The 69418-nt window shown below is 41.1% G+C and overlaps 6 protein-coding genes and 2 non-coding genes across 10 annotated transcripts in view; 5 read left to right on the top strand and 3 right to left on the bottom strand.

Moving 5' to 3' along the window:
- The window catches only part of LOC115806932 (SAM pointed domain-containing Ets transcription factor-like), a 2772-nt gene extending 215 nt beyond the window's left edge, over positions 1 to 2557 (bottom strand). The window contains exons 1-4 of the mRNA XM_030767788.1: positions 2143 to 2557; positions 835 to 1032; positions 427 to 474; positions 182 to 316 (exon numbers count right to left, since the gene is read on the bottom strand). Coding sequence (XP_030623648.1) covers positions 182 to 316; positions 427 to 474; positions 835 to 1032; positions 2143 to 2557 — 796 coding nt within the window. The remainder of the gene's footprint in view (positions 1 to 181; positions 317 to 426; positions 475 to 834; positions 1033 to 2142) is intronic.
- Positions 2558 to 21640: 19083 nt separating this feature from the next.
- On the bottom strand, positions 21641 to 26304 carry LOC115807487 (protein ILRUN). Its single transcript, XM_030768493.1, has 5 exons — positions 26086 to 26304; positions 23936 to 24090; positions 23532 to 23729; positions 22744 to 23066; positions 21641 to 22331 (listed from the first exon to the last, which is right to left on the bottom strand). Exons 1-5 carry the CDS (start codon positions 26241 to 26243, stop codon positions 22296 to 22298), a joined length of 870 nt encoding a protein of 289 aa, XP_030624353.1. The 5' UTR covers positions 26244 to 26304; the 3' UTR covers positions 21641 to 22295.
- A 3710-nt stretch (positions 26305 to 30014) lies between these two features.
- prim1 (DNA primase subunit 1) lies at positions 30015 to 35202 on the top strand. The gene is made up of 13 exons (XM_030769894.1): positions 30015 to 30123; positions 30483 to 30640; positions 30911 to 31017; positions 31205 to 31278; positions 31652 to 31788; positions 32220 to 32278; positions 32430 to 32539; positions 32963 to 33054; positions 33587 to 33722; positions 34145 to 34214; positions 34416 to 34528; positions 34942 to 35040; positions 35171 to 35202. Exons 1-13 carry the CDS (start codon positions 30015 to 30017, stop codon positions 35188 to 35190), a joined length of 1284 nt encoding a protein of 427 aa, XP_030625754.1. The 3' UTR covers positions 35191 to 35202.
- A 992-nt stretch (positions 35203 to 36194) lies between these two features.
- tfip11 (tuftelin interacting protein 11) lies at positions 36195 to 43331 on the bottom strand. 2 transcript variants are annotated; one of them, XM_030768590.1, is made up of 14 exons: positions 43274 to 43331; positions 42562 to 42790; positions 41964 to 42114; positions 41551 to 41707; positions 41252 to 41379; positions 40568 to 40723; positions 40248 to 40439; positions 39504 to 39824; positions 39194 to 39300; positions 38719 to 38887; positions 38115 to 38358; positions 37540 to 37682; positions 37043 to 37208; positions 36195 to 36679 (listed from the first exon to the last, which is right to left on the bottom strand). In XM_030768590.1, exons 2-14 carry the CDS (start codon positions 42765 to 42767, stop codon positions 36327 to 36329), a joined length of 2493 nt encoding a protein of 830 aa, XP_030624450.1. In that variant the 5' UTR covers positions 42768 to 42790; positions 43274 to 43331; the 3' UTR covers positions 36195 to 36326. The 2 variants fall into 2 exon arrangements, with proteins under 2 accessions (XP_030624450.1, XP_030624451.1); XM_030768591.1 differs by having other exon boundaries at positions 42562 to 42771; positions 43274 to 43318.
- A 52-nt stretch (positions 43332 to 43383) lies between these two features.
- On the top strand, positions 43384 to 53262 carry naca (nascent polypeptide associated complex subunit alpha). The gene is made up of 8 exons (XM_030769950.1): positions 43384 to 43460; positions 44489 to 44564; positions 51064 to 51149; positions 51454 to 51531; positions 51643 to 51789; positions 52399 to 52527; positions 52753 to 52875; positions 53145 to 53262. Exons 2-8 carry the CDS (start codon positions 44495 to 44497, stop codon positions 53157 to 53159), a joined length of 648 nt encoding a protein of 215 aa, XP_030625810.1. The 5' UTR covers positions 43384 to 43460; positions 44489 to 44494; the 3' UTR covers positions 53160 to 53262.
- On the top strand, positions 52055 to 52132 carry LOC115808836 (small nucleolar RNA SNORD59). The gene has a single exon (XR_004025226.1). It is a non-coding gene; the product is annotated as a small nucleolar RNA SNORD59 (small nucleolar RNA).
- LOC115808835 (small nucleolar RNA SNORD59) lies at positions 52993 to 53067 on the top strand. The gene has a single exon (XR_004025225.1). It is a non-coding gene; the product is annotated as a small nucleolar RNA SNORD59 (small nucleolar RNA).
- Positions 53263 to 54369: 1107 nt separating the features above from the next.
- On the top strand, positions 54370 to 64811 carry hm13 (histocompatibility (minor) 13). Of its 2 annotated transcripts, none has more exons than XM_030767453.1 (12): positions 54370 to 54755; positions 57189 to 57287; positions 57810 to 57892; positions 58007 to 58095; positions 58441 to 58526; positions 59264 to 59389; positions 59522 to 59579; positions 60459 to 60542; positions 60968 to 61004; positions 61129 to 61231; positions 61502 to 61587; positions 63623 to 64811. In XM_030767453.1, the coding sequence occupies exons 1-12, from the start codon at positions 54531 to 54533 to the stop codon at positions 63693 to 63695; spliced, it is 1149 nt and encodes a 382-aa protein (XP_030623313.1). In that variant the 5' UTR covers positions 54370 to 54530; the 3' UTR covers positions 63696 to 64811. The 2 variants fall into 2 exon arrangements, with proteins under 2 accessions (XP_030623313.1, XP_030623312.1); XM_030767452.1 differs by lacking the exon at positions 63623 to 64811 and adding an exon at positions 62651 to 62813.
- Positions 64812 to 69418: the final 4607 nt, after the last annotated feature.

Genomic DNA, 69418 nt, shown 5'->3' with positions numbered 1-69418 from the left:
GTAGGTTTAAACTTTGGTAGTATCACATATCTGGTGTACTGTGTGTCCTGGGCATTCAGAGGACAATGCATTAAAACACTGAAGAGTGTCTGAAAGAATAGCAGTGATCAAAGAGACCTGGTAAGTTTTCATAAAAATATGCAAATATAACTGTGTCTATGTAATGTTTCATGTCTCACACCTTTCTCCTTGTTAAGCCAGCGAATGGAGCGACCATAGTTGTGAGGTTTAAGCAGTAGTTCTCGGAGAAACTGCCAAAGATGGATTGGCTGCCCAGTACAGCAGGAATCTACCTCCGAACATAGCTCCTCTGTTCCTGAAACACCAGATAACAAAAGGTTTTCAGACTACAGGACTATTCTTGGCTGTTGACTGTATATATGTGGTTTACTGTAACTACCAGATAAAATCTGTTGTCAATCTTACCATTGACACTGCTGTCTTCAGGGCAGCACCTTTCCTTCATCCAAGCAGCTTGGGAAGAGACATACCATGTTAAATTACACTTACTTAGTAATAATATCACGATCTTTAACCTGTTGATATTTCACAAAATTATTTTGAATGCTTTAAAATGTCCTCTTTAAAGTCTGCATATAACTCTTCCAGAGGAAACACAGCACTGAGCTTCTACTCTATGGGACTCAAGCCCCCGAAGGCCAAAGTTCTGCTGCAATTTGCTCACACTAAACACTGACTGGTTGAGGAGAACTCAGATTGGACTCAATCCCCAATTAGAGGCAGGGGTTGATCACTGGATCTTTGTCGTTCTTGAGCACCTTGATTTAATCCTCAATCATATCATCTGATCCCCTGTTTCAGCTTTGTCCTTACCTGTCTTCCAGATGTCCAGGTGAGCATAGAGCACATCTCCACACTGTGAAGATCTCTGTCTGAAGTCTTCCTCGCTCATCATACACAGGTCTCGCCCACTAAGCTCCTGAAAGTCTCTCCCAACCTGGGGGAGCCTGTACATGTGTTCAGTCCATAGAACCCACTTCTGCACATTCCCTGGGTTCCATTCCATTGGGTCTAAAGACAGGTGGGGATAGAGAGAGAGACAGAGAGCATGTCACTTAAACTGAAACTATTCAAAACACAGGGATTAGGCACAAACCCTAAACTGCCAGAACCCAGAAACAGTTTCTGCATGGTTAAAAAGACATTGTTGGTCCAGAGGTCTGTAAATACATATACGCTATCAGCCTTAAGTCATATAAGTGCACACGACAAACAGCCACAGGCTTTGCCTCAGCCACAGAAGCCACAGCTACTGTTTGAAGTACCCTACTCTCTGTAGGTGTTGTCCACCCCCACTGACAGAACAAGCTTTAGAAGGCACACAAAACCAAATTTAGCCTGTTTACACATTTAAAACTATTGATCGGTCAACCCTTTTGGGTGTCAGGTGATGTTTACAGAGGGATGTCATGAGGATATCTGATGACTTGTTGTGTACTTAGAACTGAAGAACATGGGGGAAACACTCATTTGTCAAGACCCCCAGTGCTCAGTCTTAATCCTCTCCTAGGGATCCACTCATCATTATGCGGCCTTCTCTCTGCGGGGTCACACTTGACTGAACTACCGATTAATCATAATCATAATCATAATCAAGTATGGAGCTACTAAATGGCGTTGTCATGTTGTATCTGAGTCAACTTCTCAAAAGCCATCAACTAAATTTGTCAAACCTTTGACTAAGTACAACTGAAACTTGGTAACCTATATTTGAAGCATTTGCCAAAGTTCTTCACCTCTACCAAAGGGGTTCCCAGTCCTCCAGGATATCTACCTTCCTATACAGTTTTAATACAAACCTAATCTAATCATGAGTCATTCAAGGTACTTAAAAGAATATGTATGTGTTGGAGTCAGGTTTGTTACATTAAGGATGACATTCAGTTTTACAGGAGTGTATATCCTTCAGGATGAGGACCAGATACTCCTATTTTAGAGGAACTACAGGAATAGAGATATCAGTCTGTGCCAGTCTGCATCAACAAGAGGTGAAAAATGTAAGAAGGGGGAGTGTTTAAGAGCACTGTACTTAATGACAGCGTGATATGCTTTGCTCTACAGTATTCTGTATTAATGCAACTTTGCTGACATTATGTTGTTCTTGTTGTTAAAGTTGCCTACCTGGTGGGATATTGAGCAGTTTGCATGCTGTTTCGATGTCCTTCAACACTTCCCCAACTACAAGACTCTGCACCTGTTCCAAACACCTCTCCTCTATTTCCACCTGTCCATCCATCACAGGTGGACACAACTCCAGCCCTAGCCCTGGGCTGTCAATCCCCGGGCACTGTCCCACTTCCTTGCAGCGGATTTGTTCTACGTCTCGGGTGAGGGGTGTGGCCATGTCAGCCTTCCTAAGAAGCCACGCAGTATCATCAGAGAGTAGCATGTCAAAGCGGGACAGATAGACACCCTGCAGAGGCATGCTGGGAAGGCCACGTGATGGCTTGGCATCCTCCATGTCCCACAGTCCTGTGTGACCTTGACTGAAGTCTGTGTAATCACCGTAGGATAAATGTCTTTCTGGACTACCCATGGCACAATCTCGTCTAAAAAAAAAAACAAAACAAAACAAAAAAAACCCACTTTTATCAAACAAAAAACACAGAGAAATCATCCTATCATGAAATACTATATGCAAAACAAGTGGTGAGTACTATGTTAAAGACAAACAAAGTGTTTTTCAAATGAGTGAGTGGGTGGTTTCTGGGAGGTTCCTCCCTCAGGTTTTGTCATTAACTACTTCAGCTGTGACAGAATTTTCCTATTATATGAGTGTGGGCCTTCAAGCATAGGCAATGTGACAGAATTAAGTGTTAATAATGAGATATCTTAACCAGGAGTCTAAACAAACCCTACTAAACATTAAAAATTAAGTATGGAAAGATATAGATTTAAATAAATCTGATTCATTTCACTGGGGAACAGCACAAGGAGGAACTGAAAGTGCTCAAGGCAAGCCTGAGTGTGACACATACACTTATCCACCTGCAAAAACTTGCATAAATAGAATGATCACAAAAGAGTGGTAAAAAAAAACAAAAAACAGCAACATTCTTTTCATTGTTTTTTTTTTCTGAACTGCTGTTATAATAAGTAGAAGTTAGTGTTCTGTTTTCCCTTTTCTTTGTTCAACCCCCATCTTTTATTGTATGAACCTCAGATGTATCTCAGTAATCATTATGACCATTTTCTTTAAATGCTATATCTAGGGAGAGTAAAACTCTCTATGTTTTATGTATATAGTAGATTATCACATTACTGTTTTGTGTTGATTCACAGTGGTGGAAGACCAGTGCGTAGTTTTACAGCATGTTCAGACACTGAGATCTTGGTTTTTGGCTCTAAATGGTGTTTTGTCCAGAGACAGTAGTTTATCAGTTTATACTCTTTCCAACCCTTGCACATATAACATCATGTGAGTAACTCATTGAGTAGATGAAGTATATTGATAAGAGACCATGTGCATGTAAAGCTAACAGTGTGCCTGATCAGGTGAACAGATAACCATTTCCCTTTAGTTGTCCTGTCATTCAGTGTTTTTTAACAATCAGTTAAAGGAATCATAACTGTCACAGCGAGTATTATTCTCCTAATGTTTCCGCTGACAGGTCCAACTATTTACTTTCAGATGATGAAGTTTAAAGGGCCTTTTGACACACTCATAAACAATAAGAAATTGTTACTGGCACAAACATTGGCTGAGAAAAGACAGAGGGTAGCCCTGTCACCTTGCTTAATCTTGAGTGAGGGGAAAAAATGTTTAGTTCCTTTGTGTCACATGTGAAAGTGTTTGCCATCTTGGGTGGTTCTGTTTGACATGGCATAGGACAGTCTTTGGCCTTCACCTCAAATGGGATAAAGGGAGATTATTTCTCATGGGAAAGTATTGCCACTCTGAGATAGCAATAATCACTCACTCAGGTGTACGCTCGACAGTGTAACAGGATGGTCTCCAGAAGTTTAGCTTAGTGTAATGATGCTGGCTATAATCTTAACAGGTAAAAGATGAATACAGAATGTTCAAGGACAAAAGCTTTCATTTCAAAGCAAAGAGTACAATATCTTTGTTGTGAGTCTCCAAGAGTGTCTGCAGTTTTTACTGAAGGAGGTTTATGTACTGAACATCAGTCTGCACATCTCCTGGTGCTTGTTTCAGTTTTTCTATTGAAACTGTTCCCAATTGTGAGACACACACTATTCTTTTAATATCCATTTAAAGATTTTACAAACATTCTTCTTAATACCTTAAACACAAGAAATCACCTAAAATAAATGCTAAAATATTGATCTGCAATCTCAGTAAGGTCCAAGTTCAATGCTAAATTTATTATTTTCATTCATATATATATTTATTTTACAGGTGTGTAAAAAGAATTTCAGTATTATAACTGTCATCTGCCATATTGTTTAGAGAGAATTGTACTTCTAATGACAGAGGTGGCACAAATTGTTCCTTTCATTCTTGTTCCTTTCACTCTCTCATTTCAACGGCTGCCGGAGGAAAGTCACCATGAATTAATTTGATCTGATGTAGTCCTTGCCAAGTTTTGTTTTCCTTGTAATCCCTCCTCAACTCTCTCTCTCCACCTCTCTCTCACACACACACATGCGCGCGCGCGCACACACACACACACACAGATCCCAGTCTCAGTTGGTCTTAGTAATGTACTGTGAAAATCATATGAAACTTTAGACAATGACTTTTTACATAAGCATTTCTGGTTCCATGATAAAGTTGCCTGATGTGATGCCTGAGAGAAAATTTTCCATAAACCACAAACTAGACTAACAACAATAAACATTAACTATGTTACAATACTTGTTGTACTTGCTGTTAACAAGTTCCATCCACCAATGGCAGTTTTCTGAGTGACATATAAATATGAGAGTGATTCAACTGTGAAAAAAATTGAAATTTAAAAGCACTGACTAATATAATAATCAATACTCTTGTTATAATTAAAGTCGAGACCAATTATTTAAAATTATTTCAAAATGCCCCACAAATACAAATATTTTATTCAACCTCCAGGCTGGTCCTACCCTTGTGCTGGCCTTACCAGGTTCTCCATCCACACACATTCTCTCACGTGTCTCCTTCTCACAGACGATAAAGTTTTTCTTTAAATATATGTAATTCAACAATCCAGATAACTGTTTCCTTCTAAGGGTCATCCTGGTCAATGATTTTGTTTCAATCAATATCCAACATCAGCCAGTTATCAGTCGAGGTTTAACATTCTATCTACAGATGAGAGGTGAATTTCTGTCTTGCACTGTCCCCACTAATTTGGCTTTTTAGCTAAGGTACAGGCTTCTCACTTTCACTCACAGGTCAGAAATAGTGATGCTAGGCTAACACATCCATTATCCATGACAGGCTCGGTATACTCTGAAGCCAGTGTTATCACCTTAAGCATCAAACACATAAGTAGAACAATCAAACTCCTAAATCTCACTTACATTTGTGGTATTGTTTTAACATGCAACAATTGAATTTATCTCCCAATCCATTTATATAAAATATATTATATTGAAAAATCAGTAGTTAAATCGCATTACTAAAACTGGCCAGAGAAGCACTAAAAAATTGTGGCTTCCAACACCAACCTCAGGGTAAGAAACCCAAGTTACAATCAAAGCTAATATAGTCCCTCTAATAAAAGGCATTTTCACATTTCTTCTTCATCCTCTGGAAATGGACAGTTGAAACATTAGCTCTTAGAACCTCTGATTTTATGCTTATATCAAACACTCATCCATGCGCAAACACAGAACACTAGAAGTCTTACCTAGGAACCACAAACTTTTCTGTTTGGTCTGGTGGTGATCTGTTGTGGAATGGCTTCTCAGACAGTGAAGCTCTTCTCTCAGTGAGGCCTCCAAAGGTGTGGGTTCTGCAATGAGTTGACAGCTTTAACTGGTCAGTGAGTCTCTGTCTGAGAGAAAGTTGTCTTGCTCTCAGGACCCTACTGAATTTGCAATTGGTCTAAAGATGTTCCTTGAGGAATGTCCTAAGGGTGTATGTCAGGTAGCTGATTGTAAGGTTATCAGTAAAGCAGTCCCCCATGCAGGTGTATGCCCAGGGGCATGATGACTCTGTGTTTGTGTGTGTGTGTGTCTGTAGGTGTGTGTGCTGAAATGAGTGACAGAATGCCTACCTCCATGAGACTTCATCTCACATTTATAGAGAGGCCTTATTTACCTGGGCAAATAAGGTGTGTGCATGAGCTTGTGTATGTGTCTCTGACGCGTTCACTTGGGCTCATTGACAAAAACAGTGCCTGCCCCCCCTACCTTGGTAGGACCAATCAGATAAGGGATGTTTAACTGTTTGATGGTAGTGATAAAGCCACCAACCCCATACACATACACCCCCCCACCCCCACACACACTCACCTAACTGATGACTACAGTTCAGACATCCTGCTATATAGAGTTGATAAAGATATTAATATTAAAATTTTAATGCAAAAGATCCAAAAAATGATATCATTAGGTCTCAGAAGAAGATAAACGAGTAATGTTATGAGTGTAAAAAAGTAATGAACGTGACAAATGTGTGGATAGCTTGGTAGAAGATGGCTTTAAATGACTGAAAACGACAAACCAATGTGACAGGAGAGCAATTAATTTGTTTTTACGAAGTGAGATAACTAAAATTAGGACTTTGGAATTATAAAAATGATTGTATTAAATGTTCAGGCTTTGCCAAAGTAACCATTCTATGACAAAAAGTAATCAACTACACTGTTGTTCTTCTGAGAGATGGGATATCTATTGCTTGAGTTTGTAGTGCTATTTGCATAAACTTTGCATATTTCATGAAAACCTGAAATAACAGTGACTAACCCCACATTTGCTTAGCAAATGTTCTGGGTTCTGTTAAAGACAGATATATGTAGTGATTTTGGGAGGTAAATCATATTTCTCTCTCTCATGAATCCGTGGCAGGTTTAGCACCTTTAACAAAACATAGAGATCTGCATGTGCAGTAGCCCATATAAATCTAAGCATATTTGTGCAGTCCTTGAATTTATTCTGACATGATGTATGTCATGCTGTAATTCTTCCATTGTCTTTGCTGGCAAGGGTGCTGTCAGTAGAAATATTAATGGTTGTAAATTATATGGTAATACATTAATCATACAGTTATACATTAATTATACAGTAATGTAAATGTAAAATACGCAATCATTCCATACAGGAAACACACCATTTCACTTGTTTCTTTATATCAGTGGTTCCAGAGGTTTGCCCTGATTTTTTCTTTGAAGGTTTTGTAGTTAAATCTGCAACTCACTGCTGTTTTTTTTGATCATGTTTTTTTTTCTGTTGTTTTCTTTTTTTCAACCCTGTGAGGATTTTCTTTTACCTTGTGTGATCTAAGATGTCAGCAAAATGGAGGATGGAGGAAATGTGTTTAAAAAAAAAAAGCTCCTTGAATTCCCAGGGACCGTATGTTCTTCCATTTCCTGGTTGAGTTGGTTCACTACACAGACACGCACGTCTGCACCAAGTAGAGCACTAAAAATCATGAGCTCTCTTTGAGGACAGTAACAAAGTTGCACTGACTGAAAAAGAGAATAAAGGCAAGGTCAACATTACTGGGTATTAATCTTACTGCTGCTTTATGCACAACACTGGTAGCTCTTTGCCTGCTAGGAAATCAATGATTTACATTACCTCTTCATTCATTCATTTAGAAGACACTCTTATCCAGACTGACTGACATAAAGGTGTGTGCAATCATTAAGCAATACAAGTGTAGTTTCCTTCAAGAACATGGAGTAGATAAGTAATTATAGGACAGTGGTGTAATATAAGTTCAATGTTTGTGATAGGGTATTATGACATATGACTACATTTAGATGAATCTCTGATAAAACAAAACAAATAAAAACAAAACAATGCAATGTAATAAAGTATTAAAGCCCTGTAACACAGCAAGTAAAGTAAACACAAATTTAAAATGCAACACAGTAACTGCAGAAAAATGGAAAGAACAAATCAGTTTTACCTTTTTCATACAGAAATTAACATAATGACTTGTTAGACTTTAAAGTTGAAAGTTTGTACAAGTGCTGCAAGGCTAATACCCCAAGCAGAAAAACTCAAGGGTGCATGCCTTGGAACTGCCATTTGTCTTTAAGCAGAAGATCAGGGCAGTTAAGAGTGTGAAGACTCCTGGATCATGGTTTAGGGGTACTATAGAGCGGTACTGGTAGCACAGAAAGTGAGAGCAGATGTCTCGGAGGGTTGTAACAGTTCACCAAATGCTCAGTTCTGCAATACAATGCATTTTTGTGGTTGCAGTTCTATTTGTTTATGTATTTATTTATTTACTTCACTCACTTTATCTATCAGTATATCAGTATAATGAACTATGAAGGAAAAAATATTATTCTGCCTCATGTTTTTACGTCCAAGTACTGATCCCTGCAGAACAGCAGTGGACACGTGTGTACTACAGGGATTGTTTACATGCAGCCTGGTAAAAATATCCCACTACATGATAAGTCATTTTCATTTTTAAATGATCTGTTCTTCCATTTCCATATGTCAGGTGTTGGGCTGGACTAAACATTTCAGTAAATATATATGTAATATACTGTATATGACTCGAACTGACAAATGCTGAGACCTCAAGAAATATGGAATTCCTCCTAAATGTTCTATGCTTTAGTTTTTTAAGCTGAACTTCTTCATTCTTAAGGGTTTTTTTTTTAACATACCTGAGAAAGCTATGATAAACTTTTTTCATGCAATATGGAATAATCAGATAATATTCTAGAGCCATCCTAATTCCCAGTTATAAGAGATTATCTAATACAGTTATGTAATTACTATATGCCAGACTCATGAAAAGGAGATGTCAGTGTTCAACTCCTTAATCAAGTCCAGTGACTAAACAAAACTGAGGACTTGTTGACACAGTCAGCCCCACAGGACATGTAAGGCTGGTGGAAATTTCTAAAGATTTCAATAAATTTCACATTACAGATTTTTGAGATTTTAGATTTCAATAAATCTTTCTCTGACAACGATAATGGAACAAAAGAATTAAAGAGAATACACCATTTATTAACATATCAAGCTTGGTTGAGATTTCATTATAGCCAAAAGCACAGCCAGTATCATCTCAATCATCGGATGTTTCTAAGGTTATTTGCATGACTGCTGAATGGAAAGTCAAATAGTCCAATCTTAGTGTGTTTGTACCACACTACATTAAGCATTGTACATAATTTTACATTTACACAAAAGGCACATGTGTCTAAGCTCTGTAAAGAACATATCTGGGAACTGTAATTGTAATGTTACATCTAATAAAGGAGTGCTAATCATTTATAAATATATTTAAATATTTAAAATCTTCTTTGCACATTAGGAGCCTTTTCATAGTCAGAAAATAGAAACACAAAAAGTCTGAGCATTGAAAAAAGAAATATCTTGCTGAGAGTTAATTAATTTGTCTGTAGGAAAAGTCTTCAATCCTTTTGCTCACCAATGTGGGTTTTCTGTTTGTTTTTCCTAGTGTCAGATTACACTATACTTGCCAGGATTATTTGCATATGCAAAACGCTCACAGCTATCATAGACAGAGCGCATCGCATCACCACGCCCCTCGTGGAGGAAAATTTGAAAGGGAGTGAATGGGATAGGGTGTCTTCAAACAACTTTAACAAAAAATGTCAACAGCAGCCTATTTCAATACCCTTCTGTCCGAAAAAGGGCCAGATGTATAGAGTAACTAAATATGATTGGATTCCCTCAGTGTTCCTCGTCTATCCCAAAATCAGTGTGAAAAAATGACTCCACAGAGTGGGCAGCTGTCACTTACTTTGACTTGTACGATTACCTGATCGAATCACCAGAGCTGCGTACAAATTCGGCAAACTGAGTCGAACGGGTTTCTTTAAACTTTTAAATTTGAACGGTTTAGTGTGAACGTTCCAAATTGTTAGGTTTAAAAACCATTAAAGATGGCGACGCACAAGGCCATTGTATTAGCTGTAGCCTCTGTTATCCCTGATGATTTTACAGAGGAAAACACGCTAGATGTAGTCGATTTGTTACAGAGCGTACTGAAACGGAAACCAGTAGATTCAAGGAATATAGCGGGCTACGTAACCGGAGTCCTACCGACCTACGACGATTTTACATTCAGGTCGCACTTTCGGATGCATAGGACTACAGCTGAAGTAAGGATTTAGACACAGGCCTACATTAGAATGTTTAAAATCTTTAAGCCTAATTGTAGATGCTGAGGTTTAGAACAGGTGACTGATGAAAAAATACTGTTCCTCTTTTTAAGTTACTTTACTACGGCGCAATATAATGCCAGGATGCATTTCAAGGCATTATGCTAGCTACAGCCTTTGGTTTATTTCAGAAACTTTATCAAGAGATAAGACCACACCGAAACAACACACTAAACCCACCATTGAAGTGCGAATACTTTCAACGCTCTGGTTGTTTGCAAACCAAGAGTCCTTTCAAGGGGTGGCAGATCGGTTTGGGGTCAGCAAAGGCAGTTTGCACCACTATTTCATTCAGATAGTTGAAAAACGTACTGCACTAATCCCAAAATACATCTGCTGGCCATCACCTGAGCAGTACCCAACTGTTGCAGAGAGGTTTGAAAGAAAGGGAGGCTTCCCATGTGTCATTGGATGTATTGATGGCACCCATATACCCATCAAAGGCCAATCAGCACACAGGGATGCTTTTATTAACAGAAAGGGACATGCAAGTATTCAACTGCAGGCAGTGTGACAGCCTGGAAAACTACTCAGATGGGTTAAATGCAGAGGTTGAATTTCCCATTGGGATTAATAAAGTATATAAAATTTAAATAATAATAATAATAACAAAAATGCACACAAAATAATGCAGGGGCATAACTCAGAATCATTCTCTATTAAGCTTGTGACCAATCAGCTCAATTTTAATGATACCCATCCTTTTATGAAATTCGACAGCTCCATGTGTTGTACGGAGCTTGCATTTATCTGCTTACCTGTGCTTGAGATTCCTCCACTTATTGTCACACATCTGCCAAGTAACACTGTAACCTTGCCCCTCAGGATCTCAGCGACCATCTCCTTGACTTGCCTCCACTTTATGACTGGGCTCTCAAATTCCTAGGTAGGCTAAGCTAGTCAATATTGTCATCTAGATAGCTAACGTTAGCTAACATCGTGATCAAAATGCTCAAGTCTACAGCCAACTATGAGGCTACATATTATTAGCACTACAATTACCATTATCCTTGTTTTGTATCAATCTGAATCAAAGACGTATGAACTTGACATCTTGCTATCTTTTCAGCTAGGATCGAAATGGTTGGGTATAGCTGTACTATTACATATTAGGCTATTAGCACTACTGTTGCCATTACCCTTGTTGTTCTCTATCGATCTGAATCAAACTCATATGGACTTGCCATATTGTCATGTAAGATAGAATGCTCAAGTCTAATTGTAGGCCTAGTACATATTACCGGCACTACTATTACCGTTAATGTCATTATGACATGCTATCTGGGTTGTTGGGGCATTACAGTTTCTGAACACTGTCTTTCACAGTGGTCACCATGTCAGATTAGGCAATCATAGTGCCATAAACTCTTGCCGTGTCTTGGCCGGGAGACTGGCAACACTACAAGTACGCCCCGACCAATCATCTTATTCTGCCTTTCACGACCTTGCGCGAGTTAGAGGTCGTCGAGGAGGATGACTGTGATGCATCCTCTTGGTCAACGTCAAGGAACATGTCGTAGGGGGTGACATGCTAGAGTTTTTGTGTCGGGTGTTGTGGAGCGTACTAGGCGCTACATCGCTGTTCTTAAATTAAGTTACACTGCAAGGGGCAAAGACAACCGCTCGACGTTCATATTCGGACCCGACGCTGGGAGTTTGTTTGCGATGACAAAATCGTGTCAAAATCAGGCTGAAATCGTGTAGTCTGAACCCGGCATTGGTGATCTACACACCTACAATGAATACACATAGTATACATAGACGTGAATAGTATCAGGATCCCACAAGGTCCCTAATGTCAGCGATGAGGCTTCTGCGACGCCCCACGATGAAACATGACACACGACACGAAAGGTCTAATGTGTCAGAATTTTTTATATTTTCCTGCCTAGTTTGACATCCCTTACGACATGTTCCTTGACGTTGACCAATAGGATGAATGACAGTCGTCCTCCCCGACGACCTGTAGACCTGCACAAGGTCTTGAAAGGCAGCATACCATGACTGGTCGGGGTCATACTTGTAGCGTTGCCAGTCTCCTGGCCAAGACACAGCAAGAATTCAAGGCATTAGGGTTGCCTAATCTGACGTGGTGAGGCATCGTGAAAGACAAAAATATCGTGTAGTCTGATCCCGGCATAAGGAGCACTCCAGTCTGTTAATAGCTTTAAGCCATGACGTCTTTTTGGCTCCGTTTTTGGAATCCTGTAAAAGCTTAAATCACGGTTAGTTATCTTATTTGCCAAGCAACCCACCATGCAGCAACCGATTGGCATGGTTTATATTTTAGTTTTAAAACAATAAAGAGAACTGTGCAATGCAAATCAATGGAAAGTGCACCGTTGTTTTCCCACACGGCGTGGGCATGGCCTAAATGCGCACTGCCTCTATTACAAACTTCCGCTGATTTTACAGCCTAATCTAAATTATGCTTTGTTGGCTCTAAAGCACACTATAAAGTATCTCTACGAAAAGTCAAATGAAAACAACAAAAGTTGAAAATCATCTGTAAAACCTGAGGATGCACTCACAGGGATTTCATGGAGAGAACATTTCCTCCTCCATATTTCTGTGTATTGCATTTGTCAGAAGTGGCAGAGAGAGAGAGATCAGATTGCAAAGATAGACAGTTGGGGTGTCACCATTAACTCTTATGTCTTGCTGTGGGGGCAGGGCGGGTTTGTGTGTGTCTTTGTGGGGGGGGGGGGGGGGGGGGGGGGGGGGGGGGGGGGGGGCGCGAATACGACGTGTGAAAGGCCTGAAGACAAGCCATCTGTATGATTCAGGTCCTGTTTACACCTTGCATTAGATCCAGTTCAGTGTTCTTGTGTTCTGTGGCTACTATCCAAACTGTATGTAAGGGCCAGTTCTGTTGCCTTGTGATTTTAGCTGTGTTATTATAAAAGACTTCATATTTCCTCACCAACATATGCATATAAATATATCTTTGCTGGCTGAATACACTGGAAACAATAAATATATCTAAAAAAAATGATGATTTGAAGTGTTTGGTGCGTGTTCCTTGGGAAAGGAGTGATGAAACATGCAATTGCAGAGTTTAGAAAATCCACAGTGTCCAGAGAACAAGAAAAAGGTCTAGTGATGGAAAAAGAAAATGTGATGGCAATTCATGACAGATCTATGATCATTTACAAAATGATCCCCATATCTCATGCAGATGGATTGCTGATTTGCTGTTATTTATTACATACCATTGAAATTTGTCATAATCAACGGCATATGTTGAGCTCAGATCATGAAATGACACTTAATGACAGGTTCTGTTATTACTTCGGGGGAAACACCGGACCACAATTTGCCGGAAAACAGCTTTCACGGTTGTTTTGCTAATGTGATGATGGAAAGATAAGTAATGAAAACCATGAAACATCCGTTACAAAAATATTTCCTGCTTAGATTCCTATTCCCCCCCTTCAGCTATAAACAGTCTTACCTTGAAAGGTAACATGACAGTGCATTGTCTTTGACAAAGAAATTGAGTGAATTTAATTTTCTAGAGTGTTTTTTACGTGTGCTCAGATATATGGCTTTGGTTCCCACTGCTCAAAAGAGGTGCATGCAGACTGTGGATGCAGATGCTTAAAACAGGGAGTTGATAAGAGGAAGATCATGTCTTTTGTTTGGAGAGACACTATCACCTGTCCCCTTATGCTTCTTGAACTCAACTGGTAAACCTTAAATCAAAAGGATAGGGTGTGTACACAAAAAACAGCCAAAGGCATGACCTTGAACTGGAACAGGCAGTGTTCAGAAACAGGTTAACTCATTATGGTGCATGTACAGTTTATTTTTTAAAAGTGTTCTTTTAAAGAGAGGCCATGTTCCTTTGAGCTCAGACGCTGCCAACAAAAATTCTACCGTGAAGAGTAGGTGTGATGTGATTATATTGTTCTGTGGGATGAAATTAGACAACATGAGTGTGCAGAATGGCAGGTTTTTAACATTACTGTGAACTTCCTTTCACTACATTTCATTTTCTGGCACGGGCAAAAATTAGTGACACATCTTCCATTGTCGTGTGTCAAGCATCACTCCATTTGCTGTGAGCACTGTAGATTTAGTTGGTTTACAAACATACCATATCTTCCAGAAACTGATCAAACAGAAGACAAAATTTGTTTACTATAGGGAAAAGTTGTTCAACCTGCCTGCTCTCTCAGGTAACAAAAGCTTCATCAGACAAACTTAAGCACTTAAATCAGCAGCTGAACATGTTCATAGTTCTTGTGCTGCTCTCACTGAGGCACAATTCAACTTCAGTCTGAAAAGGTGAAGTTAGCATAAAGAACCTCACTGCTAAGCTAGTGTGCTCACAAAGGTAAATTTGGAATTCTGTATAAAACCTCAAATTTAGAAACGTTGTAATGACTCAAGACTGGGTATAAAGATTACCATCTCTGGATTTTTTTTCTTTCCTCCAGCTCAGAATTCCTCAGAATTGCTGTTGCCTAAATACGGGTATTATAACGTGTGTCTGGGTGATAAAGGTGTTTTTTTCTCTTTTCACTTTTGATTGATTTAAATCTAATGCAAAGTTTTTGAAACTGGGGTTTAGTGCTTTAACTTTTAAAACTGAAATGCCTACAAAGCAATGTTTAAATGTCAAGCCCGTTCTTGGTACAGTATGAATGCTTACAAATGAAAAAGTCCATTGACTTATGAAACATGAGTACCAAATGAATTGTGGTGCAAATATTTGCTTAGAGTTGCAGTGTTTGATGTTTACTTTGTACTGTTCTTATGAAATCCCCTCTCCTTACCTTCAGGCTTGTTTCCACAGAGGTTGGCAGCAAATGAAGTTTGTTGGAAGTTATTTTGATGGCTTTAGAAACCATTTGACACAGAATAGTCAGTAGAAGCATTCAAATCTTCAAGAGGTAAATGGCTCACTTGATAATTATTTTTCATACCTAAATCCTTTGCTATTAGATGTGAGAGCAACACTCGATGCTGTGGACTGGTGAATTCTTTTATGTCTTCCTTAAAACAGACCCATCTTTTTCAGACAGATTTTTTAAGAGATTTTCATTCAGAGAAACTGTATGCTCCTATGGTATTAAGAATGATTTCAAGAGAAACGGCCAAAGAGTAAAACCGACTGCTTTTTGTAAATGACCCTTGTTTGAATGAATATTCAATATAGCAGAACTTTACTGGTAAAATACCTGCCTGTCCTTTCACATGTCTGTAAGTTGTGCCAAAGTAAACAAGCAAGGACTCCCTAAGGGCTCGAGGCAAACCCAATAACATGACAGACGGCTGGAGCATTACTATACCGTAGCCAACAACAGAATTTGTTTGTTTTTTGTGTGGTCAGAATATTTCAAATTGCAAATCATGTCCTCACAACCAGATCTGAGTAATTCTGTATCAAAATGTTGCTTGGGTATTTGAATAATCAGATCCTGTACTTACACTCCCACTGAATTTCTTTCCTCTATGTTCTCTCCTACTAAAGCTCCCAACATTCTTACAGGACTGAATGTCTTGAGGCAATACCAAATAAATATAACATGAATGCTGCACAGGGACGTTGTCATGCTTTCCCTCATTCAGCTAAATAACACTTGTGGCCAAGGGAGCAAGCTCACACGAGGAGCATGGAAGAATATTGGGACAGGACATCATTCCACCACAGCACATACAGCACATATGTCTCAAGTCTGCTCAAAACTTCAGTAGACAAAATAGGGGTTATATGACAGCTGAGCTCATGAATTCTTGAAAATTTGACAAAGTGGTAAGCAGGTAGAGGAGAGGAGAGATACATTTGTGATCCTTCACTGGTTCTTAAAAGGCCCCTTCTTCTTATCACTTTCAATCACTGACTGTATGTGGAGGACAAATGGATGAATGGAAACTTTCCCATGTGTTATGACCCTGAGTCATAAGTGTTATTGTGTTGTGTGCTGTTTCTCTCCCCCTGCCTGTGTGTGATACTATTTCCTCCCCTGTCTGGTGTATTTTCTCCATATGTCTCTCTGTCCCTTTAATGTGTTCAATTGTCTGTCTGGTGTATTTTCTCCATATGTCTCTCTGTCCCTTTAATATGTTCGATTGTCTGTCTGGTGTATTTTCTCCATATGTCTCCCTGTCCCTATAATGTGTTCAGTTGCAGGTGGTGGTCGGGGATTGGCCCGCAGCCTTACAGTGCTGTTTTCTAAAAGATGCTGCTCCAGATGCCCCCGCTTTTCCTGGCCCAACTTGACTGTGCTCTTTTGCTGTGATTTCTTATAACTCTTTGTATATATTTTCTGAGTAACATTCATTGTATATATCGTAGGTCTGCATGTTTGGTTGATATTCGTTTCTGATTGATTTTTCGTTGTGTATATTGTAAATAGTCTTTGTGTGTAAACAGTCCGGGTAGTTGTAGGGATGTGAAGCCGTTTTTGTTGGTTCTTCTTTTCTCCTGTTTTTTCGTTAGGGAATTAGGGAAGAATTCTGTATTTTCTTTTTCTTTTATTTTGGGGAAGTAGGCTATTTAGTTTGTATATTATTGATTGTTTTGTTTGTTATTTTGGCCACACTCACCCCAACGCTAATCACTACCACCTTTTGTAAATAAATCACTTCACATTTTGAACTATATTCGTTGGCATGGGTCATCATTGGGAGTAGGGAAAGGGGAGTCAGTTTTCTGTTATGCTCAGTAACCCCTAGGCTGGGCATAACACATGTCTTGAGTATAGTATGTATTTGTGATTGTTCTTTGCCTTCAGAAATAGGCCCCAGTGAAATTCTCTATTGCATCTCCATTCTAGTGATTTCATGCTTTTATCTATGTGATCCAAACAGATTTGTGCTTAACGGGCCTAGAACAATGCTGTTAATGCTCACAGAATTTCAACCCAGCAATAGAACTTGGTGAACTAATAAGATCTTTTTGGTGCTCATGTCAGAGGGATGTCACACTGTGAGAGATGTATGCGTGTGGGGAGGTTTCTTTATTTTTATCATGGTGTTTCCACATTTGGTTGTTTCTTTTGGAAAGTGTAACTGTTTTGATAGGGAGAGAGAGAGTGTGTGATGGGTTGCTTATACTTTGTGCTGTCTTTGTTTACACTGTAGATGTACCCCCCGGCACGACATGCACTGAGTAGATATTCCATTGGCATTTAATGGTGCTTACGGCACAAAGATGTTGGCAAGTGGGGATTCTGTTGGGTTGTTTCTTTTCTTTTCTTTTTTTTTTTTTAGATAAAAAGAAAACTGACAGACTCAAGCTGGGGTGAGAGCAAGCAGCACGACCACGGATCTTGGAAAGGCACTTTGGTTTTCTTTTATTGGCTTAAAGGTTCACCAGTACAGCGACACCATGGAAAACCAGAAATGCAGCAGCTCAGGCGTTCCACCATCACTCTCAAACACACACACTGAGTTGCAGACAGGGTTGTACACCCAAGCAAATTGTGATTTGTATTTTTCCTTTTTTTAATTTGATTTTATGGGGGTAGATGCCCGGGGTAGAATGAGCCATTGGGTTCTTGTAAAGCATGCGTGCGTGTGTGTGTGTGTATTGGGAGGTGGGACACAACACAAGTGTATGTTTCCACTCCAGCTGATGCATGTGGAGACTGAGTGGATCAGTGTTTGTGATTTGAGCTGTGTGCTGCTTGGAGTTTGTCTGTTTGTTTTATTAGAACACTGCTGGCACACTGGGCAGCTAAACAGAGCAGGAAAAGATCCATCTGACCTGCACCGTTCCCTCCCTCTCAACAGGACTCCATCCGCTCTGTGCTGTGATGGCTGATGGGATTGTTTTAATCAGGTGGAACTTGGTGTGTTGCAAATGCTGTTACTCCTAATGGGCATGGACACACACAAATTTATATTAACTGTTTTAACTTTGTATTTTAGCTTTTCTATAAACCTGAACTTTCACATTCCGTCTGGCTCATTTTTGTACTGCTCACTGCCCAACAAGGTACTTACATTAAAGTTCCACTTCTCACCTTCAAAATGTCCTTAACTGCTATGAGCAATATAATCCCAAAATTGTCTGTTAATTCGTGACACCCTCTCCATTAAAGCAGCGTAGAGAGGTATTGAATGGATTTTTCTAACTGGTGTGTGTTAAGTTGCTGCTTTTAACCATGCACCCTCCTATCACCTCACCCAGATTGTTGTTGTACCCTGAGCAGGTCTCTTAACCTAAAGCCACCTCAAAGCTCCATTCTGCTTTTGCCTCTCTGTTTGAGGCCATGTTGAAAGTGTGTACTGTCTCTCTGTGTGTAAAACTAGTGAATGAGTAACCCTGGGCTTTTGTGCTGAGTGAGTTAGTGAGTGAATGAATGAGTGACTGATAGATTCATCAGATATAGGTAATGAATTTTTGCTGAATTTTTTTTTAGAAAATCTATGTCTCACTTTCGTAAACAAATTTTATTTAACATCCCTGAAACCGCGCCTTTTGGTTTGTGCATTTAGATGGAAATTACAGCGAGTTCAGGTAAATTATAACATCCCCATTATTGATCCTTGAACACGATTCAAGTAATTTAACACTTAAGTCTCTCATTCTTGACAAAAATGCCTGGTAAGGCTTAGGTATTTGATATCTAAAAGTTGCTAGGCAGCACAGTGACGCAGTGGGTAGTGCTGTTGCCTCACAGCAAGATGGACCTGTTTTCGATTCCTGGCATGTTCTCTCCACGTCTGCGTGGGTTTCCTCTGGGAGCTCTTGTTTCCTCCCACAGGCCAAAGACATGTAAGTCAGGTGAATTGGAGATACTAAATTGCCCCTAGGGGCAATGTTTGTCTGTTCATCTGCATGGCAATGGACTGGCGACCTGTCCAAATCGTTTCCCTGCCTTTTGCCCAATGAATGCTGGGAAAGGCTCCAGCACCCCCATGACCCTAATTAGGATAAATGGCTTAGAAAATAAAGGAATGAATGAATAAAAGTTGTTATTTGGAGTCAACTGATTGAGAACCACAAGCCTGTTTTGCTGTGTATCACAAACACAGGCACAGACATCTAGGGAAAGTGTGTGCACTTTTGATGTTACTTCATACTTGATACTGATGTTCCTTTGGCAATGGTAGCTAAATATGATCCTAATCATGGCGAGACGTTAATTAATCAACTAAGGAACCACACCTGTGTGGAAGTACCTGCTTTCAGTCTACTTTATCTACATTAAGTCAAGAGTTTCCTTTACTTTGGCAGTTAACTTGCCTCAAGCTTTTCTGCGCTACACTGGGTCTTTGATCAGAAATATATATACTGCTATATATATAGCTATCAGTAATTGCTTATTTCAGACAAAAACAACTACGCAATCCTGATAAGAAAAGTATGATTTTTGCTTAGCATTTATTTGACCTTTCAGTCACCATTTGTTCTGGCATATACTGCACCAGAGTTCACCCTATCTGGAAAACAAGCAGTAGTGTATTACCTGAGATATCATAGAAGTGAAAGTGATTGATAAGTAAGATAAGATGTTGAAAGAGTCTGTGTCTCATTTAGCGCACACTGATTTGTTGTTCAGTGAAGATCCATCATCGTTTCATTGACATTAGTTGACGCAATGGGAAATGGAGACCTTTGAAGTGTTGTTTTTATGTATGACAAAGTGGCACTGCTGTGTGAAGCCAAATCAGTGATTAATTTGATTACACGTAGGCACCGGTGTGCTGAGAAACCTTAATTAAAACAGGGGAAACAGTTTGCCTTAAAGTTACAGGTTTCTTCTCTTTGTTTCAGTTAGTCTGTAAGTGAACATAAACTGACATAATCTGTATAACTTAAACATAGCATATTTCCGCAAATGGTGGATAACTGGATAACTATCAGGGCAGGTGATGACAATTCCATAGCTAATCTATTCAATTGAAGTACATTTGTATCATATAAGCCATCAGATTGTGAAGTTTCTTCTGTCTGGTTTCAGTAATCATGGGCTCCGAGGTGCTGACTGAAGAAAAGATCATTGACTTTCACAGCTATAAACTACTCTCTAATCATTTGAAGCTAACAATCAGAAATATTATCAAGATATGGAAGTCAGTTGAAATCAAGGCATGATCTGAAGAAAAATCTCGTGAATTTGTCTGCAACATGGTCAGATTTGAGAAACAGGATTCAAACAGGACAGTGTTCTTTATACATCATTCAACGTTAAAAAGCTGTTTGCTGCAAAGAGTTTCAAACTGACGAATCAAAAATTAAAATGTCAGCCAAAACCACAGAGCAAACATTTGAATGAAAGTGAAGGATTTAAAAAAAAAAAAAAAAAACAGAATACCTTGCCAAGTGTAAGGGTGCATTAGTCAAGCTTCGTTGATAGCCACTGAAAAGACTGTATCTCTGTTTTCATATGTTTGCAGTCTATGGTCTTAGTGGTTCTTAATTGCTGCTAGCATCATGGTACATAGAACTACAGTAAACACAAAGCTGAAATTTAAATTATGACAATTTCCAATGAAATTGTGTTTCAGAATACAAAGCCATTGTTCTTAACTGTATTGCTAAAGTTGGTTTGCTTACTACCACTACATGTATCTTAATTAGGGATGCACTCATGTATGCATACTGTTAGCTGAGGTTAATTGTGTCATTCATCTTGCAATTAAGCCTTTTGCCTCAGAAGCCAGCTCTTGCTTACTATGGGCCCTATAAAACAACAATCAGAATCATACAGCGTACCGCTGTGTAATAGGCTCACGGGGAGCTGGATGCGGCCAAGCATTGTGCTGCGGTGGCTCTATGATGTGGTTTACAATGTTTGGAGTGCCGTGGCGGTCAACCAGATCCGATTAGCATTGCTCTGGCCAAAGGAATCAATCAGGCACTGCCGCTGGAGAGTGACCCCAGCTCCCCTATGCATCAGCCAGAATCGAAGACTCCAGGTGGGGTGACCTAGAGAGAGCACTGCCTTCCTCAGTGCTTCAATGACTGAGGAGCATGTCATGGACTAAGGTCAGTACTCTCTACGCGGACTTGATTGGCTTTGTACCCACTTTGCCAGGAATGGAGATGCTAAAGACTGAGTCAATAAAAGGTTATTTGAAAGTTCCAAATACAGAATTCTGGATTTTCAGTCCCACTGACACCTGTAGGTTGAAGGTGATTGCTCCTGAAATAAAAACCAGGCTGCTTTTGAAGCTGACATAGTTTATCACTTAAAAGTTTACTCTCCCTTCTGAAAAAACAACAACAATAATGAGAGAGAAATGAAATTAGGAACAACATTTAAAAAAAATCAGCATGTGGATGTCGTTCAGTAAGCAAAGAAAACTGTTCTGATGGCTTCTTCCTCTCTGATAAATCTCTTTCAGCTGTCTCTCTCACATACACACACACACACACACACACACACACACACACACACACACACACACACAAGCACTTACTTATACACACACACACGCCAGAGGTGAGACTGAGGTTGCCTGCATTCTACAGCAATTGTAATATCTGCTATTGCTCCAACTAGAACCCATGAAATACTGAAGTTTTCATTAGAGAATCCACCTGTCATTCATTCTTTGTATAAGCAAACAAGTTGAATGTTTCATTCAAAGACCAAAACAAACTTGTGCATGCAATTTCAGAAGCAGTGATGTTTAACTATATAATTGCTGTCGGATGCAGAAAACTTCACTCCAACCTGAAGCAACTCAACCCACTAACTTTGTCACCATGGCTAAAAACAAAAGCAAAAACAAATACAGAAAAAAAATACAGATTTTTAATCTCACTTCTTTTTAAAACAATTTATAGCACTCTTTTTTTTTAAATTAGCATTCACACATGCATACACAGGGAGTCAGGTGCCAATGAACTGAAATACAAACACATCTTCATGTCTTCGTTTTGTGTTTGAGGTGTGAGGGGAAAGGAGCCAGTACACAAAAACAGTCTGTGGGTATTCTGGAATACTAAGCCCCTCAACCAATAATGCGTCTCTCCTCTGGACAGAGTGAACCCAAGGCCACTGTTTGAGGCTGCTATCTGAGCAGCACGTCCTCTGTGTTTTAAGACTGCTCAGATGGGTAAGGTCCATAACTAGCCTGTGAGAGGAATAAGGGAAAGCTGTCAGAATCATAGAAAGACAAACTTTTTGGAGGTCAAACTACATAAAATTGTGGAAAAATTTCTATGTTCTGGAACTGACAGTTTCAAATGTTCTGTAACAAAGACATCAAACTTGTTCTGTTCTCTTATGTCAGCAGACCATAATTTTGAATGTTTTTTTAAGCTACAGTATGGTATTTGGCACAAAGGAGCATGTTAAAGCACTCAACACATCTCTGTAAAACTGTCACTTTTTTAAAGGTAATGGAAAAATTGTAGAGAGAGGTTTGGCAACATCAAATCCCATTCAGATTGGGACCATTCTAGAATACCACATTCTAGAACGCTGGAAAAGGACCAGTATGCCTGTTCCTTTCAACTGGAGGCCAGGGCCAAACCTAAACTCACCTGATTGTAAGTCACTACTGATAGATTGTTTTGAAGTGTGTTTGGTGATAGTGACACAGAGCTGTGTGACAGTCCATTCTGCTCTGTCTGAATTGAGTTCTGGCTTTTTTCCCAGGTTTCCATGGGTGCCTTAAGTCTGTTGTCTGGGTGATGGTTGCCATGGTTACTCTCCTGCTTATTTCGCTGTGGTGAGGCAAATGGGTTGAAGTCACCCTCCAGGGGCCGGTGCGGTTGCGTGTTGAACTCTGCCTGGAAGGAGGAGAGCTGTTGGGTCACGCCCAGGAGCCCGCCCACCTCCACACTCAGAATAACCCAAATCACATCTGACAGGGAAAGGGGGAGAGACAGTTTAAGAACCACTGCGCAATGGAAAACTGGAAAACTATTTCAGCCAGAGACAAGAGGCTGTTTTACCAATGCTAAATCTTGGTTCATCATTCTAGCTGTCATGGTCATTCCACAAGTTACATGTCTAAAAGCTGAAATCTACATGAATGATCTTTTAAGACTTCAACCCTGCTCGCTATCACAGAAAATATCAAGAGGAATGTTCAAATCAGTATCTGGCATTCAGATTACAACATGTAAACTCATAAGGTTATGAATATAAAATCATGACTGCCTTCTTCTTTTACACAGAAATATGTATTTGATGGTCCTTCTGTGTTGTCTTGTTTACTGCTGAAGAAATCACCATTTGACGTTATGAACGACAATAAACGGTACAGAACTGCCTTTCCTGGGAAAGTGACAGTGTAGATATGACAACTGTCTCTGTGAGTCTGTACCTCCGTAGAAGAGTCCAGTGGCCGTGCACATTCTCCACTGGCCTTGGTACATGCCTGGAGTGGCTGGGCTTCTCATCTGCACACTAATGTCATACATCTCCTGTGGCTCCAGGGAACGAACCATCACAAAGTTCACATGACCAAACTGATCGCCACCCACATATTTCAGACACACACCTGGAGGCCAAGACTCTGTACCTGTGACACATACACAAATACACACACCTATTAGTCTTGCGAAACTTTTAACAGACACTGAGGTTTCAACATAAGTATGACCTGCTGGTTACTTTTATTGAAAATTAAAGGGCTCAAATAAATGAAAAGACTGAGAGCAACGAAGGCAGTTCTTAAATTCGTATTAGAAGTTAACTTAAACGTGATCACAGCATCACAGACTTCACCTGAATTTTGTATCCTCCAGGTCTTGGTGAAGGGTGTATCAGGGGGGACTGACTCCCCCTCCCCAATTGTCACATCCTCCACAAAGGACATGGACGGCGCTGAGATATTAGGGCTCTCAAAGTCATAGTATGCACCGATGGCTGCCTGTAGATTCCTTTAGAGAGAAACAAAGAGATTAAAAAGCTCACTTATGAACCAAGTTTGTGTTTTCACTGACAAATCAGGTGTAGTCATCCTCACCTCAAGAATTCTCTTTTGGAATTAGAAAGAACTCCATTTAAATCAGGGTCTTTGTGACCTCATTTCCCTTACTCGTTCAGGTAAAATGCCTTACAGCTCTGAAACTCTACCTCAAAGTGGACAAGACAAAATGTGCATACAATACAGGGGCCGATCTAATCCCAAATTCACAATAAAACACACACATACAGACACATACTACTGATGTTATTTATAGCATGAGCAACTTTGAGTCGTGTGCCCCTCCAGTCACCCTTCAAAGGCTTATAGTTAAAGACAGCATTCTGTCTAGTGTCTGTGTCATCTCCTCAAGGAATGCAACAGAGAAAGAAAATGATTTTTTTTTGTAATAAGTATTTTACTGTTTGAAGTGAATGACATGAGACAGTGAGAGCATAAACTGTACTGTTACTGAGATATCATACTAAGTGTACTGAGATTAAGGGATTACTTAACCAGTAATGACTTTATAGAGCGAAATATACCAATTCCTTAGCTGTTCTGTATACTTTATCATACATTTGTGATGAGTCTGTGATGAGTCTGAAGCTCTTTGCTGGAAACAAAACAGAAGGCACAGTGATAAATTGCTTCAAATTTCATCAGGGTGCCAGCAGGACCACGTACACAGACTATGTTATCATAATTAAAACCGGACTGAAGTGCAGATTCAGTCAAATGCTCTTCACTTTTTTGCTCGTTTGAATGAACTTTTCAACAACAATCGTGGGCTTTGCAGAGTCAAAAGCAATGCTTGGAAATTTTGTTTGCTTGTAGGCATTGCACAAAAATGTATTACTTTATATAGGTGATAAGTGCACATCAACGAACGCTTGGCTAACATTATGGCGTAACATTGGGTAGTATTGTGTCCAAGTATAGTGCGTGCGGCGAAGCTATAGTTAGATGGAGAATTTTTAGTCACTGTCACGTGATTACGTCAACTGCTTTCAGTGCTCTCCCCATATCTGGGTGAATGAAATCTATGAAGTGACGACCGTTTATCATTAACGCCTTCGCGTTCAGTCCCTCGTGACTAGACAATTGTGCAATTCATAAAACAGAAGAGAGAAAAAGCTCAGTTTTGTGAAAAAATGAGTTTATACCCTGCGTATTAACATAAATAAAACGGGAGAACAAAGAATTGGACATCTTAAAATGGAACACGAGAATTAGAATTTCTGCTCCGATATTTAAACTATTGGTTTTGAGTTCTAATGGAATGCTATAAGCAAATGTTTGACATTCAGTTGTGTATTACGTAACAGTTACGGCTCGCGAACAGTTCAGTGGGTACTTCTACTGAAGCCATAATGACATATTATACTTTCAGTGGGGCTGAAAGATATGTTAAAACTATTTTGTGAAATATGTTGGGTTCGTGTTGTAACTCACGCCATAATTTACTACGAAACCCCAGCAAAGCACACGAACTGCTGCTTGATTACGTAATCGGGTTAGCTTACAAGCCATGTCACTGAGGACAGGGAAGAAAGCTAACTGTGACAGTAACTACTCCCCTGATATGATCTACTGTTGATTCAGGGCTGACTATTTATGGTCATTTCACTAGATGCGCGCGGAACAATAATGACCTGAGTATGTTTTCTTCATAGAGGTTGACTGGTAATACTAGCTGGTCATCCGGGGTTGAAGGTGCAAAGTTGTATCCTGCTAGCCATCAGCTCAGCCTAGTGCCATTTCTAAGAAAGCTACGGCTCAACTCCTTTTTCCTACTTTCATAAATTTCAAGCTAGCAATGCCAGTGCATACATAACACTTTGTCTCCCACAGAACCACTGATGCAGTGAAAAGAAAGACCATTTTTGCATTTGGTGTCTAGTAAAAAAAGTCAACTCTTGATGCTTGCTAACTAGGTACCATGGAGGCCTATTATCCCCGAGCTCACCAGTTGGTCATGTCCAAGAAGAATGCGCAGCCTGCCGGGTTTAGTTGGAACCCAAGCAGTCTCTGAAATTCGGTGATGAGAATATCTTTGTCTGTGGTACCCATGCAGCTAAATTTCTGCATGAGCTCCGGGTCTAAGTCTATGTCCATGCCCTCCATCACGGTAGTCCGGTGGAGGCAAACGGGGTTCCTCTTACTAATTTAGCCCGAGGCCTTAATATCCAGTCATAACAAATCCAACAACAGTGCGCATGACCACACGCAGCACTTCTCGCATTCACCAATAGACCACGCGCTTTACTCCGACGTCGCGGACGAAGCGTGTTCATGAGCTTCGGGTCTGAGCAGTCTTGAATGATGAGGTGCGCAAACATTTTGGCCTTGTGGCCTTACAGTCCAAAATGTAGTCTGACGTGTGAGTCAAGGGTCATCCCATCATACACAAATAAAGTAAAAACAATAGTAAAGAAAACATCTTTATTGTGATAGGTGCGAGTTCTCTCATGATAGGGGGCCTTAGAATAGTGTGGGAGAATGAAATAACGGAATAAAATATGACTAAAAAAAAAGTAAAGAGAAGATATCTGATCAAATTAAAACAGAATTATGATACGCATGATGTCAGGAATCGGGGGTAAATTTCTTGATTTGTTTTGAACATTCAGGTCCTGAAGATTGTATATCCCAGTAACTAACCCCAACACATATGGATGCCTACTAACCTTAAAATAATGAATCTGAAAGTGTGAGCTCCTCTATTAAGTGCTCTGCTGCATTAAGGTTTCACGTCATAAGTCTTGTTCTTTCATGTTTCTCCTGATTGCTTGCACCTGGAAATATGATATTTCGTATCTTAATAGCGACAAATGCTACAGTCTTTCAACACAGCCATAGACTGTTTGCAGACAAGACAAACTGCTTTGCCTTTCACTTCTGTAAAAAAATAGTCATGTTCCCATTTCTCTCGAAAACCTCACTTAGGCGTGCCCCACTGTGTTCTATGGCACCGTTCCACTTTATGATTGGTCAAGATCATCAGTTTGAGTAAAAGACTAAAAACTATATATGCTATATCTTTCAAATGTAGTTTTCAGTTAAAACGTAGATCCTCCATGTAGAACGCTGCAGAACATTTAAATCGTTATTACAGAAACGTTTGTGTTTTTAGTGCCTCATTATAACAAGATGTCAGTTGCGACGTGTTGTCTGAGAGGGCAAAAGAAAAGTGATCGCGGGGCAGTTTTAGCTCGCGGGCCATATTTTCGCCATCCGTAGATTAGAGTGTGATCAGGAGAAGATGGAGAAGCATTTGCCCCGCGGACTCGCGATTAAAGTATTGTACAAACCAAACGCAGTAGTAACACAGACCGGCGTTTTGTTACGAGGTTTTGCCGCAAGAACTTAAATAATCACGATTATAGACTCTCACAGCTAATTCTTTCAGTTACATTTATGCAATAAAATGTCACGAAGCTGTATAACATTTATACTGGCAAAATGTTAGTAAGAGAGTGGCTCTGTTGTACTCAATACCCAAAGGGTCTTACCTGCAGCACTGCTGCCGAGCTTCTAAACTGTGTGTGTGTGTGCGCGCGCGCGCGCGCGCGCAGGGACAAGCATAAGCATAAGGGACAGTCATGTAAAATCGGTTTGTTGAATATTCATGACTTTTGTAATTCTGATCAAACGATTAATTGCGCTAAAACACAGAATGTCAGCATTCATGCATCCTGAAACATACTGGAGTAATCTCATTACTTGTGTGTAGCGGGCCCCCCACACCCCACCATGTTTGTTTTTGTAGATTTTAGAATTCATTTCTGATGCCACCATCACTTACATCATCAATAAAGACCAGCGAGTCCGTTCCAGAGGCAGCAATGCATGCTCATGCTTCCTCTATGCTCCGCAGGTGAGATGTTGTGCTTAGGATGATAGTTCCTCTGTTTCTCCACATGTCTGCCTTTCCCTTTATCACCACCTCATCTGTCCATAAAACTTTGTTCCAGAACTCTTGTGGTTCATCTTTGTGTTTCTGTGCAAATTCTAGTCTGGTCTTTCTGTTCTTGGTGCTGACGGGAGATTTGCATTTTGCAGTGTGGCCTCTGCAATTTCTCCTCTCAAAGTCCTCAATACAGTTGATTTTGTGATACCCAACTGCTCTATAATGGTTCTAACTAGTGCGTACTTTAAGCTCATCATGAAATGCTTTCCCATCTGTTCTAAGATACTGTTTACCTCAAAACCAGACACAAAAGGCTATCTCCAATGCCTACAGCCAATCAAACACATTCACAGAAATCTGTGTAACTGCAACTAAAAACACCTGTCACCCATTTGCCCCAATACTTATACTAAGCCAAAGTTTGGAGGGCAACACACAAGAAATGACATTATTCCAGGATGCTTTAGGGTGTATGGAAAAACATTACCTTGACATAAAAGCTGACATTCCGTTCTTTAGCTTGATATTAATCTTTTGATCTGAAACACAAATCTCATGAAATATTCAAGAAAAAACAAGTTTACTTAAATGCCACAATACTTATTCTTCTCCCTGTGTGAATGTATGTGTGTGTGTGTATGTGTATGTGTGTGTCTTCAGATGTCTAACTATTATAACTCAGAGGTGAGTACAACATCAAAACCCAACTAAATTAAATGCTGGCCAAGTTTCATGACATTATTAAGGCAGAACCACCATTAATCCAAGCACATCTACCACATGACTCATCTTATCTCGTCTTTACATATCTACATAAGGCGTAGTGAGGAAGACTAGTTGATATCAAACATGTAAAGCATATCACGTTTTGTATGTAACCAGTTGGTTTGGTTTCTTTGTTTTTCTTGTGATAACTGTCCTGATTGTGGGTGATCTTCTTTTATGATAACCTCTTTACTGTGAAGGAATACTTCGATAGTAAAAACACTTGTTGTTTGAACCACTTTCAGTAGAGCTTGACAGATTACCACTCCGTCTTGTCAACTATGTCAGCATTAGGAAAATGAATGAAGATCCTACTACAACAAGCTTTTTATTTCATCCAATAATCCTGAGGGTCGATTGTTCATTTTCTCCCTGTTTTGACTCCCTTACCTCTCTTTGTCAAACTACGCAGTGACACAATTGACTGATTAAGGACAAATATGTAGCGAAAATGTCTCCCTGGTTTGAGATTTTTCATGTTGTTCCACAAATTTTCCTCTTCGTTGTTTTATTAAGCTATCTGATAAAAAAAAGCAGACCTCATTGCATTTCATTAAGTAGTCTTACTAGACTGCATATTGTGGTGCTCCAATGCCATAAGATTAGCATGTAATAAGACTGTTCATCTGGTTTATGTGAAATTAGTATTATCTGCGTAAAGTGACAGCCTGGTCTAAGCAATGTTTCTACCCCTCTATTTTTTGTACACAGAGTAGAAGCATATCGTATATCAGGGAGTGCTGAATAAGTGGTCAAAACGGTCATGTTGAAAACTTCTGTGTCAGTTGCATAGTTAACATTGGAGGCAACCTTATTCATTAAAGCAGACATCCGAAACTCAGAACAGCTTAAGTACTGCGGTGTTTAAGTACTAAAGGACATTATTTAAGCAGTGCAGACATTCATAAAATGTGCCATGAAAAGCTTGTTTAAAAAAATACTCCCTGATATTTAACTTGCTGTATATTTATTGTGCAACTCACCATCCGAACAGCTGAGGGCAGTAAGTAGCCTCTGTTAGAATGTGTACGTCATTTCCTATTTACGTTCACTTTCCCGCGCAATATTTAGAATACTGTACACTTTGAAAGAATTGGGAACTAACAGCAGTTTGAACACAAAATATTAGCGTTTTAATATAAAAGGTCAAGCTAACAGTTATCCAGTTTTAATCAGTCATTACATTGCCACCGAATTTTGAAACTTTTGGAACATTAACCATGCCGAATTCTGATTATGATCCGGCTTGTTTGCCTGACTTGTTACCTCTGTATTACCGCCGGTTGTTCCCATTTTCACAGTACTACAGATGGCTTAGCTATGGTGGAGGTGAGTGTGAGTGTAACTTTATCTTTGGGGAAATCATAAGAGGGATCTTTTTCTGATGTACGTATGCTGTGATAATACTCAGTCGTATCATTACATATCTTAATTAAAAGTCAAACAGGTGTTGCTCACTGAAGTACACGGAGCATAGGTACGCTTGAGGTAACGTTGCCTGTTAATGTGTCTAATGTGTTAATGTTTGGTTGTGTGGTTGGATGGTAGCAGTGAGATACAGTAACAGAGTATGCGCTCATCATTTTCGCTTGTGATTAACCAGCGAGAATCTACATGAATGCAGTTATTAATATCCTGAGTCCTAAGGTTATTCTTTCTGCGTAACAAATACCCTCTCGTCCCCGTAGTGACAAAGAACTACTTTCAGAACCGCGAGTTCTCTTTCACCCTGAAGGATGACATCTACGTCAGGTACCAGTCCTTTAGCACGCAGAGCGAACTGGAGAAAGAAATGCAGAAAATGAACCCGTATAAGATCGACATTGGAGCTGTCTATAGTCACAGGGTAAGTGATCCTAACCTGTCTGATATGCTCAGATCACTAAACACAGTTTTTCTAAGTCCTGTCCATGTTGTTGGAGCTCTTAATCTGCCAGAGCCCATTATAGACATTTGGGTAGCAGAAGGTTGGACTGCTTTTTCACAAAGGCACAACAACAGTTATGTATTAGTGGGGGAACCCTTAACCAGCTGTTCAGTAAGCAAGCTTATGTTGTGGCTATTTCAGATAATGTTTTGACTTCACTTAACTGTTTGTGTTATTCTGATTCTGTAGCCAAGTCAACACAACACAGTCAAGACTGGTGCATTCCAGGCTCTGGAGAAAGAGCTGGTTTTTGATATTGACATGACAGACTATGACGACGTGAGGAACTGCTGCAGGTATGTTCACACACACCTCAATAAACATACTTAATGATAAGGCAAACTTAGTGTTGTGGACTTAATCTAAACAACTAGAGATTTGTTTGCAGGAGGGCTAGATTCCTTTCATCGCATATATCATACCAGTTGAATAAATGGATAGAACACTATGAAATATAAAAGAGTGATAAGAATTGTTTTCCAGTGCTGCAGATATATGCACTAAGTGCTGGACCTTGATGACCATTGCTATCCGCATCTTGGACAGAGCACTGAGAGGTGAGATCTAATGAGGGACAGTGTGGCTGTTTCCTTTGGTGGTTAATTTCCCATTTCATTTTGACAACAAGCACACACTTAATTTGTTTATAATGAAATATAAAGTGATAGAACAAACTTTCCTTACTTTCTTTCCCTTAGAGATCTTTATATTATTTTTTTTCATTGTGGTAATTCATTTAGAACACAATGTAAATCATTTCATTTTAACAGCAAAGAAGAAATGGCGAATTATTTTACATATTCAAGAACTTTTCTAGCTATTACTATTATCATTGAGAATTAAAGTACACCCAGTTCCTGCGTTTAGATAATGTTCTGTGTTGTTATTTGGACTTAGTCTGTATTGTGTCCTGTCCTTTTTCTTGTCCAGAGGACTTTGGCTTCAGGCATCTTCTGTGGGTGTATTCTGGCAGAAGAGGGGTGCATTGCTGGGTGTGCGATGAATCAGCCAGGAAGTTGTCTGTGGCAGCCCGCTCGGCAGTGGCTGAATACCTTAGCTTAGTGAAGGTACACTCCGTCATGCGACACAAACTTCAGAGTAGGATGAGATTTACCTTATCTTACAAAAGAGAAAGTCGAATCTTCGAGAGCTGCTATATCCCTGTGAACCATTTCTCTCTCTGTTCCAGACAATACACATTTCCACATGCTGTGCTGCAGTGTCCTACATGTTGTACTGATATAATCTGACTCGTTCGCTTGCAAATGTATCTTATATTTACAAATGGAAACAATATTAGCACTCAAATCAATTAATATCGACAAAATTGCAGAAGAAACCAAGTTCTCATGGCATCATGTGCCAATATGCCCTGCATTGCAGATATAGTCAGCTGCTCCAACCAGTATATTGGACCTGATGCTTTAGTGTTACTTTTTTATATATCCATTTAAATTTCAGTCAAATAACGGTTATTTGTGTTTGTCCTTTTTTGTAGGGAGGTGAGGAGACAGTGAGGAAAGTCGCGCTGTCAGACCCAATCCATCCTTTCATCAGGTAGAATAAAGCTCAGATGATATCAGCAGTTGTTCTCTTGTCTTAATCAGTGCCTGCTCAGTGCATACTGTGGTACAGATAAGGAGGTCCAGGAGTATTGTCCATCTGACCCTCTCTGTCTTATTGACTGTTAAACTCTTCATCTCTGCAGTCAGTCACTCACTATAGTGGAGCACTACTTCATCGATTACGCCATCAAAGAGCAGGACATTCTGGGCACCAAGGAATCAACAGACAAAGTGTTTGCTCTCCTGCCTGAAGATATCCTTTCGCTGTAAATCTGCCGGTGTACTGGTGTCATAAAACCACGAGGAATAAAGCCAGGAGCTTAGCAGGGTCGATAACAACGAAAACAAAAAAGAACAAAATAAGAAATGATCACTTCTTTATCAACAGGTGGTCTTGTTGAGACTTGAGGCCTTTTTTTAGATGGAAAGACTGGACTGTACAAGTGTGACCAAACATGGCATTCAATCAGTGTGTCTAAAGAATCACTTACTCACTCATCCATTTGTTTCATCATTCATTTATTCTTTCATCCATCCATCCAATCATGGAGGGAGGAGTGATGCAGGAAAAATGAACACAAACCAGCAGCTCCCTAGCTGAAATAGATTTTAATGATCTTAACGATTTAAGCCACTGTCCGTGTGAGAAGATTTTCCTTAACTTTGTTGACTGCACATATCAGAGCAGAGCTTAACAGTGTGTTCCAGAAGGAGAAGAACCCTGTAAAACGCTGGGACAAGGTGAAAGCTCTGATCCAACTCAAAAGGGTAAGTGGGACAAACAGATCCACACATGCAATTCAGTATGTCCTGTCCTGCAGGAATTAATATGGCATGACTCAATTAGCATGACTGAATTTTCTGCTTCCACAGAGTAATCTAGTAAGGAGGTTCAATTCTTTCAGCTTATATAGCAGAGTACGCTTTAATATTACTGAAGATCCTTTACTACTTTTAAGAGGTCTTTTAAGAAGATATTTAAGTTTGAAGACAAGTTGCTTTAAAGTATACCAAAGTGCATCCAAATTAGTAGAAATATAAATAAAAACATAAATGGTCAATCTAATATTTATATGGTTTGTATTTTACAAAGTTTATAATTCAGGTGCATGACCAGCACTTAACGGCAGCTACACATATACCTGAATGAACAAAAAGGCTTAGAGTTTGTTCCCCACTGTTCCAAAAGACTGAAAGTGTCATTGGCCATAATATTTTCTATTGAAAGTCACATAATATTTCTAGAATCACAAACTATTTTCCCTACATTTTCCCCATATTGGTTTTTGTGTGGGACCAGGCCAGTCTGAAGAAAGGTAGCCAGTACATTGAGAAAGAGATTATGCTGCAGTACTGTTACCCACGACTAGATGTGAACGTCAGCAAAGGAGTCAACCATTTACTCAAGAGCCCCTTCAGCGTCCATCCCAAAACAGGTGAGTCAGTCATTTCCTCAAGAGCCCTGTTAGTGTCCATCCCAAAACAGGTGAGTCAGTCATTTCCTCAAGAGCCCTGTTAGTGTCCATCCCAAAACAGGTGAGCAGACAAGAGCTCATCTTTGATTGGTGTTCTTTGTACAGAATATGGCTAAAAGTGGGCAAACAGAGGATTAATACAAAACAAGCCAGTTTGGCCAATGGACAAAAGTGAAGAAAACAGTTCCCTGGTAATAAAACAGTTACCCCCCTGTACCTGACTGAATGGAATCCAAATGACCGTTAAAGAAATGAAAGAAGCCTGTGTAGTTTTTCCTGCTTTGGCATCTCTGTTTTGAGGGATGCAGTGTGGCCATGCTGAACTCTTTGGTTAATGCACCTGGCAGCACCAGTTTAGACCCATGTGTGTCTTTCCAAATCAGGCCGAATCTCGGTGCCCATTGACTTGAGAGAACTGGACAGGTTTGACCCCTTTGAGGTGCCAACTATAAGGTAAACATTGTATGTACATCTATAACCACAACATTGAACCACAAATAATACAAATTTTAAGCACACATTTAGCAGGGATAAGAGAATGTAAAGTATATTCAATACCTTGAATCCCAAATGTAAAAAAAAAAAAAAAAACTAAGAGAAAAGGCAGCTGATTTCTTTTTTTTTTTTTGGTGCTGTTTTCATGCTTGTTGCCAGTTTGATTTGTGAGGAGCTGGACAGACCAAAGACTACAGAGGAAGAGGAAGAAGATGAGAGGATGAAGGACAAAGAAAATGAAAAAGAGGCTGGAGAACGACGCAGAATCAGAGGTGTGTAATTTTACACTCATGTAGTGCCACCTCAGCATCTTCCAGTGTCAGACCTTGTTTGGTTGGTCCGGGGGGGAATTTTACACTCATGTAGGGCCACCTCAGCATCTTCCAGTGTCAGACCTTGTTTGGTTGGTCCGGGGGGGAATTTTACACTCATGTAGGGCCACCTCAGCATCTTCCAGTGTCAGACCTTGTTTGGTTGGTCCGGGGGGAATTTTACACTCATGTAGGGCCACCTCAGCATCTTCCAGTGTCAGACCTTGTTTGGTTGGTCCGGGGGGAATTTTACACTCATGTAGGGCCACCTCAGCATCTTCCAGTGTCAGACCTTGATTGAGAGCCCTTATTGAAAACAAAACTTGTGAACTGATTTTGTTTGTCACTAAAAACACGATCTGATGTCCTCTCAGACTACAAGCGGACGAGTCTGGCCAAGTATGTAAAGGTGTTCGATCAGTTCTTGGATGCTCTAGCGCGTTCGCGAAAAGGAGAAATGTTGAAGAAGAGTGGTGAGTTCACCAACAGGTCGTTGCAAACTGTCAGAAACTGTCTCATGTTTGTACAGATAGACTTTCAGACAGACAGTCGCTTTACTATTGCATGAATTTTGATGCTCTTCGTTTAATTTCTCTTTTTTAGATCTTCAGAAAGACTTCTAAGACAGTCTTAACACCCAGCAGATGAGACCAGTGAAGTGTCACCATTCCAAAAAACTACAGTTCTGTCCATGTTTCGAAGGGGAAGGGTCTATTTCTGCATCTAACAAAGCTGTTTTAAAGGAAATGATCCTGTCTTTACCAGACTTTTTCTGCCTGCGGTAAATCTCCACATCACCCCATTTTTAACGTCTCTGCCGACTGCACCTTCACAGCTGGACTTTTTGGAAGCACCACCCATTTCACTGGCGGGAAACTAATGAAAAGGATCATTCTATTTCTGTCCTGTGAGGAGGTTTTATATAGAGACATTTGTGGTGGGCCAAGGTGGTACAAGTTGTTTTTCCCTTTATAATTATATATTATAACAGATTGTGTTTCTTGTTTGAGCGGCTCTTTTTGATACACAAACGGAAGATCTTTTGAGTAAAAGGAATTAAAATCTGAAATATCTGTTTAACATTTTGTTGTCTGTCAGCTTACATTAAAAAGATAATTACGTGTAACATTGTGTTATGTTAGTCCTTGATGTACTCATGAGAAACCATTTTACTCCAAATGAATGTTAAGTTTAATGTCTTTCCAGTTAAATGTGGCTTCAGTGTTGCCCATTATTCGTTTTATATATACCTAACATACATTTTTTACTTAAGAAAAGTAAACTTACTCATCCATTTTCAGTTTCTTAACTTCTCAACAATAAGAAAACTAGCTTTAGATATAAAAGATTTATTTGTGGGCTGATTTGTAAAAATTTCATTCCTCTGATTTGATCAAGACTCCTGAGGTAAAATGGAAATCAAGGGTGGGCCGCCACTAACTTATTCAAGGAAATCCACTTTGCCACGGTGATTTTACGCTGAAAGTGACATTTAAAGAAATGTATCATCTGAAAATGCATGATAAGAATTTATTCTTAATTAAAATGGTATCAGACAGGAACAGCTCATTGAAACAAACATGTAAAAAAAACCTCAAACAAAATATACAGGTTCCAACACTGTTTCTATTGGACATTTACAATACAGTGAAAAAGAAAAAAAAACCCCATTACTCTAGATGACAGAGCAGTATTTAAAAGACACCACTTTTTCAGTTTGGTTGTCTGGTTACAAACGCTCCCAAAACTACAACCAGGTTTATTTAGCCATGTCTAAAAGACTCTGTAGAGAGGTTGGGACCCATGTCTTCTCCCCTTGCACAAACACTACTCCTCGATCGATGTAGATCACGATTCGGCCAAACGTGTACAGCTGTTTGCCCTCGTGCCGTTTGGCGACCAGTGGCATGAAGACGATGCCATTCTCTTCGGCTTTGGCTTGGACCAGGTCTTTAAAGTTGGTGGGCACAGTTGGCATGACGCCCATGCTGCGTGGGCCCACGCTGTCAGCTTCCCGCCGCTCCGGAAGGGTCTCGTGCTGGAAGTCTTTACGCCGCTCTGTGTGCGTGAGGTAGGCGATGTTCTCACGAGCTCCCGGCTGCAGGTAACCACCTGAGAGAGACAGACAGGGTTAGGCAAGTATTTATTAAAAATAGTTCTATATGTACATACATAGATGTATGTAGCTATCCATGCAGAGAGTATGCAGCGTAGCATGTAAGTGTGTGCTGAGAGAACATACGCATGTCTTAGGATTTGGAATGTGTGTGATCAAGAAGAAATGCAGAAACCCATACAGATGTAGGCTGTGTGCGTGAGTACTGTGTTTTGAGTGAGGAGTAATGAATGGTGTTTATGAATTGTACTGCATATACTGTCTCTTTAGGAGAGTATCATACACAGGTAAATGGTCCTGTGAAATCTTAGCACATATACAAAAACAGTGCTGTTTGTTTTTTCTCAGTGGAGACTGACCCAGTCCAGAGGACACTGCTCTATTCATGATGTCCAAAGCCTCGTTAAACTTCTCCTTCACCAGAGGATGAGCCAACAGAGTGTCGCTGAACATGGACTTCCAGCCCAGGTACCATTTAGTGATCTCCTCATAGTTGGGGCTGTTACTGAGCCATGAACAAAGAACCTGGACAAAAAAAAATAACACACGTTTCCACCAAACACACTGGGGTACTGAAGGGTCCCAAGGCATGTTTCATTCTCTCTTTCTCTGTCTACAGGTTGTGAGGGACTCCAAACTCTCCTTATTACAGTGCTATCAAATGGTTGTTACTGTTTCAAATTGAAATTAAACAACAAATCAGCTAATAATGAGAAGAGTTTTAGTGATATAAAAAACAGGAATAGACAGCAGGGAACCACAGAGTGAAGTGATTTGCTCCAGAAAGCCTGGAAAAGAGAATAAAAAACAAAGGAGGAAATGACCGTCACACTTCAGATTTCTCTTGCTCATTCACCTGCAGCCATTTGGGGAAGAAGTTCTTGTCCAGTATGCCCACCATACAGGAGAGAGAGAGCATTCCCTCCCAGTCCATGACCCAGTGGAACGGCTCCAAATGCTGCTGATGAGGGTTCACAACCAGTTCTCCCAGACACAGTGCTGAAAGAGAGAGAGAGGGAGACAGAACTCACACTTAGATCACGTCAAGGCACAAATGCATTTACACATTACGATTGGACTCTGAAGCAAGACAACATCGCAGCATCATTCACTCACATTTAAAGCCCCAAAATGTCACGAGGTTCTTAATAAACTGAGAACCTCACTTGGCCCATGGCAGATCTCTCTGTTTTGCATATACACATGAAGCTTTGTACACCACTCATTTTTATAGTGCATTTAAAACAACACAAAAGCATATATATATATATAAAAGATTCAGTTTCGTGTCACAATCAACATTCACAACAACAGCTTTCATATGGACCTCAACGTATGTACTTTTTTGGCCAACAAATCTCTGCGTATGTGAGAGAAGGCTTAATATAGAGGTATCTGCCACAGTTGACAGGTATGAAACCACAGACAGACCGAGTTTGGGCACGATGTTTTTGACCATGAAGGCTTCCCAGGCTCCGGCCGTGAACACGTCCTTCCACGGCTGCAGGATGAGCCTGGCAGAGGCATCACTGGGATGCCACCGAGTAAGAGCTTGTGCCAGTTTACTGCGGATGGGCGGGTACAGGGGCTCCAAACGGCCTTGAAGGAGGGGTAACCAAGGGTGCAACCATGAGTGGATAGGAACGGTGTCAGTCAGTGGGTTCCAGTTCTCCACCTGACCAATCAGATGCAGGGATGTGTCAAGTTGGTGAATTTGTCAGCAAATAAAGTTTTGAGGGAAAACTCTTTATGAATGTGTTTGTATACTGTTGTGTGTTTGCAAGTGAAAATATATGCTTAAGTGTGAGAGAGAAATAGAAAGTATGAAATATACATGTTTGCTCTATAACCAACATTTAATTTAAGAAAAGAATTCTCTCTGAATTTCTCTATGTGAGGCGACCAAATTATTAGCTCTACCTAAATTACATAACGTACTGAGAAGAAAAGACTAAAGAAATCCTGTAAGATAAACTGTGTGCATGTACATGTGTGTGGTGTGTACATGTGTGTTTTGCTTTGACTTCTCAGTCACCTCTCTTTGTAGCCGTGGGAAGATGAGTTGCTCCAGTACGTGATCCAGGATCCAGTGGGGAAGTATGGGAGCCCAGCACTCCATACAGTCCACCATGGGGCCCATGTTCCTGGGCTGCCATTGAGCCACAGTGCTCCTCAGCGCTGGAACCCACACCTCCCATATCAACCTACACAAACACACACAAAAACACACAACATGAGAACATAACTCAATTAATACTTGATAGCAGAGTCATTAATGATTATTGTCCAAAAGCTAGACTGTTTATTTCTGTTGTGGCCTTATGGGGATGTTGACAATTTTTCACAGTCTCTCCAATAGTTTATCAAACAATTGCTTTGATTTTTTTGTTGCACAGAAAGCTGCACAGAATAGTGTGAGAATAATGGAAAGCTGAGATTTCATCCCAGTCAAAAGATCAGGCAGACGCATGAGGCATGAAGAGGGAGAGAGAGAGAGAGAGAGGATTGACCTATGGTATGGATCCATGTGAGCAACATCAGGGCCACTTTGAGGCAGCTGTGAAGTCTCCAGAATAGCCCTCCACTGGCCAACCTCCTCTAGAGCGTACGAGCAGTCCTGAGAGTCAGAAACAAGACATTAGTCTCTGCACGCAACTCGCTGGATCTTCACAGACTAAAATCTGCACAGACAAGAATATTCAGTGTGGAAATGGTATAAATACAAGTAGGTGTGCTGTTCATTACACTTAAGAGGAAAATATCTGGCCTTATTGTTTCTGCATGTACCCTTGCATAACTCTAATCTGATGTGTCAGTCACCTTCAGAGGGTCCCAGCCACGCAATTTCTCCTTCAGTAGTGGCTGGACCACGGACACTGCCAGATCCCCTAACCCTAGGGTCTTGTATTCCTGATAGAACTCGCTCTGTAATCTCTGAAAAACTCCCGCGCACTCTTGCAGAGTCATGGCAGAGTTTCCCTGTTCACCGCCGGAGCCCGACTCCAGGCGTTCCACCATCTCCAGAACCTGTTCCATTCGACTCAGGGCCTCGTCCTCGTCCTTAAGCCTGGCCTCCAGGGCGTCACTCTCGTGTGTCAGAGAAACAACAGTGTCCCGCTCATGCTGCAGTCGACGCACACTCTACGACACACACGTAATAATCAGAATTTTAGATATACGAAAGAGAGGTTAAATGGATATATATATATACACACACACACACACATACATATACATACATACATACATACACACACACACACACACATATACATACATATGTATATATGAAGATGCTTCTCAACTAATTTAGGGAAAATTTAGAAATGACAAAGTGTCATATACATATATATATATATATATATATATATATATATATATATATATATCCAGCAGTTTCATTCACTGTGAACGCATCAAACACGGTTCACACTTAACTCGGTAATTTCTAAATTTTCCCTAAATTAGTCAAGAAGCATCTTCAGATGGTCCCCAGAAATCAAATGAAGGAAAAAAAATTCTTAATGAACACTTTTAAGCGTGAAATGACTGTGCAGACTGCACCTGTAGGATGTCCTGTTCTGTGAGCTCTATGAGCAGTTTGAGGTTGTGTTCCAGCTCAGGCAGAGCAAAGCCAGAGCTCCTCTGTTCTTTAGCAGTCACACTGAGAGAGGCCTCCTCTGGAACACTGTGCTTCTGGCGCATCTGACTGTAACTGTAATACACCTTCTGCTCCCGACCCGTCATGTCAATCACCTTTCAGAGAGAGAGAGAGAGAGAGCGAGAGAAAGAAAGAAGGACATAGTTGGAACAAGAAATGGTTAGTTTGAGGGGTTTTTTTTCAGTGTCTGAACAGTTGTGCTCTATGCTCTCAGCTGCCTTACCTTGACTTGAGCTAGTTCTCCAGCTGGAGTAGTCATACTCTTATTAGACAGTTTGCCATGGGCCTTCAGTTCCTCCACTGTCTTGTATGAATATTTAGGCTTTTTCTTCCCTGTGCCAGGCTCTCTGCGCCATTGGCCCAGCTCTCTCTGAAATTCCTACAGAGAGCAGAAAGTGATCACAAGTGAGCAGTGATATACTTATGTCTTAGCACTATAAGAGAGAAGATGGAAATGCAGCCTGTATTGCCATGTACACTAGTTAGCAAGTAAGGGATTATACTTCATATTTTTGGCTTTGTAATGAATATGAGTGAGGCTACCCCATGGCTCCTCTGATATGTGTGAAACTGACCTGCCTTTACACCTGTCACACTACAAACCAACTGACATGACATGCTATGTGACAGGCACCATTCATGTGAAAATATCCACAAATATAAGCACCTGACTGTTGCAAGCTATCAAGTGTGAGAGGGACAATGTGCTCTCTCTAGTACTCAGACACATTTGCCAAGTCTAAGGCATGCAAGACCAAAACCAACTGTGACACACTAATGTTATTCTTGGATTCTCATATGCATTTCAGTGAAAATATGTTCAGTGTAATATAAAAACATCAGACTAAACTACAGCAGACTGAGGTAAATGGTCCAGAGGAATGTAACTGAGCTCCTCTAAACTTACTTTCTCCTCCTCCTCCTCTGAGTCCACTACGGGGAAGTCCTGCAGAGACTGCTTGGTCCTCTCGTTGCCATAAGCCCCAATGGCTCCTTTACCTTTCCTCACCTTTGCCTCAATGGGGTTCACAATACCTGGAGATTAAGAGAAGACAACAAGCACGTCCAAATGTCTGCGTGGAAAGCCACCTAAATGATGTGAGCTGTAGGAAAACCAAACATCTTTGACAGTAAACAGACTGTAGCAACGTAAGACGGATATGTACAGTATGAAATGAAAACTGTGGGATGTCCTTGTGGTCTAACCTTGTGCGTTTTTGCCAAGACCCTTTCCAGGAACGTAACCCATCTTCTGCAAGAGTTTTTGTCCTATACCACGCGTATGTTTCTCCCAGGTGCCCAGGTCTTGCCCTGGCCTGATCCCAGCAGCAAATGTCTTCTGAGAACTCTTGAAATTCCCACCCTGAAGAAGCAAGGCACCAACCAAACACACATGGAGAACTAATTATTTCTCTCCCTTAAGACACAGCAACGTGTAAAAAAAAGTCTTCCTTGAATTACTCCAGATTTCATGCCTCCATAATATATTTTACATTTAGTCATACTCTTGAAATACTTTCAAATTTCATATTACGAGACAGAGTATGGCCTCTCTTTAAGATTAATGTACTATATTGTGACTGTGGTAATAAGGCTTCAGTTATAAAAATCACTTTTACCGTTTGTAATTTTTTGGGTGCAGTAGCACGGGGTGGAGGGGGAGGTCCATCTTCATCTGAAGCATCTGATCCCTCCTCCTGTTTTTCCTCAGCTGCTGTTTTACGCAGACCCGCACTCACAAAATTCACCGGAGCAGAGTAATCCTTGGCTCTACATATTCAAATAGTATGATGTTCAGCACATATGCACAGTTTAAGTGGGACAATTAGTAAGCATTTCATTCAGTTTTGAGTGCAGAGTGAAAGCTGTTTTTAAGTTACTACACATTTGATCCCCATATCTTACACTTCAAAGGATATCAGAGATTGAGTCAATCCACTGAAGTACTGAAACTTGTTATGTATGAAACAATGTATGAAGCCAATACCTTATGAAAACTCACCACCCAGCATACAGCTAAAAGGGATAGGGATTCGAATTCTGGGCACAATGGCTTTCTGCTAACGTGCCTAAGGAACTTAACTCCGAGGTAACCCAAAAGATAGAAGACCACTAATTTAAAAAATGATAATTTGTTACTTGTTTTTTTGCCTGCAAGCATGTCAACAAAACATGTAGATGCATAACATATCGTCCACAGCCAGACTTCCAACACACCTCTTGCCCCCAAAGCTGGGTCTCTCATCGTCTGAGTCATACTCTGCCCATATCCCATATGTAGCTTCCTCCTTGGTCTGTCTGTGTCTGCGTCGCTCTGGGTTGAACTCATTGGCCAGATCCCATTCTGACACCTCAAACCTCTCAATCTCTACTCCATCCTCATCTTCATCCCCCTGACGCCCATACAGATGGGACATAGACATGATTCTACGAGAGAGCGAAGTCTCTGAGGAACACAAACGCATACGCAGAACATAAAAAATAACAAGAGATGAACAGGTGAGTTTATCCGGTTGACTTTTACAAAAAAGGGTTGGTTTTGTCTCATTTCCATATGTGATATTACAGTTTTGTCATAATACCATTAAGTTCACATTTACAAATCTTTGCAGTGGTACCTTGTCGTGGTAACGTGAAAATCTGTTGCACTACATAACAGTGATATACAAGAAAACAACTTAATGGCTTAAAGGACAGAGCATATATTGTCCAGTTAATAAATAGTCTCCTTGAAAAGTTTTGAGAGATACAGAAAGGTAGGCAGAATACAGATAAGAGGTTTACGACAACGACACACAAACGTAGGATAAATTAAACATATTTCAGCACGTCCGTTGTACAAGTCCAGGCTTGAGTCTTGTCTGAGAAACGCATGTACTTCCAGACAAAACGCAGACAAACAAGGGAATGCGAAATAATACAAACTTACCAAACTAAGTCAAATTCTTGCATCGATATAGCGACAATATCAAGGATACACACTATAAACACTACTTCCGTTTAGGCTTCGTTCCGAACCGGAAGCACTTTTTTGCGATTCGTTTAGCAAATATCAGCGTGGGGCTAAGGTTAACAGCTCTCTCTTACAGCCATCTTGGATCCTGAGTCCTGACCCAGTGAGTATTTCTGCCTGTAATCTGATGGCATCTATCGTTAAAAGGGCTGTTTTATGTATCAAGTGGTACCGGTCTCACTGTTGAATAGTTGATCTGATATAAACTACCGATATTTGCGTGTACCACACTTTCTTTGTCCAGATATGCAGTTAAATGTTGTCGGCTGACGGATCAAAATGGGGGCGCTTAGACGCAGTTCCTACCCCGCTAACAAGCCGCGGTAGTTCAGTGGGCCAAATAAACTCGTATTTCTATTGAATAACTTGCTAATAGTGAAAGTACAATTAAAGTCATCGCAAATGCCACAGAACAAGTTGTGAAATTTTCTTAAGACTGTGACTTAATGCTCATTTTCTGACTGTATCAACACTAGCTGGGCTGTGCTTTCACAGCATAGTGCTGTCAGTCAAGGTAAAGAGAAGGATGTCAATACTAATACGTGATATTTGTTTTCAGGTGTTGTTAGACAGTATCGCGTAACCATACATGTTGCTACTTCTTGGAGTATTCCTGGTTGTGAGGCAGGAAGTCTTGCTTGTTTAAACTCTCTAGGTCTCAGCTAGCTGCCACCGACACGTGAAATTCACTCCAGTTCTCATGCCGAAACAAAATGGCCCTGGAACTGCCGTTCTGTAACAATACTGGTGCGGTTATAGTCATTTGCCATATACAGCTTGAATTGCAAGCGAGCCGGACTGGCAGCCGGACAGTGTGTCAGTATTAGATTTAATCTCATGTGTTACGGATATTCGCCCAGCGTGTTTTTAATATGTAAAGTAAGATGAAATTGCCCTCGCCGTGTCATATTGCTGACTACAGCGTGCAGCTGCGCTAGGTTTCGACCGGTGAAAGCAACAGGACTAATTGTACACCAATATCTTCGCTTTCAGGTACAACAAAGTAACGCTAATACGAATTGGTTCTTTGGGTGGATACAGTGTCCGTGAGAGCAGTTTTAGTGGATTTGCCTTTATACGTGGACATGTGTCATATGTTAACTTTGGAAACCTTTGATTGTCTTTTTCCAGCCAAGAATGCCAGGCGAAGCCACAGAAACAGTCCCAGTGACAGAGCAGGAGATGCAGCAGCCTCAAGTGGAGACGGGTTCGTAATGCTCCTGATTATACTCGCATGTCAAATTCAGCTAACACTGCGTCTCATAGGGGTCCTGGAACTCTGAGCTTTTTGTAGTTAATCGGTTCAGCGATCAGTTCATTTTCTTTCTGAAATGTTGATGGCTAAGCCTCTTCTCTGGAGTAACATTCAGGTTTTGAATGTATTTGCACCTGTCTTGGACATTCTAAAAGTAGGCAGGTTTTAGTCAGTCTGCAGTTGTTGTGGACAGCATTCACTAAGTTCGGTTTCACCATGTAGAGGAATGATGGTGTCATGTTTTTGCTGGTGTGTGTGAAAGTGCACATGGTTTTATCAAACCGTTGGTTTGTTAGCTCTATACTTTTTTTCTTCAGCTGGGCAAAAGTGAGGAAATTGTCTCATTTGTTATATACTGACAATAATATTTTGGGGGATAATCTTAGAGTTTGCTGCACCATGACACCTTCTTCCTCCACAGACAAATTAGGGCGCTGAAAAACATTCCACACCGTCGGGTTATAGAAACACCCAGGGTGATCCAGGACCGCCTTCTCCATAAACAAACATAAAAAGCCTGCATTGAATGTCATTACACAAAGAGTGGGGTGATAAAGTGTCACGCACGTGTTCACAAGTCTTTTTGTGCATGGATCATGGACCGACCAACTGCATGACTGTTTTCAAGATTAATTTTCCTAACCCTTTCACTCAAACTACATTGACCAGGATTGTGGGAGTTGATCGTTTTAAGTCAGGAACTCTTAGGCTACAGCTGATTTCAGTTTAGGCTCCACCCCCTTCATTTAAGGATTAGCTGTGTCTTTGTTGTTCGATTTTGGTTTTTGGTGGGGCTTATTTTGCTGCATAGGCCGTGGGCTCCTGACTTAAATTCATAGGTGAGGTGGTGCACTTCTCTCAAATGAAGTACAATTTTGCTTCCGGTTACTGTTAAATGTGTAACATCTTTGAGCTCTGACCACATTTTTACTGGAGTTTCTATAGATTCTACACAGTGTTGATTGTAAATTTAAAATTGTTAGTGGGCCAGATAAGAAGGCCTCTCTATATGCTCTGTAAATGGGAAACTGAAACTTTTTTTTTCTTTTAAATGCGTTGCAGTATTGATGAGTGAAAATCTTTAACACAGAGTTTATTGAAAGACAAATATGTAGTTATAACCTTAAATTTAAACAAGTCTGAAATTAGACCAATTTTTTTTCCATCCATTGCCTTGCTTGCAAAATGTCCTTTTTAAGACATGTCTGATATGGAATGTAGTGCTTAAAAGTCCGCTGCATGTTACCGGTGAAGATGCAAGGACTGGAAGAGTCCACATAGGATATAGAAAAATCTCTTTGGCCCTGAGCACTGCACATACTTTTCAACAAGGGGAGATTGGAGTGAAAAACGGCTCACAGAGGATGGCCAGAAGCTTTCAGACCTGACTACTCTCTGAACAAGAAAGAAATGACAGACGGTATGTTTTCTGAGAGAGAAAGTGGCTTATTGAAGACACTCCGGACGTTTGTCGGAAGACCAGAGAACTGAAGACTGTGAATCCAAAGAAAGCCTTGCAAAGGTTCAAATGACAAGACATGCTTGAAAACAGATGACACTCAACTTGAAGTTCAGCCTTTTTGTAAAGCCAATTTTAACACCTTTTTGTGTTTAATTTTTGGATTTTTTTTTATATTTCAAGGAATGTACAAGCTTGTAATTATTATGGGCCCAAAAGTGAAAAAGGATATTCTTTGACAAGACAAAATGGAAAAACTTAGTGCTAATGTCTCATGGCAACAAAAAAGAACATGCAGTGATGTGAACTTTTTGGTAGAGTGTATTATTAAAGATATAGTACTGTACGGATCTTGCTTGCCTTGGAAATGGGTGGAAAAAACATTCTGTCCGATCCTCACAGATGAGTATTATAATGACCAAAATGCTATTTGTTTGTGTAGTGGCGCAAAGAAAGTGAAGTAGTTTCACTCCTTGTCAGTTGCATGTCCTGGGTGTTAAGTATCTCTTCTTGACCCTTTTGTTGTTAATGAGAACCGGTATTTAATCCTTTCAACCTTGGTAGTGATCGTCCTTCTCAGACTATCTGGTTTGCTGCCTACCAGTCTTTGAAATTCACCTGAGAATTTTGAATGTGGGCACTGCATGATATTAGTTGGGAGTGGGCACTTTTTCTTTTTTTCCCCCCTTATTTATTTATTTTTTGTTTTTACTTCTCGGTCCCGGTCACTGGTTTACACAATGTCGACTAAAATGCCCAACAACACCTGGTTGCTGTTGAAGCTTTGTTCATTTGTGGAAGGCACATCATGTTAGATCTCCAAGTGGGCTTTGAAGTCACCGTTTCCTGTATTTTGTTCCATATAATCAGATAAATGCACTTGATTGTACTGATCAAAGACATAAGCAATCAAAGTGTAAGTGGAGTGGTGCACAGCAACCTGAAACATTTGATTATATGCAACAAAATCTCAAAGTGACGTTTATTCAGCAGCTGCTGATACTTTCGCTGTGACTACCCTTGCTCTTCCTGCTCCTCCTCCTCCTCCTCCTTTCCTCCCTCTTAGCTCCGGGGGTGTTGAGTTCTTCCACCTCTCCGGAGACGGCTGCCGCAGAGGCCACCAAGCCCCCTCCAGTGGAGAGTGTCATGGCTCCTGAAGCTTCTGCTGTAACCTTGGAGACAACAGAGATGGGGATTGAACATGCAACTCCAGCTGCAACTCCATCTGAGGAAGGTGGACAGCCAAACGGTGAGATGGAAATTGAAAAGCAAGCAGTTGCTGAGAACACCGAGACTGCCAGTTCAGAAGCTGCTGAAGAACCTGAAAAAACTACTGTTCAAGAACCAGCTGCCCTCAGTGAAGACACTGCTGTAACCCATGAACAAGCAGCCATCACTGAAGATCCTAAAGAAGCTACAGACATAGCTGTCACCCAAGTGCCAGAGGAAATGTCTACTTTGGACCAGACAAAGGTTACGGAGTCTGCTAGTGAACAATTTGAAGAACTTACTGTCCAAGAATCTGTTCAGCCTGATCCGGTAGCTGTCGGAGATGTTATTGATGGTCCTGCGCCAGAGGTCACCCCTGAACCAGATGCTACTGAACCGAAGGTTGTTGAGGCAGTAACAAAAGAATTGAGCACTATGAACCTTCAGCCCGCTCCTGAAGAAATAAAAGAAGATCTGTCAAATGAATCTGCACCAGTTGACCTTACTATTGATGTTGCAACTCAGAATGAAATTTTAGTTGAGAAAGAAGAACCCGTCGCAGCTCTCTCTGAGGCTGTCCAGACGAAGGTGCAGTCTAATCGCGCCGGCCCCTCCCTCACTTCCCGACACCTGTCAGGTGGGTCATTTTGTGTGAAGTTTGACCTGCTGTTTCCTTGAACAGGGACCCTTTGTTTTTACTCTCGGCACAAGGTTTCCAAACAAGAATACACTCTTATCTGGTCATTGATATTACAGGATATAGTACTGTTTAATAGCCAAATTTCTTTTAAAAAACTTATCAAACGGAAACAACATCTCTCTTTCTTTTAAGATGTAACACATTTTAACACATTTGCTACCCATGTTATTTATATCCTTTTTGTTTCTGGTTAATTGTTTTGCTAATATTTTGGATCATTTTTGCTAGAAACAAAAATTTAATGACCGTCTATTTTGTGTTTGGGTATTTATAATTTATCAAACCTTGGAACTGTGAAACAGGCCAGTTGTTACGACTGAATTGTACTTATTTTAGTCTTTTTTTTTTTTCTTTTTTTTTGGACTGTACATGGTTTTTCTTTTCTCTTTTGCATTAACGTCCAACTAGAGTGCACACGGCACTACTGCGCTAACATTCTTAGGACTAACATGCGTTTGGGACTCACCTTTGTTTTGAAGGTATTTCTTCACAGTCCATTTTGGAGGGGATTTGGTTAAAAAAGCTTATGAGTGTCCCAAGTGTTCAGACACTTGGCCAATCACAGCCAGTTCACACCTTTACCAGCCTTTAGGGAGTTTTGGTAAGATTGTGTCAGAGGATTGTTTTTTTTGTTTTTTTACTAAATGTCTATTAAATTGTCACTCATCCTTGTGTTTTTATTGTGCTAGGCTTTATTGGTTCATTAACAATTGTTTTCTATTGGCACACAATAGTGAAACACAAATATGCCATTGTTGTTTTTTGCCAAGCTCACTGTGATGGGCGTCTTAATGCTAAACTTGAATTCGCAGGTTTTAAAAATGGCCTTCAGTGGTTGATTGTGCATGCACATGCATTTGAGTGATAGCTTTGATGTTGTTTTGCAGTGCCTCTCTCCTACCAAGTGTGAAGTAGCTCTTACCCTTTCTAACCAAGCAGTGTTCTTTTTCTTTGATTTCTGATGTGAATGCCAACAACCGTCAGCAATGCGTTTACGTGAAAGGGAACTTACCGAAACTTACCCAAAAAAACTACCCTGTGGGTGGTGTCTTGAGCATCTTCCTCCTCACCTTACCCTGCATGGATTTGTTTTGACTCCATGCAAATGCAAAGGTTCAAAAATCGACTGAAGCCACTTTATATCTCCCATAGCCACTCCAGCTGCTCCTGTTCCTCCTGCGGCTGCCTCAGCTCCTGCTCAACCCAAATCCAATCAGGCCAAGGCTGAGGCTGAGCTGTCCTCCTCTCCACACACCTCTGCCCCTAAGCCTGTCCCTACAGGGAGAAGAAAGCGCTCCTCTCTTTCTGCCTCTTCCTCTTCCCCCACCTCTCCCAAATCTGCTTCCGGCCCTCGCGCCACTCCTCCTTGCTCTCCGTTAGCCTCTTCACCGTCTGCAGCTGGAGCATGTGGAAAAGGCAACCCAGCCGCTCCTAAGGTTGTGAAGGCAAAACAGGCCAAACCTCAGAAAGCTGCCGCTTTCCAGCCTGCTGAGCAGGTGTCTCCTTCTCCACCTGCTCCTGCCTGTCCTGTTGCTGCTGCACCAGCAGAAGCTAAGCCGGACAGTGTCCCAGTCCTGTCAGAACCTGTACCAGTTCCTGCCCCAGTTGAGCCCAAGCCGGCTGTGATGAGCCCTGCCTCTCCAGCTTCACCTCCAGTTTCTATCCCCGTGTCACTTGAGATTAAGCCGGCAGATGCCACCCTTCCCATTGGAGGAGAAGCCACATCCCCCGTGTCCCCTAAGATTACTGTTGCCCCAGTAGCTTTCAAAGTGACCTCGCAGTCTGCTGCTCCTGCTCCCATGTCTTTTGCTGCAGCCGTTGCATCTAGTCCACCCAAAGCCATGCCTGAGGTTCCTAAAGTTTCAGTTGAGCCTCCCAAAGTTGTCACTCCTGAAATCCCCAAAGAGGTTCCAGAAACCCCCAAGCCTGCAGCTGAGGCACCTGTGCTAGCCCCTGTAGTGCTCCCAGCTGACCCTGAACCTCCTAAAGTTGAATCTAAAGTTGAAGCTCCTGTGATGAAAGAGGAGGCAAAGGTGGTTCCCCCTGCCCAGGCTGCTGACACTGTTTTGGTGAAGGCTACGGCCAGTGCACCTGTAGAGGAGCCAGCAGTGGCTCCTCCCACTCCTGAAGTTGTTGCCCCGCCCCCTGTTAAACCTGCCCCTCCAGTTCTTGAGGAGGATGATCTTCCCCCTCTCATTCCCCCTGAGAACCCCATAACTGTGCCCGCCTTTCAGCCCCCACCTGTTGTGGAGGCTCCACCTAAACCTGCACCCGTTGTTACCACCGTTGTGCCCCCAGCTGAGCCTGTTTCTGCCCCAAAAGCTGCCCCTGCCCCCACACCAGTTAAAGCCCCATCCAAATCGGAGCCAGTCATCAAGAACGATAAGGGTATTTCTTTCTGTCTTTCTCTTTGTGTCCTGACTTAATGGTATAAACGTCTCCTGGTTTGTAGTCTGTGATTGTTATTTTGCTTTTCTTTGCTTCTTTTGAGTACTAAACTATTTTATCGGTACATGCCAGAGCACTGTAGAAGCTTTTAAATGCGCACTCTGTGTTTTTCCTAAGTACTTCATGCTGTCCAGCAGCTACTGGCCTGTTTCTGAGAGGAAAAGGTGTTTGGTTAAGTGTGTAACCCTCTCAGGACCAAGTCAAGAATTCGATTTTGATGGTTCTCTACCCTGATTTTGTCCTATTTAGCAGCAGAAGCAAGTTGTAGGGGGGCTATGAGGTACAAATACTTGTGGTCATTAAAGGGAAGGGATAATACATTCATAAATCTCACTTGATAGGTTTGTGAAATTAATGTAACGTTGAAAAGTTTGCTGAAATAAGGAAAAGGTTTCAGTGCCCCCCCCCTTTTTTTTTTTTTTAACTTTATGAGGACGATCATTTTGACACACAAACCATAATTACATTTACGTTTTTCTGCTTTCACGTTGCCATATGCTATACAGTCATGCACTTGTACATGTCCAGAAAAGTTCATACCATTTCAGTGAGTCAAAGTCACCTTTCCTGTGGTAATGTATGTTAGTTTTGCCAGTACCTTGATGTATTTTGACTGGTCTCTGGGTGTTCCACAGGGTCCGGCACTGAATCTGACAGTGATGAGTCAGTACCTGAGCTGGAGGAGGCAGACAATGCACAGGCCCAGACACAGCAGGCTCAGGTGGGTGTTGCCTCACCAGTGTGTTCTTATGGCATTGCAAGATGAAGGACAGTGACTCTCTGTGCTAAGAAAGGTTGTCCAGGTTTCTGCCTGTGTAACCAGGTGCAGTTCTAAAATTGCCTTTAGTTTTTGTTTTTGTTTGTTTGTGTTTTTTTTTTCAGTGCAATTAATGTGATTGTGTGAGTAAATGGATCCTAAGTCAAAGTTTAGATGTTTAGCCTCTCTGACTGCTGTTTGTTTATAGGTTGCTGTCACATGTCTCTGTGCAAGCTCTCATAACTCCTCCATCCTTTGTCCTCTATAGCTTGCTGCCGCAGCAGAAATCGATGAGGAACCTGTCAGCAAAGCCAAACAGAGCAGAAGCGAAAAGAAAGCAAGAAAGGTTTGAAATGCTCTGTTGCAGTGTTTAAAGAGTGTTGCCAGGGATATTTTGTGGAAACTTTATTATTATTTATTAATTATTCATTCCCCTCCCTTCTCTCGTCCCTCCCAGGCAATGTCCAAATTGGGTCTTCGGCAGGTTACAGGTGTTACCAGGGTAACCATTCGCAAGTCCAAGAACATTCTGTTTGTCATCACCAAACCCGATGTCTACAAAAGTCCCGCTTCAGATACCTACATCGTCTTTGGTGAGGCCAAGGTAAGATGGTGTAATCCCCCCCCCCAAAAAAAACCTAAGTACTTGAAACATTCAAAATGGCCAACCTGTACTGGGAGATATTTTACAATGTTTGTGCAAATTTATGTTCATGTAAATGTAATGGTGACACACGTGGCTTGTGGAAAAAGCGGTTTGGATTGGAATTCAGCGCCAGGTTTGAAAGTCATCACAGTGGCTTTGAAGGTCATGTCTGTGCTCTGTGCACACCTGTGTCCAGTTGGGTTGTTGTGGCATGAAAGCCATCCTCTCTGTGATGATGTTAAACAGTTTGACTTTCGTTCTTCTGAGTCTGATGAAGCCAAACTTTTCTGTCCTGAGAGAGGAATGTGCATAAGGGTGTTTCAGATGCTGGGTTGTTTTTGCAGAGCGCTGAGGAGGAGAATACATTCTAAGATTGTTAAGGAGGTGACCACTGCATTTCGAGTCAAAGCTTGGGCTGATTCCATTGACTCTGAAGATTTCCTTTGGCTCCCATTTGAGAATATCACTGTTCAAGCTCTCTTTAGTGGGCCGCTTTACTGCTCCTGTGCTAAGAACTATTGATCGGTATAGGTTTCTTATAGATTTTTTTCTGCCTGCACCCTACAGATTGAGGATCTGTCTCAGCAAGCCCAGCTAGCTGCTGCAGAAAAGTTCAAGGTACAAGGAGAGGCGGTTTCAAACATCCAGGAGAACACGCAGACGCCCACCGTTCAGGAGGAGAGCGAAGAGGAAGAGGTAAAGGCAATAGTTGGAATGTTTTATGAAATCTCACAAACGGCAAAACTGCAGTCTCTGTGTGGATGTGTAGTACACATTGTCCTTCTGTTTTTTGTTTTGTTTGTTTGTTTTTGTCTCTGCAATTATTACATAGAATTCTGAAAGCCATTTTTAGTGTCTCGTACATTCCAGGTTAGTTTTTAAACTTGTGTGGTTAAATAATCTGTTGTGACTCTTCCCCAGGTTGACGAGACCGGAGTCGAGGTCAAGGACATCGAGCTTGTGATGTCACAGGCCAACGTGTCGCGGGCGAAGGCTGTACGCGCCCTGAAAAACAACAATAACGACATTGTCAACGCCATTATGGTAAGTTCACTCTGAAGATCAGTCACAATCATTTGAGCACTTGTTGGTAGCAGAGGGCTAGAAGCATGTATACGTGTAAAGTTGTAAGACTTTTGGTCAGAGGGATTTAGTTGTAGCTCCTCTGTGATGATTGAACAGTAAGACTTTCGTTCTTCTGAGTTTTCTGAAGCCAATCTTTCTGTTCTGAGAGGAAATAGGAAAAACAGCACTTGATTTTCACCTTGCAAATGGATTACTAACTCTCTCTCTCTCTCTCTCTCTCTCAACAGGAATTGACAATGTAGGTGGTGATCAGAGCCGGGGTTGAAATGAGATGTTGCTGATATAATCTACACTATTGTTTGTACAATTTATACCCGAGAGAAATAAAATTGTGGCTTGATGGAAGTATCTGTTTTCTTTGTCACTCCTCACTGTTTTTTACTCAGATGTTTTTATGAATGAAATGGATGTGACTTAAGTATTCAGAAACACCACTTGGTTCAAATGCACAATTAAGGTCTTGCTCAAAGCCAGGGGGATAAAATGCTTACAGTAAATGTGCAAAGTTTGATCAAGAAGTTTAGGGGGTAAAGTGAAAATAAAGGAGGATTTTATTTTAATTTTAATCCCAGCATTGGTCCTTGCATGCTGATACAGTGATTAAAAAAAAAACCCCCAAAAACATACAACACTGAGGCCTTGCAGAGGTTTGTATGTCTTTCATGTTAACAGTTTGTTCTAGCACCCATGTGTTGCAGAGATACATCAAAGGTAATTGATCCAACAGAACTCAAACTAGGTAAAACAACGAGACAGAAATTTTAGCGAGCAAATGCAGCCCATATCTGTGGCAGAGTAAGTGAGTTTTGCTGAGCTGAATATTTCATGCAATGCTGAGGAGTTCAGATCAATCCTTTATAGATTGGCAGCACTCTGCATGGGAATCACAAATGACGGGTGTTTCAAAGAACGTGCAACTAAGACTAGTTGCGTTTTAAACGGTCAAAAAAAGAAGCAAGTTCAAACAGGTATCGGCAGAAGAATTTTAACAGTTAAAAATGAGTGTCGATGGACACTTGCGGAGCCACATTGCGTGTGATTAGATGGCTGGCGTAACCAGTTATCGAGTATTTTTAATAGCCTCTGAGACGTACAGATTTTTTTAATATTCGAGGAACGGTGGTGATACTCCGAAGAGACTGAAATGAGACGAAGTTGAGACGATTTGTTTGTCACGATGCTAAGTAGTAAACATCTCTCAAGCCGTTTTGGTGTCACATTTGGTTTGGATGCTCATTGCGCAGTAATCATTGTCTCGTGTTCTCCAGTGTAGTCTAGACCAGCATAAAATGTTGTTGCTGGTGGATACTGAAATTATGAAAAGATAATTACGCAACAGTGCTAGACTCTAGGTGCAGTGCTCACTCCGTGACCCCAACACGATAGGTGGCAGTAATGCACAGCACTAATTTCGTATGTGCTCTGTCGTTTTACCGTTTGGTGGAGGAAGAAGACCACAGTTCCCGGAGAGTTAGGAAACGTGGCCTTATGAGAAAAAAGAACCAATATAAATGAGAAACAGGTAGTCACAACTGACAGACACGACAGAGACTCACCGTAACTGATTTACACGTCCATATTTATCGTTTTTGACGCCTGACAGTCTCTCAAAAATGGCTGAAGTCGACCAAGGATCGACTTTACCGACTGAATCGACACCGGTGCTGGACAGCTTGAACGCCACAGACAGCAACGGAACCGATGCGGTCAACGGTACCGTGGCCAAATTCGTCGCTACTCCCGAAGGCACCGCGTTGGCATATGGCAGCCTTGTGTTCATGGCATTATTGCCCATCTTCTTTGGTGCCCTCCGCTCTGTCAGCTGTTCGAAGAGCAAGGTAATCAAGGCATCGGGCCAATCAAGCTATCCTCTGTCCTATATACACACTTTATCTGCAGGCAAGCCAGTTTACACGCCGCATCAAATCTGAGGAAGGTGGCCTCCTAGGTAGCGCGAGTGGGCCATTTGCGGAGGGGCGCAAAATTTAATTCAGCTTGTGCGTAAACAGTATCTTAATTTTTTTTTTAATGTTGTGTTTGGAACGTTTAACGCAAGGCCAATGCTACACTAATTTGTGTGTTTGTCTTCTTTATGAGGCCGCTCACTGACTTTATATAAACCAAGTTACCCACCCACAAACATACATTACGGTCCATAGAGGGATTTAGCTTCATCAGATGCAGTCATCAGTATCAGTTCGTTTGGAAGAGGGTACAATAAGTTGTATTAGTCATAACTCCTGTCTCAGTAGGCCATTCCAGCCTGTAAAATACATCATATGATAATCGAATATCGATTTACCCTGTTTGAGAACCGAAAATTCGATCTTAGATCACTTGCCATTTTGTATAACTCTTTGTACTTGAAGACTGACGTTTTGCACAGATGCTTATAATAAACCACTGCGTTGAAAGACAACGTTGACTTAACTTAGAAGTGATGCAGTTGCCATGGTACATAATGTTAGGTGATGAAGTGTGAAATCTGCCTCATATATTAAAGTAACTTAATACGTTTTTTTTAAAATAGGTAGGAAGACTACTGTTAGAAACGTTGAGTGCTCACATTTGATTGCAGGGAATTTATTATCAAACGTCCACTGTTTTGAGCTTGTGTATTTGACTCTGACTGCGGTGCTTTGCCAACTCCAAAATAATTTGAATTGTGATTGAGGCAGTTGTCTTCTAAAAACACTTCACCCCAATCTTTCATTTTTAAAACTGGGACCCACGTTTGCTCCTATTTTGCACAAATAAATCTAATCTCAGCAAGGGAGGGATGATGGTTTGAATAATTGTCGTGTGGTCTTTTGCACTTTTGGTGCTTGTGTGGGGTTAACTGTTATAAAGGAAACACTAACTCGGCCTTTATCACTCATTCTTACACCTCTCGCGCGCGCGCCATCTGCACCGTGCTTCTTCATCGGTTGTGTGTGACATATGGCTCTTACGCACCCCCATGCACCTGACTTTAGGTTTCTTTTTATAACGTCTCTCTGTCCGCTCATTTTATCCGTAGGTTGGCGCCGAAAATGAGTACGATTTTGAGTACCGAGTGAGTATTAGCGATAGCACAGCGTACACATTAATGCTTGTTTTTATTATCATATCTCATTTTTATGTCACTGTCCAGTGGTAATCACACTGATGTTCTCATGATTGAGTGTGTGAATGTTTCATGTGTGTGTAAGCTGTGTTATTTGACAATTTGGCAGCAGGAGTTGTATGATCACTTAAGATTACAGGACTTCCTCATTCTACCGGCATGTGCGTGGCTTTAAAGCGAGAGAGATGACAGCTCAACTAAAGCACCAAAATAAAGGACCACAAGACACTAGATTTGACCCACGCAACAGTTCTAAACCCTGTGTATAAACCATTAGATTAACTCTTATTAAATTCATGAATATTACTGTGTCATGTATTTCAATACAATGAAGGCTACAACTTACATTTGTATCGATACTACACATTACTATAATGTTACCATTATATGCTGGTTTTAGAGAATACAAACTCCTCAGTGTATATCCAATACCTTTGCTTTCTAGACTCGTGCCTTATGTAACACTAGAAATTGCACACATCGTCACACAAGGTATGACTACCACCATTATACCACCAACCATTGGCACCATTCCCCTGCAAAGTTACTCTCCCCCTAACATATACAGTCCCACCACATAGACCTGTTTTATAATAGACACACTTCTGTGTCCCATCTAGTCTGAGTGGCGCAGTCTAAGCTGATTATATCTGAGACCATGAGGCTGTCATAATAGACACATCAGATTCTCAGTCTGGTCCTGTGTGCTACTCTGACCCATTTTAGTTAAATCCCAGTGGAAGCTTTCTCCTTTCTCTCTGAAAATCCTCCAGGGCATGGTCTGACACATGCTCCACCACACTGAAACAGGTTTAAACGAGATTCCCTAAAATTAGACACACACTCGGAAACCGCTTAGGACCTTTTGAAAATCTGTTTTATTTAATTATTTTTTTCTTTGAAGTTGAAGTGGGTTGTCTTTTTTTTTAACTAACGAATTAAAAAAAAAAAATAAGCGACTAAAATGCTTGTGAATGTCAGCTGACAGAAATTATTACACAGATCACTGTGTAATCACAGTAAAAAAAAAAGTGATTAGTGTTTGAGAGTATACTGAGTAGTGTGTTTGTATGTGTTTGAGAATGAGCATGTTTAAACTGTTGTCCTATGGAAACTAAGGCTTTTCTAAGTCTCTGCCTTTCTCTTTCTCTCTCTTTGTCTGTAGAATTCCTCAGATATGCCAGAGACCATTACAAGCAAAGATGCTGCACGGTTTCCCATCATTGCCAGCTGTACTCTTTTTGGCCTCTATCTCTTCTTCAAGGTGAGATTCTACTCTCCGTCTCAGGACTAGTCACGTCGCCTGTATCTGTCCCTCTCCCAACCTCTCGCTTGTCCTCCCTCAGTCAAACCTAACAGAAATGAACAGGCCAGTTTTGCGGTGTTGTTTCATAGATGTGAGATTGAGTCTCTGCTGTGCTATGTTGCCTTGGGGTTAGGTACCTTGGTCAAAGGGGCACATCAGCAACCAATCATCATGCTTTAAGTGTAAACCCACAAATCTATGGTTACCAGGCTATTTCCCTTTCCACTACATCATCACCACCCAAAGTACTGTTTTGTCTAATGAATAAGATTGTTCTAATAATGTCCATGTCTTATAAGGCCATACTGCTGTGGCCATGGTTTCAGTAAGTAGCATGACAAATATTGTTGTCTTATTGTTTTTCATCAGAAAAGAACTAGTCTTGCATTTTTTTTTCTGCCTAAGTGTCTTTGGGGGCTGTGTTCATAATGCACATTTGGATTCCAGGGAACAAACTTCAGTTTCTGCTTTTGTTTGTAGATTTTCTCCCAAGAGTATATAAACCTGCTGTTATCCATGTATTTCTTCGTACTGGGGATCTTAGCCCTGTCTCACACTATGAGGTAAGGGGTTGGGGTGTTTAATCAGTTTCAATGTTTCATTAGCTTTTATTTTAAGCCACCTTCTCCAGTCTCTTCATGAAAATTATTCATGGTTTTCTGTCTTTTGTATTTCAGTCCATTCATGAATAAAGTTTTTCCTGCCAACCTTCCCATCAAACAGTATCAACTTCTCTTTACTCAAGGGTCTGGAGAAAGCAAAGAGGGTAAGGACTAGAAAGTGTGCATGCGTGTGTGCTGTGCTCATAAGACTATGTGTACACATATGTGAGTGGATTAAGGAGACAGAGAATAAGTGAGCTGTACAAAAGTCATTTTTCTTGAGTAGGTGAATGAACAAGTGAGGGAGCAAATTGAAAGCAGGAGAAGAAGTTTGTGTGTGTGTGTGTGTGTGTGTGTGTGTGTGTGTGTGTAGGTAGAGTGAATGAAACTGAGAGATGGAAAGAGAGACTCAAAACTGTTAGGGTTGGATGGTTTCTGTCACATTTCTATTTTGATCATAGTGAGAGAGTGAAGAGCTTTTTAACACATTTTTTTTTCTCCACCATTAGAAATTGTCAACTATGAGTTTGACACCAAGGACTTGGTTTGCCTGGCTATCAGCAGTGTGGTGGGAGTTTGGTATGTCCTCAAGAAGGTACAGAATCTCTACCAAACAACTATACGTGACACACACTCACAAACAGCAGGGTCTCTGTGGCCAGAGGTCCCTGTTAGAGTGAACTATAGATGTACACTTTAAAGAACCCTGGGTATAAGCTGATATGTTAAATTGATCTGAATGTTTTGCTGCTGTTCAGGGGTTGATATGCGTCTTGTCCATAGATATGTATGCATTGTTAGATTTTACTGGCATAAAAGAATGGCAGCCTCCGTATGAAAAGAGGTTTGCCATTTGAACTACCACTCTGAATTTCCTCAGGAAATATATCAGGCTTTCACCTCCTTTGAGTCCCTTTCGGGCCTGAGCTGAAGTTTGTAAAGATGAGGATGAGAATGTTTTTATGAGGTTTTATCCCCGTGGTCACACAGTCGAGTCACAATGGACTTTTTCTGGGAAGTCATAACCACTGTGTGTATTTTCACACTATGCTTCTGAGATACACTTAGTGTGGCACTCCAACCAACCAGTTGAGGGCGCTATTGCAACGGTTGGGAGGTAATCCCCCCACCGGCTTGCCAGACACAAGCAGTGCCAGTAGTGTTTGTGTGGATGCCAGGCCTAACCAGAAGCTCTGCTGCAGGATCATTTTTTTTAAGTCAGATATTTAATTCCAAGTGAAAGCACTTCAGAGAGACCCATCTATTTTGTTTTATGTATTTAATATTAAAGTTCTAGGTGGCCAGTAATCCCTTTGTGTGTTTGATTGGCAGCACTGGATAGCCAATAATCTCTTTGGCTTGGCCTTTGCCCTGAATGGTGTGGAATTGCTTCACCTGAACAACGTCAGCACTGGCTGCATTTTGCTGGGGGGCCTGTTTGTGTACGACGTGTTCTGGGTGAGTGTTGTCTTACACACACACACAGACATACACACGCACTACTGGAATGGTGAGCAGCTCATCTGATGAACTCATGATCAGTGACCTTGTGGAATAAACACAACTCAACTCAGTGCCCTCTCTCTTTAGGTTTTTGGCACCAATGTCATGGTTACTGTTGCCAAGTCCTTTGAGGCACCCATCAAATGTGAGTAAAGTAATATTTTATCATTTTGTCTCTTACTAAAGAACTAGAAAGATGCAATTGACCATTCAGCACCCCAGTGAACAGCAGGCATTTTAAGACCTTGATTTTGACAGAAAGCCTTTCACTGCAGTATTCTTGGTTTTGTAGAAAGACTGTTTCTGATAGTCCTGCGTTAGTTATAGTTATGGCTTATGACCCTCAGCCCTTAAGTCAGAGCAGTTACTGTGACATCACCGATATGCCACTAAAAACTAAATTAAAGCCCGAAAAAGAAGACCCTGATGTACCTGATGTACTGCAGATTTTAATTACCCTTCTAAGAAAAAAAGAGTATTTTTTCAAATGATTGGCAACATTTAGTATTTGACACATTTCATTTGGCGGTAACTTCCACACTGGTTGAAAGAATTCTCAACAGCCTTTTAGTTTAAAGCATTGCAGGTGTTGTCAAAATTTTGGGAGATGGATCTGGTCTTATAATGAATGTGCTTTACAGACTTACACCAATAATAATACCAGTGATACTGAACAGTATATAATGTCTCTAATAGTGTATTATCTAATGTCCCTGTTTCACCAGATGTAAGAAATCTCAGCTACACATTGATCCATGTATGAGTAACTTGTTGAGACTTTTTTTTCTGCTTTTTTTTCCTTCCTTCAGTCAGTTTTGAACTCCACTGTCAAACCACCTGAACTCACAGGATCTTTTCATGCTCACACTTTTTATGTAACACCTTACAGAGCCCAGAGCCTTCCCGCCCTCTCCTTATGACATCACACCGCACACTGAATCCCAACTGATCACTGTTAGTGAACAAGTTCACTGAACTAATAACATGCTTTTTTTTTTGTTGTTGTTGTTGTTCTGTGTGTCAGTGGTGTTCCCTCAGGACTTGCTGGAGAGGGGACTGGATGCCAGTAATTTTGCCATGCTGGGACTGGGAGACATTGTCATTCCAGGTTAGTGTAATGGGTGTATCAGTGCCTCCCAGCACGGTCCCTCAGACTCCTCTGCCCTGTACATGTGTCCAGTGTTGGGTCATTGTTTTGGTAAGCACAATCAGTTTTACAAATGCAGAGCTGAAATCCTGATGTGCAGGGCAGCTGGGCCTGTTGGACTGGACTGAAAAAAAGCACTCTCTCTCTCTGGGTTACACAAACACTCCCATCAACAGAACTGAAGTAATCTCTTTAGTGGAAATGAATCTTCCATCCTTGTTGCAGCACCAACAAGGACAGATCAGAAAACACTGATTAAGGTCATGCAGTGTACAGGATGATGTTGATATTAGACTTTGGACCGTTAGGGCGTAATGTGTTCTTAACCTGCAGTGTTAGGTGGTGCGGTCTTCTAAGCCACCTCTGTCTTGTGTTTGATTTATAAGGGATCTTCATCGCCTTGCTGCTCCGGTTTGATGTTAGGTGAGTGTCCCTCCCCCCTTCATCCTTTCAGTTCTCTCAGAACTTCATTGTGATCTATGCTGGCCTAGAACTATTTTATGTTTATCGTCTCTCTCCTTCTCTCTTTATTTTTCTGCATCCTCAGTCTGAAGAAGAACTCACGGACTTACTTCTACACCAGCTTCCTGGCTTACATCTTTGGCCTTGGACTGACCATATTTGTCATGCACACTTTCAAACACGCCCAGGTGAGGGAGAAAAAGAATGGGAGAGAGACTGGTACTGGGTCATATGTTGAGACTTTGAGCTCTAGAAACATGAGTTAAACATGGATAGAATAATTAAAAAAAAAAAAAAAAAAAAATGTATTTGATGTATGAATGAGGTTCTGCTGGCACAGGGCAGTGCAGGTTAGTGACATGGGATTTAGACATAAGCGCATTATGGATAGAGTCGTTGTCATTGTGACCTCACTACTTCTGAATCCTGATTGGTTTTGGATTTTGTCTCTTTCCCAGCCTGCCTTACTGTACCTTGTCCCAGCATGTGTGGGATTCCCTGTGGTGGTTGCGCTGGTAAAAGGAGAGCTGACAGAATTGTTCAGGTAATTTGACTTTTCTTTTACTTTCAGTTGCTTCATCTGTTTGTCCACCTCTCCCTCCCCTAATCTGTTCATTTGTCCACCTTTTCCGATTATCTTCTCTCCTTCCTTTCTTCCATGAGTCACAGCAGTCTTTTTCCTACACACACACACACACATGTGTGTGTGCCTGCGTGGAACTGGGGACCCTTCATCGACTACCATTATAATAAAATGAAAGAGAAACATCCTAACTTTAGCTGAAAAAAACCATGTAGTTTTCTTTTGCCCTGGGGGGATTATGATATTGACCTTGTTTTGACAAGGCACCCTCAGGAGAATTACGTGCTTTCAGTAAAATGTTCACTTAAGTTAAAGTTAGAAGAGCCAGTGCATTCACATACACCTGATCCTCAGCAGATCTGTCTCTTTACTGAGCCTATACCCACCTCTTCAAAACTCTAACAAAGGCTCTCTCACATCCATATACCCACTTTTGTTCCCACACACACACGCACACACTCATCCCCTCTTAATCCTTATCAGTCTGATGATCTGGTTGGTGGACCCAGTTGGCACTCGGGCAGGTAAAATTCAGGAGACTAGCAGGCACCTGTTCTGTGCCCAGTGAACAGTGCATTCCACTCGAAGTGCTGTTGCCAGGATACTCCACTGGCACTGATAGTCGTCATGGAAACTGTGACCTTTATAGTGGCACCTCGCCACTCGAACAGGGATTTGCGGTTCTAACATGACCAGAGGCGAAAAGAGAGTAGTACGCCTGCTGCTTTTTTTTTTTTCCCCACTTTTTCTTTTCTTCCATTTGTCTTCATCTTTTTCTATCAGCTTGTTTTGAAGCCCTGGAGCTTCCGGTCTTTCTCTTTCTCCAAATTTACTCTTCTCCAAAGTAGAACGCAGACCAGAAACCTTGATAGCCAAGAGTAGCATGGTTCCCTCTACTGGCTGTCTTTAAGGTGGTTATCATAAACGTCTGTATATCCTCCTTTCTTCTCTCTCTCTCTTTCCTGTTTTTCTCTCCCTGGCCTTCGCCTTCCTTCTTTCCTCTCTTCCTCGCCGCGGCGTTCAGCTACGAGTCGTCGGACGAGGTGTTGCCTCACACCCCGCGCCTCACCCACTTCCCGACAGTGTCAGGCTCTCCGGCCAGTCTGGCTAACTCCATGCAGAGTTCCCCCTCCTCCCCCCGTCGACGCAGACACACCCCCACCTCCATGTAGTGACAGCACATTTTGGGCAGGTACACCTTTTAATGTGCCCAAACCCTCAGTGTGTCATACCCATCCATTCAGTAATACCCCCCCCCCCCCCGCCCCCAACATGCAGACTACACATCCCTCCCAATGTAACCCCAACCTTCAACCTCCCGTCCCTCCCATTCATTCTGTAGCCTCTCTGCAAAGCGACGCGGTCCGTTGTATGCAGGCAAATCCGCTTTTCCTGCTGCTTTTCAGTGGTGGTTTCCCTGTATGTTCATCACGTCATCGAATATGTTTTGTTTAGAAAGGGCACGTCGTGTGAGTGGGTCAAACACACTCCAGTACTCACTTGAACTTCCCAGTCACTGCCTGAACCTTCGTTTCGCCCCGTGCTTCGCTTTGCTCTGTTTCTCATTTTTCTGTGTAGTGCCAAAGCTGTTTACCCAGTCTGTCTGCACCTGCCGCTCACCTGGGCAAGGCGATCGTGTGCCCATCTCCTCTTCCCAGGACTCTGTGGAAGAGCTCTGCATGGTTCCTCACCCATACAGACTAAACTGAGCCCACTAAAAGAAAAGAGACATTCATAAATATATGATGAAAAAATTTCCCTTTCTTGCCTTTTATTTTGAGGTATTAAAAATTGTTATACTTGTTAACACAGACACAAGAAGACCATTAAATATGTTCTCACCACTACAGTGATTTTTTTTTTTTTTTTTGGTTATCCACCTAGGGCTTAATATTTTTACCTCAAAATGACATCTTGCTTGCAGATTAAAATGGCAGGTATGAAACTGAAATTTCATCTCTCTCTCTCTCTCTGTCACTCTCTCTTGCCATTTCAGGTATGATGAATCTACTCTTGAGGGAGAAGCCTCAGCAAAAGAGGAGAAGACAGAGACAGATAAAGACAAATAAATGACCCTTGATCACTTCCTCCATTTGCCACCGCTACATTTCATTGGCTGTGCGTCCTCCTGGCCACACGAGGGCGCTACAGTTCACACTGCAGATGTGTGTCGTGTTGTACATGGAGCTGACAGATGTGTTGATAACTGTTAATGATGATACTGGGATGTTTTGTAGTAAATAAATGGTTTGTAAACCGAGAAACAGATGTACAACAAACTTACTCTGTGCCTATGTATCCCTATTTGTTTCCATGTTTCCATATTTGTTTGTATTTTCGCTCAGTTCTGCCTTCTGCTTTCTCGTAGGATTTTTATTTTCCTTTTTTAAGGGCCAGAATTTTAACCTTTTTTTTGGACGGGGGAACAGAACATGGAAAAAGATGAGTTTGGTTCAAATGATCTCAGATATGTTTTGAGAACATATTAGATGTTTCATTAAAAATGTTCTGATCTCAGTTCAGTGATGTGATCATCGCTAAAAGTATTAGGGGTAGTCTCTCAGTGATATAGTTTTTGGACCCCCCCAGCAGCTCAATCTGGCAACCCAAACGTATCTATTTATAAATTGATCATGTTCTTCACAGCAGAGGATTATAAGGGACATGGAATAGGATTCTCTGCTTCTCTATTTTGTCTATTCTATTTATATACAAAATAATTTTCTTTTCATTTTCCCTTTAGAGGAGGCCAAAATGGGACCAAATGTTTCCTAAATGTCAAACCTCCTCTGGTCTGAACCCCTCAGTGGTACTTCTTTTCCGTTTGAAATGTCTGATCTTAGGAGGATGAGTTAGGGCTGCCCTGGGTTGAGGGAGCTGGACAAGGACAGTTTGCGTGGGGTTGTGTAAATGGACAGCAGCTTTTGTATTGTGCTCGGTAAAGATCACATTTGTTGGTATAATGCTAAGCTTTTTGAAATACAGTGGCTAATTGTTTTTTTGGGTTTTTTTATTTTATTTTTCTTTCCCCCTACCTGCAGTATATTCTTTACTTCTCCCAATGTACCAGTGCAAGTGTAAAACTAAGCTTCCTTGAGGAGCTGATATCATTCACACATATGTTTTTTGTTTTTTTTTTAATTTACAATAAACCGTGGCTCAGGCCACTGTGCAGATGCATCAGATCTCACGGTGTATGTGTGTGTGTTTGATATTTGCCTATGGATAGGATAGGGTTTGTGTTTGAAGTTGAAGTGAACAATAAGGTCAGTATTAAGTGATAACAATCAAATAACACTAAAGGAATGGCCCAGATTACTGTAGATTTTCACCAGTTTATTCAGAAATCTACTGCTGTAGAGCTGCTATATCCACTAGGTGGTAATACCAGCACATATGAGCATGCCCAGTGGTTGCCTCTCTGTTGATGATGTAAGTACTCTGAATTTCCTCTAGAGGACAGTAAACGCTAAATCAGTGTTTGTACTTGGTAGCAGGAGGAGAGGGAAGGAGGGAAGGTGACAATTTTTTGTAATGCTTGTTTAAAGAGTGTTTGTGAAATGGCAGTCCACATGAACCTACATAACTGTTCCACATGAGTTTAGTCCTGAAGACTGGGCTACAGTTGGTCTTTTCTCAGTTGGATTTACATGACCATGTTCAAACATGTTAGCTTTTGTAGAATTTGTGCATTAAATGGTCCCAAACAAACACATACTGGCTGATTATAGAGTGCAAGACCGTTTTGACGCAGACTAGCGCTTCTAATTTGTGCCCCTTGAGGGATAAATAAAACTTCTAGTTATACATACAGACATAGTGAAAGATTACAAAAGAAATATGCCTCTTGCATATGAATTTCTGCATTTGCATTCTGCTAACAGGGCCAATAATGTTAAAACTGACCAGAATTAGAGTAATGCCTAATAAGAGTTAGAGAAATGATGCTGGATAGAAGGAGGGATGGATGTACACATTGTGGTAGATAGGGATTCATTGAAATTGGTTTGTTAGACCCAGTTCCCTTAGGCACTGTGTAAATTTGCTTATATGGACTACAAATTGTGGCCAGTCAGTGTCATGTGTTTGAAATAGGACAGTGAGAGTTACTATGAACATGTACGGGTCTGTAATGATAATATTTAAGGAAAAGGGAAACATTTAAGTGGAGTCTAAAGGTTCCACTGAATGTGTTTGCGGTCTGTGTGTAGGTAACATTGACTATATCTACTGATGCAGTTCTTTTAATGTTCAGACTGACAGGCAAACAAATAAAGCCATGAACTCTCTCTCTCTCTCTCTCTTCCTCTCTCTCCCTCACACACACTCAGACATTAGTACACAGAGAGCCCTCTATTCAAATAGCAAGATAACCTAGGTGGGACATATAGCCAAACACACACGCACACACACACTACATCATATCTGTAAAGCCAGACCCATGAGGCTGTGAGAGAGTTGTGGGGGGTAGAGTGTTCTGTTCTGTAATTCTAACCAGAAGCGTAAAAACACTTTTCCTTACACTGCAATTCAAAGCTTTTACCATGTGCTCCCCTCTGTGAGAAAGAGAGAGAGCTAGGTCATACATCCTAAGTCTGTGGAAATCTACATACTCAGACCCATTCTGCATATTACTGTTCTTTGCCTGTGTATGTTGAGTGTGTGTGTGTGTGTGTGTGTGTGTGTGTGTGTGTGTGTGTGTGTGTGTGTGTAGAATAGCACAGACAGGAAAGGGGTACTGGATGTTAATGCAAGGGTCAGGTTTCAAAGCTGGAACATCTGCAGATCTCTTTCTTCTCTCCTTCTTTTCTCTCTCTCTCTCTCTCTCTCTCTCTCTCTTTTTCTATCTCCTGTCCTTTAGAACCTCCTTGCTGCCGCTCTGCTCTGCTTTCCCCCTCCCTGTCCCCCATGCAGGTGTGTGGCTCTTTTTGGGAGCCGCGTTTAGAGCTCCTACGCCCTCTTACTCATGTCACGGACCCCTAAAACAAGTACACAGCATTAGCTCAGTTACCATGGAGTTGTTGGGTGAATCGGCCTCTGTCTCCTTGACAACCTTACTATGGGGTTCCCTGACCTTCGCAGCCCCTTTGCTGGCCACAGGCTAAAGAGGGCTCAGGACGTCAGTGTTAAACCATTGATGTGTAAAGCTTTGGGTTCTATCTCTGTGTCTTTGTGTTTATTAGAAGAGGCCTTCGGATGGATGGACTGAATGAGGACCACCCTCATGTACTCCTCCTGTCAGAAGACACTAGTTATCATCACAAGTGCCTGTCTTTTGTGCTTTGCTTTCAGTTCAACTACAGAGAATCAAAAGGATTTAAAATATGAGGCAAGGTGAAATTGTTTGAGATCATTCTGGAATTCAGTGTGGTGGTTGTATCACAATGTACTTAGTAAGATGGGAGCAGAGAGGAGAGAGAGACAGAGAGAGAGACAGAGGGAGAAAGAGAAAGAGGTAGAGAGAAGGGGCAGAAGGTGAAAGAGATATAAAATGAGGGATGAGAACTGGTAAAGTACTTTGGATGTACTGTGAAGTTTCCAGAGCTGTGGGGTCAGGAGAGAATATGTGACATATGTGTGTGAGAGAGCATAGAAAGAAAGAAAGAAAGAAAGAAAGAAAGAAAGAAAGAAAGATAAACAACATTTTGAAATCTGTTTCTCTATTTCACCTTGTATTTCACTGATTTATGGGGGCTCGTGGAAAACTATTCTATTCTTTCCTTTCTACCAGACTAGCCAGTAATTTCGTTAAAGCAATGCGTATAAAATTTCATCTCTTCTCATAGTTTCATATTTTAATGAAACACAGCTGATACAGCCCCTGCCTCTGCTGTTGTTTATGTAAAGAGTCTAAATTAGCAAAATACTAATAGTAATAACTATTAAAACTGTAGCAATTACCACCAGCAAACTTCATTTACATACCTCTAGGCCACGCAAAAAAAAGCCTTCCTGTTTGATTTAATTCACTGGTGGTTCAACTGATTTATACCATCAGCTATCTAGCACCTGGGTTTATAGATAAATCTGCAAATTAAGCTTCTAGAAGAAGTGACCTTCTAAAAATGTTGTGGTGACATTTGGGAGGGTATTTCTGGAGGCCCTAAAGAAACAGAATTGGTCAAATTTGCATAAATCAGTCCCCACCAAAATCTAGTGACTGTGAAGTAATATTTGTGAGTAATATTTTACATTTTAGACACTAAAAGGAGGGCTGGATCTCACCTCTTGAACCGCCGTACATCAGTGTAAGTGATGGGATATGACAGAGCCAGCCGTAAAAAGTCATTGATGAAGAAGTAGACTGGTGTCAGCAGAGAGCTGACAGGTCACAGAGTGTTCTGCCAAAGCAGGAATGATCTAGAGAGAAGCCAAGCTCAGTTTGAAACAACATCCAAAATGGCTATTGCTGATACTACTGCTACCATTTCAGTACACACACGTGTGTGTGTGTGTGTGTGTGTGTGTGAGAGAGAGAGAGAGAGAGAGAGAGAGAGAGAGAAACTGTTTACATGAAAAAGAGGATTATTTTCACAGAGACCTGAATGGGAATCCCTGATAGACGCTTGATTAAAATGATCAAGTGTGTGTGTGTGTGTGTGTGTGTGTGTGTGTGTCTCTCTCTCTCTCTCTCTCGCTCTTTCTCACAAATTTCTCCGTCAGCATCACCCCAGAAACAAGTACAGAGGCAAAACCACTTGCGCCCCCTTTCCTTTTCTCAAACCCTTTCTCTCTGAAACATAGTTTAAGTGAACTGGTTGCCTTCCTCTGCTTTGACAGGAAGAGTTGCTGTACTTGCTTGGTGTTGGTTTGCCTTTATGCTTATGCTTTGCCTTAGAGAAGCGGATTAGCTAAAGGAGGCCTCACACACGACAGCGGCTTCCGTTTTATTCAACTTCAGCCAATACAGAAACAACAGAAGTACCTCGAAAAAGAGAAAGGAGGGAAAGGAAGGGGAGAATGAAGGGACGGGGGAGGGATGGGGGGGTGAGGGGAGTTGTTTCCCAGAATGACTGAAACAGCTGAAGCAGGATGTCAATCATATGAAGAAAACATATCAACTATAATGATTATGTACATGTCTCTCTCTTATCTGTCAACATACTCATTAAATAGGTGACTCTCCCTGCTTTCATATTGATGACAATGTCAAACCATCTGAGGCTCATGGGAAATACATGTCGCTTCCTGTAGAATGCCACCGGAGGTTCCACAGGAGGAGAGGAGAGACAGGTTTGAAGTGGTAGCTGTTCACAGGTGTGTGGTATTGTCTCACTGAAGTTGTGGTTTGTTCCAGTAACCTGAGCAGCACAGGCTTTCTGTTCACCGGTCACCAGAGATGGTTTAAGTCCTGAACGAGGAGCGGGGGGGCAGGGGGGCAGGGGGCGGGAAGGAATGTAAGTATATAATGGTTGTAATTAGGTGTGAGAGTGTAATGTCAGTTAAACATCATTTTTACATTGCTAAGCTTGTGCACGTGTAAGGCGAGTCATCCAACAACTCTGTTTGAAAATGGTCACCACGGAACAATAAAGAAAGACACACGCAAATACACATACACAAATGTCCAGATACAAACACTGTCACATATGTTATGGCTCTCTCTGTCTCTCTGTCTCTGCCCCCCCCCCCCCTCTCTCTCTCTCTGTGTGTGACTTCATGGCCTGTTGAGTACCATAAAAAGGTGAAGAGCTCGTATATAATCTCCACTGTGGGGTATTATAACTTCAGAAGTGATGGAAAGACTCATGTTTGGGCGTTGATTTTTGGAAATTGAGGTTGTGGAAAAAGT

Source organism: Chanos chanos, chromosome 3 (genome assembly GCF_902362185.1).
Source record: "Chanos chanos chromosome 3, fChaCha1.1, whole genome shotgun sequence".
NCBI classification, from domain to species: Eukaryota; Metazoa; Chordata; class Actinopteri; order Gonorynchiformes; family Chanidae; genus Chanos; species Chanos chanos.
Note: the sequence above shows the minus strand (reverse complement) of the source record. Positions and strands in the feature narration are given on the sequence as shown.

Coding starts and splice junctions, on each gene's coding strand:
- LOC115807487 (XM_030768493.1), bottom strand. CDS start 26,243: ATGGAGGGCATGGACATAGACTTAGACCCGGAGCTCATGCAGAAATTT. Junction 23,730..23,935: donor CTGGAGGATACAAAATTCAG/GTGAAGTCTGTG, acceptor TATGTGTCACAG/GTACAGAGTCTTGGCCTCCA. Junction 23,067..23,531: donor CACTGGACTCTTCTACGGAG/GTACAGACTCAC, acceptor TTTCCCTGTCAG/ATGTGATTTGGGTTATTCTG.
- prim1 (XM_030769894.1), top strand. CDS start 30,015: ATGCCGAATTCTGATTATGATCCGGCTTGTTTGCCTGACTTGTTACCT. Junction 31,279..31,651: donor CTTGGACAGAGCACTGAGAG/GTGAGATCTAAT, acceptor TTTCTTGTCCAG/AGGACTTTGGCTTCAGGCAT. Junction 34,529..34,941: donor AGAACGACGCAGAATCAGAG/GTGTGTAATTTT, acceptor ATGTCCTCTCAG/ACTACAAGCGGACGAGTCTG.
- tfip11 (XM_030768590.1), bottom strand. CDS start 42,767: ATGTCTATGTCCCATCTGTATGGGCGTCAGGGGGATGAAGATGAGGAT. Junction 41,380..41,550: donor TCTTGGCAAAAACGCACAAG/GTTAGACCACAA, acceptor CTTAATCTCCAG/GTATTGTGAACCCCATTGAG. Junction 37,209..37,539: donor TCTTCCCCAAATGGCTGCAG/GTGAATGAGCAA, acceptor TTTTTTGTCCAG/GTTCTTTGTTCATGGCTCAG.
- naca (XM_030769950.1), top strand. CDS start 44,495: ATGCCAGGCGAAGCCACAGAAACAGTCCCAGTGACAGAGCAGGAGATG. Junction 51,150..51,453: donor CCCAGACACAGCAGGCTCAG/GTGGGTGTTGCC, acceptor TGTCCTCTATAG/CTTGCTGCCGCAGCAGAAAT. Junction 52,528..52,752: donor AGGAGAGCGAAGAGGAAGAG/GTAAAGGCAATA, acceptor ACTCTTCCCCAG/GTTGACGAGACCGGAGTCGA.
- hm13 (XM_030767452.1), top strand. CDS start 54,531: ATGGCTGAAGTCGACCAAGGATCGACTTTACCGACTGAATCGACACCG. Junction 60,543..60,967: donor GGGAGACATTGTCATTCCAG/GTTAGTGTAATG, acceptor TTGATTTATAAG/GGATCTTCATCGCCTTGCTG. Junction 61,232..61,501: donor ACACTTTCAAACACGCCCAG/GTGAGGGAGAAA, acceptor TCTCTTTCCCAG/CCTGCCTTACTGTACCTTGT.